Source organism: Zingiber officinale, chromosome 1A, assembly GCF_018446385.1.
Source record: "Zingiber officinale cultivar Zhangliang chromosome 1A, Zo_v1.1, whole genome shotgun sequence".
NCBI lineage: Eukaryota > Viridiplantae > Streptophyta > Magnoliopsida > Zingiberales > Zingiberaceae > Zingiber > Zingiber officinale.
This window is the reverse complement of record NC_055987.1, coordinates 114,117,496-114,189,584: the sequence shown is the minus strand read 5'-3', so window position 1 is coordinate 114,189,584 and position 72,089 is coordinate 114,117,496. Positions and strand designations below refer to the sequence as shown.

Genomic DNA, 72,089 nt, shown 5'->3' with positions numbered 1-72,089 from the left:
GGCTAGATTTAGTTGGATATAATGTAATCGAACTTATAATATAATTACTATGTTTGTTAATATAATGGATGTAATATTTGATTACAAGTATGATCATATTTTTTTGTTTGGTATTTATTATTTTTTATAAAGAATGTAATTCATATTATTATAAAATGATAAAAATATCCTACGACTTCTACCGATGACCGCTGCACCTCTCTCGAAGCTTGCGGTCGTCCGAGGTCGGCGACGGCCGGCAACCGACGACCGACGGAGACAACCGACGACCGACGGCAACCGGCGACTGGCGACGGCCGACGACGTCAGCGATGGCCGGTGACCAACGACGGCGGTGGCCGGCCACCGACGGCTGGCGGCGCCAACCAATGATCGGCGGTCGACGACTGGAGGCGGCGGCGGTGACAGCGGCCGGCGACCGGCAACAGACGACGACCGACGACGGCGACGGGCGGGCGGCGGCCGACGGGCAATCGACGAGCGACGGCTGACTAGGGGTATATTCGGTATTCAAATTTTGATTAAACAGTGACCTCGTAATGTAATCGAATTACATAGTATTTGCTTTGTAATCCAGATTACAAAACTTCACTACCTAATGAAATTTTGTAATCAAGATTACATTACATTACAGATTTAAAATTAAAATAAACAAAATAATCAACCTTATAATATAATCCTGATTATATTACAAAACAGATTACATCCTACCAAACTTAGCCTTAGCGTTTTTAAATTAGAAAAATCTCTCATAATATATCATAATTAAATATCACATTTTAAATATTTAATCTATCGTTGGGGGCCGACCACTACATGATGCCGTTGCACTGGGACATCAATGCATTACCTTCCTAAAGAAAAGGGTTAATTAATTAAATGTGCATTAGAAACTCTTAATTAATTTTTTGAATTTGTTAAAAGATTCCACCCTTCAACTCTAAATTAAAATAAAAAAATTATTTAAATCAAATTAAATAAAAATAATTTAAATTATTTTAATAAAAAATATCAGATAAAAATATTGATGATCTTGAAATAAACCCTAATTTTTTCTAAAAATAATTAAGTCATTAAATCTTCTAAATATATTCATATTTTTTAAAAAAATAATAAAAAAATATAATATTAAAAGATTATTACTGAAAGTAAAAAAAAAATAAAAATAAAAACTTGCTTTAACACTACTATGGTGGAAATATCACCATCTTAATATTATTTGGGCAGCAGCACTTGGTCTTAATTTAGTGTTGTTTTCATCAAAGTATCATTAACATTATCATTATCTTTACCAAAACATCATCCCTTGATGTTATTTTTATCAAAACATCACTACCTTTGTGATCCAAAAAAAAGAACCAAATGCCATCAAAACTGTTATGAATCATCGGATGAAGTAGATGCAAAGAGACACAAATGCAAGCAGATAGTGATGATAGGTATACTCCACATTAGAATTTATTCTACTATAGTACTTGATTAATAAGATATAGTTACCTCTTTCATGTTGGTCCTAGGACGAATTGATGGAAATATTAAGGATGAACGTATTTATTTTTTTACCATAATAATTAACAAGATACAGTATAAATACATACATCATCGAGCTTTCACTTATTGGAAGCCAGCTGTGAACGAGCATCTTCAAAATTTACCTCTCTTTTTTAAAACTATATTAATAACTTAATTAAATCCAACCCATTTTTGTTTCGAGTGATTTTAGTTGCTGAAAATTCTCAAAAAGTAAAAAAAAAAAGTAGTTATTTATTTTTAAATTTAATTAAAATATTTTTTTAAAATTGTGTTAATGTGAAAATACCTTAACACCTTTATTTAATTATTAAAATTCTGTTTAGTAAAACTCAAAATACTTATTTTACCATTCTAAATTATCATCCAAATTATTCATTAGTGAAGTGAGACAATTAGATAAAAAAAATAAAAATATTTAGAACATTTCATCATTAATAAAAAGCTAAATATATTTTTTAAAAAATTCTTAAAGATTGAAGCCAATTTTTTTTATTAAATTTAAATTTTTCAAAGCCGGTTAACGGATTTAGAGAATTTAGAATGACATAAAAGTAGTTCCTATAAGTTTTTATAAATCTCTTGATTATATAAATGCTATGAAATATTAATTTTACCTAATATATTAAAATCAATGATTTTTCGAACGCGATTTAGATTGTTCGAATACATTTGCATTAAAAAAATCACCGATTAAGTCAAATTAGTGGTTGAGGATATTTATATAATCAAGAGATTTATAAGAATCAAAGAAACTAATTTTAAGTCATTCCGAGCTCTCTAAGTCTGACAACCAGATTCAGAGAGTTTAAATTAATTTTTTTTTAAATAACATTATGCAATGAATCCATAGATTTGTCATAAAATAATTTTTTTTAAAAAAAAATATACTTTCCTAATCCGATTGACAGATCTAGAGAGCTCGCAATGATATAAAACCAGTTCCTATATGGTCCTATAAATCTCTTGATTATATAAATGCCATAAAATATTAATTTTACCTAATATATGGAGATCAGTAATTTTTCTAACGTGATTTAGATTTTTTAAATACATTCACATTCAAAAAGTCATTGATTAGGTTAAATTAGTATTTAATGGTATTTATATAATCAGAGGATTTATATAAACCCATAGAAATTTGTTACATTTAATTCTAAGCTATCTAGGTACCTCAACCAATTTCATAAAGTTTAAATTTATATAAAAAATAAGAAAATATCATTCTGTTAGACAATACAATCTGTTGTCGGAGATTTTATGTGGTATTAGCTGAATTTAAATTGCACTGAATTAAATTCAACTTACAATAGAAATTATCTAAGCGGATAATCTCAGGCTACCAGCAGGGGCTGGTTTCTGCTCCGAGCCGAAGAATTGTCGAGCAAGAAGATCGGCTGAGCCACTAGTCTATGTTGCCGAGATGAGGTCGGATCGGCAGGTCGGGTCGGTCGGTCGGGTCGGCCGAGTGGAGGCCGGATCGGCAGGTCGGTCGTATCGGCAAGTCGGTCGTATCGGTCGGTCGGTCGGTCGGATCGACAGGTCAGTCGGTCGGTCGAGTGGAGGTCGGATCGGCAGAGCAGCAGGTTGGGAGGATGACTGAGGCCTGCGAGTCGCAGTTTCCTTGAAACAGATTCGCCCCCACCTCTGGCTGTGCTTCGAGGCTTAGTTGGGTGGTCTATTTCCCAGGATACAACGGTCTGACCGTGAACTCCACCAAGCACCGGTGGTCACGGTGAACTGAGTGACACCCGAATGCTACCGCGGGCAATCTGCCGAGCAGGAGTTGCACGACAAAGTAGGGAATGAGGAGGAGAGCTTCTGCTTGCTTTCGCTGTGTTATCTGCGTAACCTTTTGCTTGTGGTCGCAGCCTCCTTATATAGGAGTGTTGGTTGTTTCGCTTGGGCAAATTTTGCCCCGACCGGTCCGACATTCGTGTGCGCAGGTCACGCTCGCGCACGAGTCAACTTGGTTCAGTGCAATCCGGACCCTGGATTTGCACCCCCCCTGCGCACCCACGCGTGAGAGAAAGCCTCTCCCCATGTATTTGTTCACATCCTCAATGTATGTGAATCAATATAAACCAACAAAGATGCCAAGAAACTCCCAATGTGGGACTAAAGTCCCATGCACAATAGAGCTTCTTCTATTTCTCCTCTTCTCCATTCACACTTATTCAACAATCCCCCACATGAATGGAGATAGGGTATGTGATAGCATTCAGCAGGCAAGTCAAGTATAGGATAGGTAGGTTTTACCCTTTGAACCTTCCCTTGTGAAGATCTGGTTACTTACTGGCTGATAGTAGACACGATGTCCTTGAACTATACTACCGTCTGTGTAAGCAGTGACAAATCTCACCCAAGACTCTCCCTGATACAACTCAGTTCTCATGAGTGTGTTCGTTCTTGGCCATGAACACGCCTGGTTCTGTGAGAAGCTCTAAGAATTGTGGCTCCAATTCTCTTCGAAGCGGTCCCACTTTTTTCTCACATAGGTGATCCCTCAAGAGTTACCATCTACTCTTTTTGATCATTAAAAACCCATCGGCTTATCCTGCTCTAGTCACTGTTTCATTGGGCTACCCCCCACAGTGTGTCTAGTCAGTGCAGATTAGTTGTCCCTTCGAACCTAGTTCTTGGGATCTCCAGTCAGCATAGGTTGGGTGTCCTCTGCACTGATCGCTGACATCGGCATCGAGCCCATTCCTCTTAATGAGCGTGCAACTAACTCTCGATTTAACCCCTTGGTTAGCGAATCCGCTAGGTTATCCTTTGACTTCACATAGTCAACAGTGATAACTCCCGTTGAGAGTAGTTGTCTAATGGTATTATGTCTACGATGTATATGTCTAGACTTACCATTATACAGATGCCTTTGTGGCCGACCGATTGCTGATTGACTATCGCAATGTATGCAAATCGCCGGCACTGGTTTCGGCCATCGTGGAATATCTTCTAAGAATTGTCGTAGCCATTCAGCCTCTTCATCACATTTGTCAAGAGCTACAAACTCATATTCCATCGTGGATCTGGTTATTACGGTTTGCTTAGAAGATTTCCAGGAAATGGCTGCACCTGCTAGAGTGAAGACATATCCACTCGTAGACTTAGAGTCTTTTATATCAGATATCCAACTCGCATCGCTGTATCCTTCGATCACAGCAGGATATCTTGTATAGTGCAGTCCATATTCACGAGTATACCTCAAATACCTCAGTACTCTTGTTATCCCTTTCCAGTGCTCAACACCGGGATTACTCGTGTATCTACTCAGTTTGCTTACTGCGTAGGTTAAGTCTGGTCGTGTACAACTCATTAAGTACATCAGACTTCCAATTTCTCGAGAGTACTCTATCTGAGAGATACTTTCACCTTGATTTTTCGATAAATGTTGACTCGTATCTATCGGTGTTCGTGCCAACGCAGTATCACCCTTGGTGAATTTCTCAAGAATCTTGTCCACGTAATGGGATTGACTAAGAACAAGTCCTTCTATCGTTCTAAGAATTTTGATTCCTAGAATCACATCAGCTAGGCCCATGTCTTTCATGTCAAATCTTGAGTTCAACATATCTTTAGTGGATTTGATTATCTTATCATTGCTCCCAATGATAAGTATGTCATCTACATAGAGGCACAAGATGACATAGTCACTCTCTGTGGCTCTCATGTAGACACATTTATCACATTCAATGATCTTAAATCCACATTCCTTCATGGCATTATCAAATTTCTCATGCCACTGCTTTGGTGCTTGTTTCAAGTCATATAATGACTTCACCAATCTACAGACCTTATTTTTCTGTCCTGGCACAGAAAACCCCTCAGGTTGGTCCATTTAGATTTCCTCTTCTAAATCCCCGTTTAGAAAGGCTGTCCTTACATCCATTTGATGTATTTCGAGATTCCATAGAGCGGCAATAGCCAGCAATACTCTAATGGAAGTTATTCTCGATACCGGAGAGTATGTATCAAAGTAATTAAGGCCTTCTCGTTGTCGGTATCCTTTAATTACCAATCTGGCCTTGTATTTATCGATTGTGCGATCTGATTTCATTTTCTTCTTAAAGATCCACTTGTAACCTAGTGGTTTACTTCCCAGAGGAAGATCCACAAGTTCCCAAGTGTGATTTTGCAAGATAGATTCTATCTCAGATGCAATTGTCTCTTTCCAGTGAGGTCCATCAGAAGAGACTACAGCTTCTGAGTAACTTCGGGGCTCACTCTCCAACATGAAAGTGATAAAATCCGATCCATAGTATTTTTCTACCCGAGCTCTTTTGCTCCATCTAGGCTCAACCTCACCGAGTTCCTCGTCATCATCATCTTCTTCTTTGCCTTGTGTTTCGGTTGTCCGTTTTGAGGAGCTAGCATCCTCACGGGTCTTATACGGAAACACATGCTCGAAGAACGAGGCGTTTCTCGATTCAATTATCGAGTTCTTGTGTATCTCCGGTATGTGTGACTCATACACACAAAATCGATAAGCACTGCTGTTATGTGCATATCTAATAAATATGCAATCAACAGTCTTTGGTCCTATCTTAATCCTTTTCGGATCAGGCACCAACACTTTGGCAAGACACCCCCACATTCGTAAGTATTTGTAGGACGGTTGTCTTCCATTCCACAACTCATAAGGGCTCTTATCTATTTTCTTTCGGGGCACCTTATTTAAAAGGTAATTAGCTATTAACACAACTTCCCCCCACATGAACTCTGGCAATCCAGAGCTTAATAGAAGAGCATTCATCATCTCCTTAAGAGTTTGATTCTTTCACTCAGCAACTCCGTTTTGCTGAGGAGTATAAAGAGCTGTTGTTTCGTGTCTGATCCCATGTTCAGCACACAACTCAGCGAATGGTGACACATATTCACCGCCTCGGTCACTTCAAACCACCTTAATCTTTCTATTAAGCTGGTTTTCAACCTCATTCTTATAGAGAGTAAATTTCTCTATAACTTCATCCTTACTTTTGAGGATATACACATAACAATATTTTGTGTTATCATCTACAAAAGTGATGAAGTATTTATTACCACCACGTGTTGGCGTACCTTTTAGGTCGCACACATCAGTGTGGATTAGGTCAAGTGGTTCATTACTTCTTTCAATATGTTGAAAGGATGACCTTGTCATTTTCGCTTCAACACAAATCTCACACTTGTGTTTTGGGTCAAGGTGGAATGTAGGTATGCTTTGCATGTTTATTAATCTACGCAACACATCGTAGTTAACATGTCTTAGTCTACCATGCCACAAACACGAAGACTCAAGCATATAAGTGGAAGAGCTTTCATTTTTATTTATCTTGGGCCTAATGACCATTACATTGAGCTTAAACAGCCCATCAGATACAAAGCCTCTTCCTATAAACATTCCGTTTTTGGACAATACAACTCTGTCCGACTCAAAAACAATGCGAAAGCCATGCTTTCTTAAAAGTGATCCGAACACTAGATTCTTCCGAATCTCCGGAACATACAGCACATTGTTCAGAGTGAGGTTCTTGCCCGAGGTCATCTTCAGCACCACTTTTCCTTGGCCCATGATGTCCGAGGTTGTTGAGTTCCCCATGAACAGTTTGTCTCCAGTAACTTCCTCGAAGTTGTGGAGCAGTTCCTTGTTGCAACACACATGTCTGGTGGCTCCAGTATCGATCCACCATTGCCGCGGGTTTGAACCGATCAGGTTCAACTCAGAGACCACAGCACAGAGGTCGTCCATTTCTGGTCCCTCATTCAGGTTGACCTCTTGCTTCTTCTTCGGCTTTCTGCACTCCGAAGATTTGTGACCCACTTTATCACAGTTGAAGTACTTCCCAGAGAACTTCTTCTTGCTGATGCCTCCTCTGGGTCCCATCTTGGAAGACTTGGGGTTCTTCTGTTTCGAGCTTTGACCGTGCTCGACAACGTTGGCTTTCACAGTAGCCTGAGAGAACAGTTTCCTCTCTGAACTCTTGTTATCTTCTTTGATGCGAAGTCGAACAATGAGTTCCTCCACGTTCATCTTCTTCCACTTGTGCTTCAGGTAGTTCTTGAAGTCCTTCCAGCCAGGAGGCAGCTTCTCAATGATAGCAGCCACCTGGAAGGTTTCACTCAGAACCATCCTGTCTGAGTGGATCTCGTGCAAGATCACCTGAAGCTCCTGGACTTGGCTGATCACTGTCTTGGAGTCAACCATCTTGTAGTCCAGGAATCGGCCCACGATGAACTTCTTTGCCCCTGCATCCTCCATCTTCTTGTCCAGGGACTCCCACAGCTCCTTAGTCGTTCTCTTCATGCTATACACAACGTACAGCGAGTCGGCAAGGCAGTTGAGAATGTAGTTTCGGCAAAGGAACTCAGAATGAGTCCATGCCTCCACTGTACTGATGGTCTGCGCATCAACATCCTTAGCTCGCTTGGGAGGGTCCTCGGTTAAGAACCGAGCCAGGTTGAGCGTGGTCAGGTAGAAGAGCATCTTCTGCCGCCACCTCTTGAAGTTCAGTCCACTAAACTTCTCTAGCTTTTCCCTGTGGTTGATTGGCACAGTTCCAATCGGGGTGGAGGGGGCCTGCACGTGTTGAGTCTGTTGCACCTCAATATTTTGTTCCGTGGTCATCTCAACAGAAACAAATCTGTTTCAAGATTGTTAGACAATACAATCTGTTGCCAGAGATTTTACGGGGTATTAACTGAATTTAAACTGCACTGAATTAAATTCAACTTATAGTAGAGATGACCTAAGCAGATAATCTCAGACTGCCAGCAGGGGCTGATTTCTGCTCCGAGCCGAAGAATTGCCGAGCAAGAAGATCGGCTAAGCCACTAGTCTGTGTTACCGAGATGAGGTCGAATCGGCAGGTCGAATCGGCAGGTCGAATCGGCAGGTCGCGTCAGCCAAGTGGAGGCCGGATCGGCAGAGCAGCAGGTTGGGAGGATGACCGAGACCTGCGAGTCGCAGTTTCCTTGAAACAGATTCGCCCCCACCTCCGGCTGTGCTTCGAGGCTTGTTGGGTGGTCTGTTTCCCAGATACAACGATCTGACCGTGAACTCTACCAAGCACCGGTGGTCACGGCGAACTGAGTGGCACCCGAATGCTACCGCGGACAATCTGCCTAGCAGGAGTTGCACGACATAGTAGGGAATGAGGAGGAGAGCTTCTACTTGCTTTCGTTGTGTTATCTGCGTAACCTTTTGTCTGTAGTCGCAGCCTCCTTATATAGGAGCTCAAGACCAAAGGACAACATTAATGATCATTACTCAACGCCAACTCTTCACTTGGCCATTTTGATTCTGCATTAATCGTTGGTTATTCCGCTTGGGCAAATTTTGCCCCGACCGGTCCGGCATTCGTGTGCGCAGGTCGCGCTCGCGCACGAGTCAACTTGGTTCAGTGCAATCTGGGCCCTGGATTTGCACCCCCCTACGCACACACGCGTGAGAGAGAGTCTCTCCCCATGCATTTGTTCACATCCTCAATGTATGTGAATCAATATAAACCAATAAAGATGCCAAAAAACTTCCAATGTGGGACTAAAGTCCCATGCACAATAGAGCTTCTTCTCTTCCTCCTCTTCTCCATTCACACTTATTCAACACATTCTACGATAAATCTAGAAATTCATCACAAATTACAATTTTTTTAAAAAATAAAATTATACTTTCCGAATCCAGTTGATAAGCTTAAAGAGCTCATAATGACATAAAACTAATTCCTATAGGTTTCTATAAATCTCTTAATTATATAAATACAATAAAATAATAATGTTACCTATTATATTGAGATTGATTATGTTTTAAGGTCAAAATAAGTCTAACATATTAAATTCATAACTCTTTCTAGTAAATTTACTAAGTATTAAGTGCATGTAATTGACTTAGCAATGGGAAAAAATATATTAGATCTAGTATTTAAGGACATTTATATAATCAGGAGATTTATAGAAATTCATAGGAACTTGTTTCATGTCATTCTGAGCTTTCTTAGTATCTCAATCGATTTCAGAAAGTTTAAATTTATAAAAAAAATGGCATTCTGTGATGAATCTAAGAATTCGTCACAAAATACATTTTTTTTAATTTATACTTTTTGAAGCCGGTTGATGGACCTAGAGAGCTCAAAATGATATAAACCAGTTCATATGGGGTCCAATAAATCTCTTGATTATATAAATGTCATAAAATATTTATTTTACCTAATATATTGAGATCGGTGATTTTTTAAATGCGATTAAGATTTTTCACATTTGCATTTAAAAAATCACCAATTAGGTCAAATTAGTGTTTAAGGGTATTTATATAATTAAGAGATTTATAGGAACCCATAAAAACTAGTTTCATTAAATTTCAAGCTGTCTAGGTACCTCAACCGGTTTCGAAAAGTTTAAATTTATAAAAAAGAAATAAGAAAATGTCATTCTGTGACAAATCCATGGATTCGTCGCAGAATCTATGACGAATTTAGCAATAAATTTATTTTTATCGCTAAAAACCCTAGTTTTAAAAATCTACCCGACTCCCTTTGCACTAATTGTATGATCAAAAGTGCTAGGGGAGGTGAATAGTACTTGTGACTTTCACGTTCATTTAAAAAATTTGGAGAGTAAAACGCAATAGAATATAAGGAGATGGAAAAGAAAGTAATGCTAACAAGCGAAGATTTACTTGGTTCGAAGCCTGTGGTGACTCCTACTCCAAGGCCCACACGTGAGAGTACTTTCGTTGAACAATCACTAATCAATTGAGTTTTACAAAAGTAAATTTACAATTAAGTACAAGTAACTTTGAAATTAAACAATACCAATGACTTAGAAATGATCTTGAACGTAGTGGTCATCAAAGCAGCTTTCGGGTGTCGTAAAGACCTTTTCGGAGCAGCGTGCAGAGGCGAAAGATATTTGAAATGATGTGTTAAAGCTATTGGTCGAAGCCTCCTTTTATAGCTCCATCCGGGTGCTTGGATCCCTTCCTAGACGCCTAGACTGTGCTAATGTGGCGAGCTCTCGTCGAAAGTTCATCCTCGAAGTTTATCCACGTCCGAGCACCCGGACCCCCTCCGAGCGCTTGGACCATTGACATGAGTCAGCTAGTTGTGTGCTCCAGCTCAGCGTGTTGATGAGTTTTTGGTTGTCCGGGCACCTGGAGCAACTCCGGGTGCCCAGACCCCTTGGATGCCTGGCTAGGCACCTGCTCGAATGCTACCTCTACGAAACTTGCTAGAGCACTCAGAGAGACTCCGGGCTCCCAAACCAACTTTTTTTGCAACCTCTTCTTCCTACAAAATAAAGTTAGTCCAGGCAATAGTATATGAAGCATAATAAGTTTTGACAACCTTCAAACTGTCCGGCCTTAACTTTGAGTTTTGCTAAAACTCTAGGTCGAACCAACACGTACTATTCCCTCTTCGGAGAACATGTCCTCACCTACTTCTCTAAGGAGAGATTATCTTTTGCCAGACCGGTCCTCCAGACCATCTGGACTTTTACTCAGTGTCCGAGATATCAAGACTTCATGTTGGACGTTCGATCTCCTACCCATCCAGTTTTCCACCTGGTGTTAGTGACCCCAGGGTTTTCACCTAGCATCCTTGACCCTAGGATTTTGCCCAACGTCCTCGGCTCCCCAAGATTGTACCCAGTCTCTCGGACCAAGACTTCATTGCCTAACTGCTTCTTGCACACTCAGTTCAACTTGTTAGAACAACAAGAAACTTAACTTTTGAACCCTTTGCCATAATCAAAACTTAGATTTCATCATCTGGTACTTCTTGCACCAATAATCTTCCTCTTTTTTATTATAACAATACAGTTCAAAGTTAATTAAAGTATAATAAAGAATAATATAGGATAAGTAAGGAATTTGAGGATAAATAAAATAATGTGTCAATTTAATAAAGTAAAGATGCCCCCCCTTAATTTATGGCAAAAAAAGGTTATGTAAGTAAAGATGTTCCCCCTTAATATAATAGATGTAAAAAAAAATTATGTTTTGACTTAACTTATATTTTGATTTAACTTGACTTTACTTTAACATTTCTCTCTCCCTTTGACATATATCAAAAAGAATACTAAGTAGAGAGTTAACTTGTAAAAGATAGTACTTAAAGAAACTAATTTTTAATCTTTTTTTTTTTAAAATAACTTTTAAAGTTGTTAACTTTTGCTCCTCCTAAAATCATCACTTTAACTTTCTTTTCAAAAAACTTAGCTTTAAAAAGAATTTTTTTGTTAAACATTTAGCTAATTATTTAAAAAAATTTTAAAAAATCTTTAGATAAATACTTAGTTTTAAAAAGAGCTTTCTTTGAAAAATATTTACTTAGTTTTGAAAAGGATTTCTTACTTACCTTTAAAAAAAATTCCCTTGTAAAAATACTTAACTAAATACATAGCTTTAAAAAGAATTTCTTAAAAAAATACTTAGCTAAATACTTGAAAATAATTTCTTTAAAATTTTGAAAAAGTAATTGATTTTTAAAGAACTTAACTTATAAACCTTTTTTGAAATATAACCTCCTTTTAAAAAAACCTTAACTTTTGAGAATACTTAATTTTTGAAACTATTTAATTTTTAACTCCCTATTTCTCTCCCCCTTAAAAAAAATTAAGCAATTTGTAGGGGATGGTGAGCTTAAGTAATTTAATTAATATCTTGATTAATGCCTTGATTAATAACTATGACCCTAAAGTTTAAGTATGGAAAAGTCAAAGTAAGTTCTAAAATAATCATCTACTTTCCTAATTTTTTATCTCACCCATTCTATGTTATCAAACATGTCAAACTTATGAGTTTATATGAAATGGAGTTAAGTACATTTTGAAGTTGATTTTAAGTTTGAGATTTTGAAAATTATTAAGTCTGAATTTGAAAAATATTAAGTTTGAGTAGATAAAAAAATATGTAAGTTTGAATTTAAAAAATATTTAAGTTTAAATTTTAAAAATATTTAAGCTTGAATTTTAAAAAATATTTATATTTTGAAATTAAATTAAAGTTTTGAAATTTAATTTTTAAATTTTATTGGTTTGATTTAAGTTTAAGTTTAAGTTTAAGTTTGATTAGGTTTGGTTTGAATTAGGTTAGATTAATTCTCAATTTTAACCTAAATCTATCTCACATTTTTTTAGATTTTCAAAAAGAGAACCTTATGGATTTCTCTTATACTCAGTCGACGTCGAATGTTCGATCGGCGCCTCCTTTCTTCTGGCCGGCTGAGCTTCTTCCACATTGATATATTCGTTGGCTTTCTTGAGCATGTGATCGAAGTCCCTGGGCAGCTTTCTGATAAGCGACTGAAAAAAATTTCCTTCGGCGAGCCCTTGAGTGAAGGTGTTCATCATTGTCTCGGATGAGACCGAAGGGATGCCCATGGCCACTTGGTTGAAGCGCTGAATGTACGTTCGGAGCGCTTCCTTGGGCCCTTTCTTCAGGGAAAAGAGACTGACGCTCGTCTTCTGGTAGCATCGGCTGCTGGCGAAATGATGCTGAAAAGTGGCCCAGAAGTCTTTGAAGCTCTGTATTGAGCCGCCTGGCAGTCTTCTGAACCAGCGCTGCGCCGATCTAGAGAGAGTCGTGAGGAAGACTCGGCACTTCACTCCGTCTGCAGAGAGAGTCGTGGGGTTGCAGGTTGTGGCGCTAGCAGATCGGCTAACACTTGTTGTTGTCATTGTTGCTCGATCATTTTTGCTGCTCGACACTGCAAAAAAAAACAGGCTTACCGACGGAAATATCCGTCGGCCTTCCATCGCTACATTGCCATACCGACGGATTTCCGACGGAATAATTTTAGTCGGTATAATATCCGCCGGCCAACATTCCGGACCGAAACATAATTCTGTCGGTATTATATACCGACGGAAATTTAGTTTCTGTCGGTAAGTATACCGACGGAAATTTAGTTTCTGTCGGTAAGTATACCGACGAAAATTAAACTCCGTCGGCATTGTTAAAACATGACACCTCATCACAAATTACAATATTTCCGACGGAAACTCTTGTTCCGTCGAAAATTACCGACGAAACAACCTTTTCCGTCGGTAATTTCTGACGGAACAGCCTTTTCCGTCGGTAATCCCGTCGTAGGCATATCGAAATTAAGTTTCGATAATTACCGACGGAAACAATTTCCGTCGGTATTCTGACGGGATATCAAAAAAAAATTTGACATATTCATTCTATTTACACACTGTTCCCATATACATTTTCCAAATATATAAACAAACCATCACAATCGATGGTTTTATACAATCCTCACAACAAATACAATCCACAGCAAATATAATCTACATCAAATATAATCCACACACATATATCTATCATATGATAATCACAAACTAATAAAATCCATAAAAAAATCATATTCCATACAATCCATAGCTAACCAAATCTACAGAATACATATTCCACACATACCCATATCTAAAATCGAGTTTACATAATACATACCGAACTAAAATGTAGTCCAAATAATATGAGAACGTGAAATCATAAAGAAAATCCTATAAAAAGGCAAATACAAAATGATGTATAAATAAACAGTTTGCATATATATGTATTAAGAATTTTATATGAAATAATACCTGAACAAAAGTGAGCAAATGATGTAGTGAAGAGCCAATATGTAAATAGGACTGAACGTGACTCCTGAAATATATAGTAATAAAACCTTTAGAAATAAACATGTTATAATATCAAAACAGGCTCACGTTCTATATAATAAATAAAAAACTAAAGTGTAGCTGAACAAACCTCAAAAAAGCTAACGATCACCGTCTGATGGATCTTGAGTCTCCTGTGACTCAGAACCCTGTGATGCCTGGGTGAAAGAAGCCATGATCACCCGCATTTGGGCCATGAGATCGTCATTACTCTTGTCATGTTCAGCTCTCTTCTTCTCCTCATCAGCCCTCCACTGATCCATATCAGCCATCCTCTGATCCATTGATTTCAGTTGAGACCGCAGTTCTTGATTTTCAAGTCTTAAAGACTGCATCTCACTAGAAGAAGGGGAACTAGCACGGCCTACTGGATTCCTCAAACGATCAAATGTCACTTTGGCCTGAGAGCCAAGGCCGTAGAGGGTGGAGTTTTTTGTCCTTCCACCGACAACATCATAATAAATCTCATTTAGATCGTCGGTGGATAAAGACTGTGACTCTCCACCCTCTGCTGATGGCTGAGATGCCTGAGCCACCCTTTCTGTCATTTGTTGCTGCATAAAAATAATATAATATCCAATTTGATCTGTATTACTAATTACTAATCAAGATAGAAATGAAAAAATGTAATAAAGTTAATTATCTTACATGTAGAGTTTGAGATCGAGAATCAACAAATGACCCATCTTTCTTCTTGTGGGTCTTCAGAAAAATCTCCATACATGTAGGCTGTCGGGCAAGCTCACGTTCCTACATTCAAAAAATTAGGGAAAAAATTAGTATGCTCAACAATACAAGGTTGGTAATAACTACAAAATTTGTTACAAAGTATAATTTTAAATTATACTCACCATATCCATGGTATGCTCAACAATAAATCTGGATCCTGACGTATGCCGAGCAGTTCCGGTGCTCGGGCCACCTGCCTCTGTATTCCTATTTGGTTTTGCCTTTTCGGCATTAGCTTGCCACCTTTCTGCAGCCCAGGTGGTCGTCTATGCACTCTATATCGCCTCCAAAATATACGCAGACCTAGTGCCCTTCTTTCTCATGTAATACATATGATCTCTGTAGAGTTTAGCACAGTAAGTATTCCATGTAGCTTTAAATTGGTCTTCTTGCCCGTCCACCCATGTATATTTTTTCTGTAATTATAAGTTAAACATTTAGTTTAAATGATAACTATATTATAGAATGTGAATTAAATGTATTAAATTTACTTACCATAAATTCATTATAATAAAATAGCTTCATCTCCTGGTCTACATGCCTCCATGTAGTACCAGACGCGCTAACTCGTTCCTTGAATTTTGTAGTGATATATGTGGCAACTCCGTGCCCATCTGGAGTGAACCTGCACAAAATAATATTAAGTTATGAGAAATATATTACAACTAATGTTATATATAAACTTGAATAATTAATAAGACAATATACTTACGAGTCCCCGACAACAGTAAGGACCTTGTGGCCACGGGGTGCCACATGCTGCTGCTCTGCCATGATAATATCTGCAAAATAACATTGCAACACATCATAATAAGGTCTAAAAACCTGATAATATAAATACAAAATATTATGGAAACATTACTTACCGACGGAAATAATAATGTTAATATTTAATCATCATTAACATCTGACTAGTCAACATTAACAGTTTCTATGTCGTCATTGCTAGATGAGCTTAGTTCAACTTCATCCTCACTGTTGGACATCTCCCCATCATCTATCTCTTCGTAAATGTCATTAGCATCTACAAGTAATTGAGGAGTAGATTGGTGTTGTAAATCAACTGAATGTATCTCCACTTCATCATTCTGAAATGCATCAAGGTTTTGAGTAGTGATTGTATTCAGCATCTCTATGGTTGAGTGAGGCTTGATTCGACAAACAGACAGCCATTCACTAGATCTTCTTCTATTCGTAGGGTATTCAAGATAGAAAACTTGACCCGCTTGTATTCCGAAAATAAAAGGCTCAAACTTGTGGAATCTTTTATTTGCATTAACCTCAACTAAATTATAATTTGGATGAATTCTAGTACCTATTCTTAGGGTCGGATCATACCATGAACATTTGAACAACACACACCTCTTTATTGGTAATGCAGGATATTCAATCTCTATGATTTCGTCAAGTCTACCATAGTAATCAAATTCAGTGTTATTGTTGTCCACAGATCCTTTGACGCAAACACCAGAATTCTAAGTTAATCTCCGTGAATCTCATTGTGCCATGTGGAATTTAAGACCATTAACATACACTACAAAAATACCTGCAAATAACGACTGAATATTCAGTCGGTATTCCGTCGGTAAATGCGTTTTCCGACGGAATACCGACGGAGTTTTATCTGTCGGAAAGAATTGGGTCAGTAGTCAATTTACCGACGGAATATATATTCCGTCGGTAATTACCGATGGAATTATAAAATCGGTCGGTAATTGTTACCGACAGAAAAGTTTCCCGTCGGAGAAATGGCCAACGGCGAGTAACGGAGTTTACCGACGGATTATTATTCCGTCGGAAATCACCGACGGAATTTAAATTCCGTCGATAAAATTCCGACGGAATTATAAATTCCGTCGGTAAATTGCCGACAGAATTCATAATTCCGTCGGTGATGTATCGTAAATGTCTATTGAAAATTCTATATTTCCCGACGGAATAGAAATTTTCGTCGGTGGATACCGACGGAATTCATAATTCCGTCGGCAATCTACCGACGGAAGTTAAATTCCGTCGGTGATTGTATCGCAACTACCTGGTACAATTCTATAGATTATCGACGGAATGAATATTTCCGTCGGTGATTTCCGACGGAATATAAATTCCGTCGGTAATATCCAGTAAGTTTTGAAATGTCTGCCCTGCATTTTCCAATTATCATACATACAAATTTTATACAATAAAAATCATCACAAACGATGGTAACACAAACTCAAATCATATATAATAACAATCCATACAATACACAACCAACACAACATACAATATGCAAACAAACAAATAATAAAACTGTCTAAAAAACAATACAAAACATAGTAACAAGCATATCTCCAAAATTCCAAATATCCAAAACATACTGACAATCACAAATATCCAAAAGTACTAACAAGTTAACATCAAATACAAAATATCCAAACTTACAATGATACATCACCTACACATATATCCAAATATAATCCTGTAAAAGTCAAATATAAAAGATTATAATCAGACTGAATCGATATAAATGTAATATATACCTCAAGAATTGTAATATATAAGTAATTTTGCATGTAATAAAATACCTGGATTATATTGTAGATATCCAATGATAGTACGGTGGTGATTGTATCAATACGAACTCCTGCAAAATGTAATACAATTTAAGATAAATATCTAAATTTGTTAAGAATCTAAAACCTAACAAGAATATGAAATTGTTATGACTACTCTATCTTATAAGAGATAAGGAAACAATTAATCATATTCAAGCATTAGTGGAAAGCAAGATGTATGCAACATGCTCATGGTAGTGTCAGATTTATTTTCAGCATGCATTTGGTATTTGAAATTTGAAAATACATAAGACATAGCAAAAACTTGGAAGTATGTATCTTGATACAATAGTGCTATCATTAATGAGTAATAATAGCTTTGTTAGCAACTACTATATATACCATAAAGGAATTGAATAAGCTTACTATAAGTTTTAATAGTTGTGTTATAATAAGAGCAATTTAACTTTACAGATATTTTAGTCAGAGGTGATGGGATTTTCAAATCCTTCCTTTACAACAATATGCAAAACTGAAAGTGATATAAATTAAACTCATGCTTTAACTAAAAATGAAACTTAAGTTGTACACAGCACATTAGTGGAACATGAGAAGAAAAATTAAAAATACAATGAATAAACATTAGAATAAGACAAATGACAGAAAAAATACTATGATTTAAAAATATAAACAATTAATCCAAATGGTTATTAAATGTTTATGAGAAATTTTATGATGGGGAAAATAAACCATATGTTCGGTTCACAATCAAACAACACTAATATTGAATTAATAACAACTAGAATGATTGCACTAAGAAAAAAATTTAGTTGTAATTGATTGAATACCTCAGAAGAAGCTAATCATCAGCAGGGTCTAATGGGTCTCGAGTCTCCTGTGACTCAATACCATGCTCTGACTGGGGATCCTGTGACTGGGGCGGCTGTGATCGGTCCCATCTAGCAATGACTGCTCGCATCTGGGACAATGCCTCCTCCTGAGCAGCCCATCTCTCCTCCCACCTCTGATCCATGGTAGTCATCTGAGTCTTCAATTCTTTATTTTCTTTTCTTAATGACTCCACCTCAGAAGAAGAAGAAGAAGAGGAACTGGCACGACCCCTAGGAGTCCTCAAGCGATCAAATACCACCTTGGCCTGGGAGCCAAGACCGTAGAGGGAGGAGTTCTTTGTCCTTCCACCCACAACATCATAATAAATTTCATTTATTTGCTGGGTGGATAGATCCTGTGACTCCCCTCCCTCTACTGGTGGCTGAGATGCCTGAGCAACCCTACTTGTCATTTCCTCCTATGTAGAAAAAATATACAAATTATATCTTATACACAATTACTAGAGTTATTTAATAATGAATAACGATTAATTATAATAAAGTTAAAAATTCAAACCCCAATGTTCTTTGATCGAAGATCTACGTATGTGCCATCCTTTCTCTTGTGAGTCTTAAGAAAGACCTCCAGGCAAGTGGGTTGTCTTTCTAAAGAACGCTCATGCATGCACAAATAAGTTGGTTCACAAATATACAAGCTTGTTAATAAATAAAAATATAATTTACAAAATATTAAATTCAATTCACCAGATCCATGGCGTGCTCAACAATAGATCGAGATCCTGATGTATGGCGAGCAGATCCGGTACTCGGGCCACATGGCTCTGTATTCCTATTTTCTCGAGCTTTTAGAGCCTTTGACTATCATTTTTCTGCAGACCAAGTGGTCGTCCATGCACTCCAAATCTCCTCGGATACATAAGCTGGTCTAGTGCCATCCTTTCTCATATAATATAAAAGGTCCTTGTATAACTTGGCACAGTAAATATTCCAAGTCCCTACAAATTTTCCCTCCTGTCCTTCCTCCCATGTATATTTTTTCTGCAAATAGAAGTTAAAAATTTAGTATATTAAAGATTAAATATATTGTACATATTCAACTTACTTACCAGAAATTCATTAAAATAAAAATCTTTAGTCGCATTATCTACATGTCTCCATGTAGTACTAGCAATGCAGACTCTTTCTTTAAATTTTTTTGTAATATATGTGGATACTCAATGGCCGTCAGGAGTAAATCTGCATATAAACAATTTTAAAACATAAGCTATATGTTTAAAAAAAGAAAATGAATTAATAATAAATAAAAATTACTTACGTCTCTCCAACAACCCTAAGAACTGTAGATCCACGAAGTGGTGGTGCTGGATGATCTGCCATGAGTATCTACAAAATAGCATACAATAAAGTGAACAAACATGGTAATCAGACAATAAAACAGGATTGAATCATAACTTACTTAAAGATCAATAATGCTAAAATTTAAACAATGTCAGTCTCTGGAAATAGTTCTACTCAACATCAACAGTTTGTAAGTCGTCGTCGCTAGACTCTGTTATGTGAGCAAAATCCTCACTGCTAGATGTCTCTACATCATCTAGCTCCTCGTCACTGGCATTAACATCTACAAGTAATTGTGATGTAGAAGGAAGTTGTGAATCAACTGAATGTCTCTCTACTTCATCATTCTGAAATGCATCATGGTTTTGAGCAGTAATGGTGTTCGGCATTTCTATGATCGAACGAGGCTTCATTTGACAAACAGACAACCATTCACTAGCTCTTCTTCTCTTCGTAGGATATTCAAGATAAAAAAACTTGACCCGCTTGTATTGCAAAAATGAAAGGTTCAAACTTATTGAACCTTCTATTTGCATTAACCTCAACTAAATTATAATTTGGATGTATTCTGGTACCTGTTCTTGGGGTCGGATCATACCATGAACATTTGAATAACACACACCTTTTTATAGGTAATGCTGGATATTCAATCTCTATAATTTCCTCAAGTCTACCATAGTAATCAAACTCAGTGTTATTTGTGTCGATAGATCCCTTTACACAAACACCAGAATTATAAGTTAATCTCCGTGAATCTCGTTGTGTCACACGGAATTTTAGACCATTAACATAGTAACCAGAGTAGACATAAGTCACCGACCCTACATTCCATAATTCATTCAGCTCAGCAATTAGAGGTTGCATGAAAACATCTATCTTATCTTTTGGATTAGCTGGACCTGGAATAAGCACGGTAAGGAACATAAATTCATCTTTCATGCACATCCATGGCGGTAAGTTGTACGGTGTTAATATAACTGGCCAAGATGAATATTGTTGTCCCGACTGGCCAAATGGTTGAAATCCATCTGCAGAAAGTCCCAATCTCACATTACGTGGTTCCATTGCAAAAGAGGGAAACACAGTATCAAGATGTTTCCATGCAGGAGAATCACAGGGATGACACATTATACCTCCATCGTTCTCATGCTCATGCTCATGCTCATGATGCCACAACATATGGCCAGCTGTAGCTGTAGCTGCAGATGTTTCTTTGTATCATAGAAGCTATCAGTCATTATGTTATCAGCAGGGAGCAACTCTAACATCAATTGACAAATGTCATCGTAACACCTTTCTGAGAAATGATGTTCTGCTTTCATATTCAATAACCTTGCAGTAGCTGATAGTTGAGAATGACCAGAAGGAATATCTTCCCACACTTCTCTTTCACTAGCCTGTAACATTTCATATAGTTGCTGATATTCAGGGGTTGGTATTTCATCTATATTTGAATAATCAACTGCATTCATCGCATCTTGAACCATTGATTGCATTGAAATATCAATATTATTTGATGTTTCAGGAGCGGTAACAGTAGTCCCAGAAGATGAACCAGCAGAAGGCCCAATTGGTTCATATAAATAAGTCTCTCCGTGACAGTACCAATTGTAGTAATTTGGTACAAAACCATTTCTACATATGTGCATTTTTACAGTATCCTCATCACGAAATGCTCTATTTTGACATTTTTTTATGATTGCAGGGGCACCGTAACTCAGCACCATTCATACATTCTGGATGACTTTTAGCAAAGGTCACAAACTGGTCAACTTCAGCAATAAAATCCTCTCTAATAAAACCATTATCTAATCAATTGTACATCCAAGGTTTGTTCATATACATTGTTATAACCTAAAGAGAATATAATTTGAAACATTATTAAACTTATATCACTTGAAATAATTTTAAATGCGCACAATTTCATCTCACAATCATTGTATCATATTACAATTAATCTCCTCTACACTAAAGCAAATAAATGAAACTAATATATCTCCGAAATGCAAACTATAAAGTAATGTCCGTTTCGTTCAAAACCAATACGAAGGGACTTCTTATTGTTGTTGAACAACTAACATATCATATATCCGAATTCAAAGTGAAAGTTTAAGCAACAATTTCTTTCCAAGCATTAGAACTTTATACAACTAAAGAAAGAAATAAGGGCAGGTTACAATAAAACACTAGAACCAAGGAAGAGAGCTAATGATCCAGTGATCCATTACATAAGCAGAATCAAATGATATATCGTAGTGCAGCTGAAGATTTGCTACAAGACAACTTTTTCTAATTATAACATTAAAAGAGAATACAAGCTTTCGTGTACATATCAAATTTGCATCAATTTCAATTGGTTTGTTCAATAGCAGGATAATTTAGATATGGAGGAGAATGAACAAAGTGCTTAACAGTTAACACTAACTTTATCAACTTCACTTGGCTGGCCGCGATTAGGCAGCGAGCAGGTGCCTGCGACCGCTGGGATGCCGCAAACAAGGGAAGCTGGGCTGCCGTAACTGGCTGCCACGAGGACCTGCCTGCGGTGGGTGGCCTGCTGCGAACTGCCCGCGCCGGCCAGCTGGCCGCGAGCAAGCCGCGGCGGACAGCTGGACGCAAGCAAGCCGCGGCGGCCAGCTGGCCGCGATCAGGCCGCGCCGGCCACTATTATTCTTCCCGCGATCAGGCCACGCTGGCCCCGAGCCGGCCGCTGCGCCCCGCTCACCGCGAGCAAGCCTCGGCGCCCCGCTCGCCGCGAGCAGGCCGCGGCAGCCGTCGACTGTGTGAAAACGGAGAGAGAGAGGGGCACAGAGCATACCTGACTGCTGGTTGCAGATGCCGGTGAATGGGAGGAGAGGACGCGCTGGAAAATCGCCGATCATGGACGGAAATCGCCGAGAGAGGAGGAGGAAGCAGATCGCGCGAAGAGGAAAGCGGCCGATTCGGTGCCCTAATACTGAAATACCGACGGAATTATAATTCCGTCGGTAATTGCCGACTGATTACAATTCCGTCGATAATTACCGACGGAATAATTAATTCCGTCGGTAAGCAGTAAAGCTTATCGGTATAAAATTTTAACGGGTTTAAAATTAGCGGGTGCGGGCGAAAACTCACAGACGGAAATATAATTCAATCGGTGTTTCCCGACTGAATTCTAGGTCCGTCGGTAATTTACGAAGACCGCTAACCCGGATCTTCTAGATCCGTTGCCTATCGTTCGTATTCCCGACTGAATTAAATTCCGTCGGTACTTGCCGACTGATTATTTATATCAGTCGGTAATTACCGACGGAATATAAATTCCGTCGGTAAATTCTCGACGGAATATACATTTCGTCGGTAGTTACCGACGAAGATATAATCCGTCGGTATTTACCGACAGAATTTAATTCGGTCGGAATATACCGACGGAATATAAATTCCGTCGCTACTCCCGTCGTTAATTACAGGTATTTTTGTAGTGATAGTAACCAGAATACACCTTTATTTTACGAAGGGGTCCTGATGCAATATTCATTATCCTATCATCTTGCACATTTGATATTTTACGGTCTTTCACCTATAAAAATAAGTAACATATATCTTAGTACACTTCTTAATAAACATGAACTTAAAAATTTCACAAATTTTCTAACTTACATATATTTGAAACCATAATGCAAATTCGGTCTCTAACTTTGTAGCTACCTCACTTGCACCAATTGATGGATTTTGTATATATAATTGTTGTTCATATAAGCTGAGAAAATAAGTAATTATATTAAAATTGGGATATCAAGCAAAATAATTAAACGATAAGGATAAATGTTTGATTTAAGAAGTTAACTTACTTTATGTATGGTTTGACATCTTCACAATTTAAGAGTATATATGTTCTTGCAGCATGATATTTTTCCTCGGTTAACCATCTAGCAAGCGATGCACCCATTAACTTACCAGGAAACTTAAAAATAGAAAGCATCGATGGATCTATCGGCTGACAAGCATTATCAGAATTTCTAGGACACTTGCGTTGTCTTGTTTGCACACTATTAACAAAATAATATAAGCAGAAAGAAGATGCTTCTTCTACTAGATAAGCATTGCATATTGACCCTTCAACTCTTGCTTTGTTACGAACATTATTTTTTAATTTCCTCAAAAACTGTTCAAATGGATACATCCATCTGTACTGCACAGGACCTGCTATTTGTGCCTCGTAGGGTAAATGTACTGGTAGATGTTCCATTGAATCAAAAAAACTTGGTGGGAATATGCGCTCCAGTTTACATAATATGAGTGGAATGTCTGTTTCTAGCCGAAGCATATCATCCATCGTAATACACCTTGCTGTCAAATCTTTAAAAAATAGACTCAATTCAGTGAGTGCTTGCCAAACATTTTGAGGAAGTAAGTCATGAAAAGCTACTGGAATAAGTCTTTGCATAAATACATGATAGTCATGACTTTTCATTCCAAACATCTTTAATCTATTCATATCCACGCACCGAGCCATATTTGAGGTATAACCATCTGGAAATTTGATTTTTTTCAACCAATTACATAAAGTTTGCTTGCCATCTTTGTCCAATGTATAACAAGCCTTTGGAAATCTATTAGTTATTTCATCTTGATGCAACTTTGGTCTATTGACTAGGTCTTTTAATTCCTCATGTGATTTGGTAGTGTCTTTAGTTCTTCCAGGCACATTCATCACAGTGTTAAAGATATTATCGAAGAAATTTTTCTCAATATGCATAACATCTAAATTATGTCGAATAAGCAGATACATCCAATACGGTAACTCCAAAAAAATACTCCTTTTCTTCCAACCACACTTGCACATCCTAACAATATATTTATTTATCTCATCAGAACCAGATTGTGATACTGGTAGAAATCCATAACTATCAATTTTCTCAATGATTTGTTCACCTGAAGCATGGAGTGGAGGGGGTTTTCTGACTATAACATTTTTTAAGAAATTTTCCTTATTTCGCCTAAGAGAGTTTTCTAGTGGTAAAAATTTACGGTGATTATCAAACCATGACACCTTCCCACTGTAAGGTAATGAAAATGCATCAGAATCAGTCATGCAGTGTGGACATACTAATTTACCAACCGTACTCCAACCCGACAACATTGAGTATGCTGAAAAATTACTGATCGTCCATAATAATGCAGCATGCAATCTAAAATTAGTTTTGCTTGCAACATCATAAATCACCGACCCTACATTCCATAATTCATTTAACTCAGCAATCAGCGGCTGTAAGAAAACATCTATCTTCTCTTTGGGATTGGTTGGACCAGGAATAAGTACTGCAAGGAACATAAATTCATCTTTCATACACATCCATGGCGGTAAATTATACAGTGTTAATATAACCGGCCAAGATGAATATTGTTGTCTTGACTGTCCAAATGACTGAAATCCATCTGCAGAAAGTCCCAATCTCACATTACGTGGTTCCATTGCAAAAGAAGGAAATACAGCATCTAGATGTTTCCATGCAGGTGAATTAGAAGGATGACACATTATACCTCCATCGTGCTCATTCTCATGATGCCACGTCATATGGCAAGCTGTAGCAGCAGATACATACAAACGTTGAAGTCTAGCAGTTAACGGAAAATAATACATCACTTTCCAAGCTATTTTTTTCTTCTTCTGCCCTGGTATGCGATTACCATGCTTATAACAAGGGTGTGTACAGATTTTGCATTCACGCAGATCATTGTCTTCATTCCAAAATATCATGCAGTTATTTATACAACAATCAATCTTCGCCACAGGAAAACCTAAACCTCTGATCAATTTTTTTTTACTGTAAAAACTATACGTCATTATGTTATCAGCAGGAAGGAATTCTGACATCAACTGACAAATGTCGTTGTAACATCTTTCTGAAAAATGATGTTCTGCTTTCATATTTAATAACCTTGCAGTAGCTAATAATTGAGAATGACCAGAGGGAATGTCTTTCCACACTTCTCTTTCACTAGCCTTTAACATTTCAAATAGTTGTTGATATTCAGGTGTTGGTGTTTCATCTATATTGGAATAATCAACTGCAGCATTCATCGTATCATGAACCATTGATTGCATTGCAATATCAATATTAATTGATGCTTCAGGAGCGGTAACAGTTGTCCTAGATGACGAACCACTAGAAGGTCCAATTGGTTCATATAAATAAGGCTCTCCGTGATAGTACCAATTGTAGTAATTTGGCACAAAATCATTTCTACATATATGCATTTTTACAGTATCCTCATCACGGAAAGCTCTATTTTGACATTTTTTATGATTGCATGGACACCATAACTTAGCACCATTCATACATTCCGGGTGACTTTTAGCAAAGTTCACAAACTGTTCAACTTCAGCAATAAAATCATCTCTGATAAATCCTTTTATTAATTGATTGTACATCCAAGCTTTGTTTATAGACATTTTCACCTAAAATATATTGAGAATTAAAAATTAACATAGAATAAGATACTAACACAAAACAAACAAACAGATTATATTATGTTATAAATTAACATACTAACATAACATATTTCTAAATTTAATCATGTTAAATGACATACAGTATAATTTAGTAAATTTTACCTGAAGATGTGTAGGTCAACTAGAGAAGAGCAGCAAATGCTACTTGTTTACAAAATAAAAATATTTTAGCTAAAAAATTAAGACAATAATAACTTTCAAGTTGCTCGCAGCACCAGCAGCCAACCGCCGGCCGGCACAGCCGCCATCAGCTAGCTGCCGGCCAGCACAGCCGCCAGCAGCCTGATGGCTGGCGAGCGCAGAAGGCCACAGGCAGCCGTCGCCGCCTGTTGGCGGCCGCAGACGGCCGCCGCCGCCTATTGGCGGCCGCAGACGGTCACCGCCGCCTGTTGGTGACCGCAGACGGCCGCCGCCGGCTGTTGGTGGCCGTAGAAGGCCGCAGGCGCAGAAGCCCGCAGGCGGCCGCCGACGGCTAGCTCAGAAGCCCACTGGCGGCCAAAGGCGGCCGCCGCCGGCTAGCTCAGAAGCCCACTGGCGGCCAAAGGCGACCACCGCCAGCCGCTGGCGGCCGCAAAAATCCGCTGCGGCCGAGGAAGCCCACTGCGGGCATGCGCCACCGCTTGTGGGCGCAGGCCGGCGGCAACTGCCGATCGCCGAAAAAAAAAGAAAAAGAAAACAAAACCTAACCTACGATCGGGATCGGGAGAACTAAGAAGTGTCGGTCGGCCGCGTGCGTGAGGGAAACAACGATCGAGACTAGGGTTTTTTTAGGGAGTGTTGCCGACGGAATATGAATTCCGTCAGTATACTTAATATTTACCGATGGAATGAGTTATTCCGTTAGTAAATTCCTTGGTTCACTGACTGAAATCTGAATTCCGTCGGTAACACAACGACTTACCGACATAATGAGTCATTCCGTCGGTATAAATTAAGTATACCGACGGAATTCATATTCCGTTGGTATTCCCATCGGAAATGCTGGTTTTTTTTATAGTGCGAGCTTGAACGAGCATCTCCACCTCCTCTTGAGTGAGCGTCGTGGTGGTGAATCGTCCAATGTCCTCCATCTTCTCAACTCGGATGCAGGTGGCGTTCCCACAGACGTCACTAAATATGATCCTGTCCGAAAGTCGAAGAGACAGAAAGCTGAGGATGTGGCGCTCACGCTGACCCCCTGTGGACTCCGCGCGGACCTGCAACATAACCTACGTCAGTGCCGAACTAGAGAAGGGGTCTTCGGCGTTGGCCCTCTGACGCTCAAGTTAATTACCGGCGATGAGGAATAAAGCGAAGCAATAAGAATTGTAGCACAAACAGTGAATATCGCGTGTATTGCATACCTCCGCCGATGCTTGGACCCCTCTTTATATAGAGCTCCGGTAGCGCGTGTGCACGCTTCCCAAGACAAATACGCTTCTCAAAGCTTTCCCTGAAAAGATTTGTCAGTAAAGTGTCCCTGACACAGCATATCTCTGAAGTTACAGTGGAAGTTTCGGTTGTACGATCTTCTAGCAGACCATGTCTGGTGTCGGCGACACCAACTCCCAAAAGGATGTTGAGGGATATCAACGTACTGTACCACCAGGCCGAGCGGGTTGGCCGCTCAGCTGTCTATTCGCCGCTCTGGTGCCCCGTCCGGTCAGCCAGAAGTTCGATACTCCTTGCCTGCTTGAACGAAGTTCCACTCTGCCACTGTCAAGTCTACTGTCAGGCTGAGTGGGGTAGTCGCTCGGCCGAAGTTGAACTCTGTCGATGCCAGGCCTTGCTGCCTGGTCGAGCGGGGTAACCGCTCGGCTCGGCTTCTGCGCGTCGTTCTCCCTTGAGCGTCGATCGTTTAAATGCTTCCCGTGTCGTAGTTGATGACGAGTTGGAGCCCTCTCCCCGGTCGGGGCATGTTTCACCTTACCCGTCGATGCCTTCTACGCGTTGACCACCTTGACTTTGATCTCTATTGTGGCAATGGAGTGAGGCCTTTCATCATCACCATATCAGTATGTTTATTTAATACTGTTAATTTGTTTTGAATAAAATTGGTGAGACCAAGGCTGGTACAAAATGAAAAAAAAATATATTGGAAGAAGGAGAAGAAAGTTTTTCTTAAGAAAAAAGATTATCACTACAAAAATATTGGCATTTAGGGATGAATTTTGCAACAAATTTTTTAAAAAAATTCGTTGGAAATTGAATTTGCGACGAAAATTGCAACGAAAAAAATTCGTTGGAAATGAGCCGTTGCAAATTTTTGGGACGAAAAATTAAAAATTCGTTGGAAATTTTGCAACAAAAACCATATTTGTTGCAAAATTCGTTGGAAATATTGCAACGAAAATCATATTCGTTGCAAAATTCGTTGGAAATCTTGCAACGAAAATAAATATTCGTTGGAACAGTTAATAGAAAAAAACCGCAACGAATTCCAAATTTGTCGCAAATTAACAACGAAAATATGGATTCGTTGCAAATAGATTTGCGACGAATGATTATTTGTTGCAAAAGTTAAAAAATCCAATTTCTGTAACGAAAATACATATTCGTTGAAAATTTCCAACGAATCCTTGTTTTCGTTGGAAATTTCCTACGAATTTGAGATTCGTTGGAAATTTCCAACGAATTTGAGATTCATTGGAAATTTCCAACGAATCCTGTTTTCGTTGGAAATTTCCAACGAATTTGAAATTCATTGAAAATTTGCAACGAATCCTGTTTTCGTTGGAAATTTCCAACGAATCTTATTTTTGTTGGAAATTTCCAACGAATTTGAGATTCATTGAAAATTTGCAATGAATCCTGTTTTCGTTGGAAATGTCCAACGAATCCTTGGTGCCGTTAAAAATTTCCAACAAACCCGTTTTCATTACAAAATTCTGTCCCAAAAGTAAAAAAATTCATACCCATCTAATTTTAATATTTATTCCTATTACAATTTTTTTTCAAACAGATTCAATATATATTGAATACACAACTAAATACAATAACACAAATATAAACCAAATATTAATTAATATATTTGTGTAAATACAAACATCAATAATCTAAACCCAAACATATACATCGTCAAAACATGTTTCATATAGAACCTAAACTAAAAACATAAAACTAACAATACAACAAACATCATCATCCAATCATACAAATAATAACAATATACAACAACTAACCCTCTAAATCAAACACTACAACAAAGTTACAACAAACATGTGTATCCAAATTCCAATCTCATACAAAAACATGAAAAAAAGTAGAAGATAATCTTATGGAGATCCTTCTCAATCCAATTCCTTCTTCTACCTACATCCAAAAATAAATAAAAAAAAAAAGAAAATCTTATAAACCAACATATAAATAAATAGATAACGACTTACATATTTTTACGTCAATACCACCATCATTTTCACCTACCAACCCTGTTTGAAACAAAAATAACAATACTAATTAAGATACAAAATATGGAGAAAGCTTTACAGGTCACGCTTATCAAGTCACGGAGAAAGCTTTATTTCAAACAACCATTAATTGATACTATACCCTTCCTTAGGGAAGGGAAAGGGATATAAAAAGATAGATATTTGATGATTGCAGAGTTGTAAAATTCACAACTGTGATGAATACACACCCGGAGCTAAGGACAGAAAATGCTGCTCAGGAATAAAAGAAAAAAATCAAGTTTTGCTCGTGTTGAAGCAGAAAAATGAGCAGGAAAAACAAGAAGAATAGAAACATACGGTCTTGATCCTCGAAATCAAGGCTGAAATCTTTTGTCCGGCGGCGACAGCAAGCAAATCTCTTCATGAGAATCAATCCCTGCTTTGGCGGAAAATGGGCAAAATATATTATGAACTGGATTCTAAAACAAGTGATAGGTTCGAATTAAGCAGGCACCATTAATTAATATCACTTCCCCCAGAGAAAAGTAATGATCGCAAAAACAATTGAAGAGGGCTCCACCTTGAATCTGATGCAATTTAATGTCTTGCCTGTGTTATTCTCAGGTTCCTATCTCAGAAAGCTGCTACTTTAAGCCTAAAACTAATAGTTGCCCCAATCGTTTAAAAAGATAATAAAAAGCAACAGTTCAGGAATTTCAAAACTCGAATCGGATTTGAGTACTTTTCAAAAGGAGCAGATGGAGACAACATCACGTTGAAAAGATTAAAGTAAAAAAATTTTGAAAAGCTGAAAAAAAAAGAGAGGAAAGGATTCCAAAATACTGAGCCCAAAAAGTAAATCAGAGAACCAGAGAACCGAATCACTTCAAATCATACATCGAAAAGTAGTCCAGCCAAGAGAAGTTCTACATTTACCCAGAGAAATAGATTGCGCTGAGGAATAGCTGCAACTATTCTATGATTAAAGCCAGATCTGCACCGCCGGAGCAAATACAACAACAAAATGAGTTCGGAAACCCCACGAGCGAAGATTGTTAAAGCAAATCCGAGCAGAAAACTAACCTCTGCTTCTGCCAATCGGCAATGCACCCATGGAGTGGAAGAAGAAGAGGAGGGAGCGGCCAGGCGCGGCGGCCCGCGGCAGCGAGCGGCCAGGAGCAGCGGCCCGCGGTCGTGAGCGGCAGGCACGGCCGCGAGCGGCAACCTGAGGTACGCCTGGGCTAGGTTTACAGGAAGGGACTGGGATCGTCGGATAAAAGTGGCAAGAGAGCTTACCGTCCGGAGATCGGCAGAAAAATCGCCACAGCCGCCTTTGTTGGAAAAATTAGGGCGTGAAAAAACTAGGGCAAGAGGTGAAGGGAATATATCGGACTGAGTAGGAATTATAAGGGTTATTTCCAACGAATAATTAAATTAGTTGGAAATATATTTCCAACGAATTTTCCGGAAATTTCCAACGAATTTGAGATTCGTTGGAAACTTTATAATTTCTTAAAATCATGGTTGACCAATCTAGAGACCTTAGAATTGGGTAAAATCAGTTTCTATGCGCTCCTCTATTTATCCTGATTTTATATATGTCCTCAAATATTTTTTTTATCCAATATATTTTTTTATTAATTTTTCCAACACCAATATGTCTGAAAAATTAAATTCATGTTTAAAAATTCACAAAGCAAAATATATTGGCTCTAAAATTATTTTTAATTCATGTATATAATCACGAGAACATCACAAACACATACAAACTAATTTCGCCTCGTTCTGAGCTCTCAACCATTATTTTGTGAATCCAACAAGTTCAACTACATTAATTTGATTTAAAACTCAAACACTTTAAACTCAAATTCAAATTCATCCAATCGACCTAAATGTAAAAAAAAAGATCTTATGTTAAAATAATATTTAAGCTCATTTATAGAATCAGGAGACCAAGAGGAGTACATAGAAACTTGTTTCATCCGATTCCGAGGTCTCTAGGTCCATCAATCGAGTTTTTAAAAAATTGTATACTTTGCAACGAATCACGAATTCGTTGGAAATTTCCAACGAATTCTCTGATTCATTGGGAATTTCCAACAAATTTGAGATTCGTTGGAAACTTAACAATTTCCTAAAACCACGGTTGACTAACCTAGAGAGCTCGGAATTGGGTGAAACCAGTTTCTATGCGCTCCTTTATTTATCATGATTTTATATATGCCCTCAAATATTTTTTTTACCCAATATATTTTTTTCATTAATTTTTTAAACACCAATATGTCCGAAAAATTAAATTCAGGTTTAAAAATTCACAAATCAAAATATATTGGCTCTAAAATTATTTTTAATTCATATATATAATAACGAGAACCTTACGAACACATACAAACTAATTTTGCCTCATTCTAAGCTCTCAATCATTATTTTGTAAATCTGACAAGTTCAACTACATCAATTTGGTTTAAATTAAAACTCTAACACTTTAAACTCAAATTCAAATTCATCCAATTGACCTATATGTAAAAAAATCAGCTTATGTCAAAAAAAAATATTTGAGCTCATTTATAGAATCAGGAGACCAAGAGGAGCACACAGGAACTTGTTTCATCCGATTCCGAGGTCTCTAGGTATATCAACCGAGTTTTTAAGAAATTGTAAAGTTTCCAACGAATTCCGGATTCGTTGGAAAGTTTACAATTCCTTAAAATCTCGGTTGATGGACTTAGAGAGCTCGGAATTGGATGAAACCAATTCCTATGTGCTCCTCTTAGTCTCCTAATTTTATATATGAGCTGAAATATTTTTTTAACTCAAAAATATGTCCACAAATTATTTTTTCCGCATTGATATTTGAAAAATCACTGAGAAAAATATATTGGATAAAAAATTTATTTAATGATATATATAAAATCAGGGGATTAAGAGGAGCACATATAAACTAGTTTCATCCAATTCCGAGCTATCTACATCCATCAACCAAGTTTTTAAGGAATTGTAAACTTTCCAATGAATTCCCAGATTCGTTGGAAATTTCCAATGAATTCAGAATTCGTTGGAAAGTCTACAATTCTTTAAAAATCTGGTTAATAGACCTAAAGAGCTCGGAATTGGATGAAACCAGTTCCTATGTGCTCCTCTTGGTCTCTTAATTTTATAAATGAGCTCAAATATTTTTTTTAACTCAAAAATATGTCCACAAATTATTTTTTCCATATTGATATTTGAAAAATCACTGAGAAAAATTTATTGGATAAAAAATTTATTTAATGATATATATAAAATTAGGGGATCAAGAGGAGCACATAGAAACTAGTTTCATCCAATTCCGAGCTCTCTACGTCCATCAACCAAGTGTTTAAGGAATTGTAAACTTTCCAACAAATTCTGAATTCGTTGGAAAACTTTCCAACGAATTCACAGATTCGTTGGAAATTTCCAACGAATTTTGAATTCGTTGGAAAGTCTACAATTATTTAAAAATCCGGTTGATAGACCTAAAGAGCTCGGAATTGGATGAAACCAGTTCCTATGTGCTCCTCTTGGTCTCTTAATTTTATAAATGAGCTCAAATATTTTTTTAACTCAAAAATATGTCCACAAATTATTTTTTTCCGCATTGATATTTGAAAAATCACTGAGAAAAATTTATTGGATAAAAAATTTATTTAATGATATATATAAAATCAGGGGATCAAGAGGAGCACATAGAAACTAGTTTCATCCAATTCCGAGCTCTCTACGTCCATCAACCAAGTTTTTAAGGAATTGAAAACTTTCCAACAAATCTGGAATTCGTTGGAAAACTTTCCAACGAATTCAGAATTCGTTGGAAAGTCTACGATTCTTTAAAAATCCGGTTGATAGACCTAAAGAGCTCGGAATTGGATGAAACCAGTTCCTATATGCTCCTCTTGATCTCCTGATTTTATATATGTCCTTAAATAATTTTTTTACCAAATATTTTTTTTCAATGATTTTTCAAACACCAATGTGTATGAAAATTTTAATTTAGGTTTAAAAATTCAAAAATCCAAATATTTTGGCTCTAAAATTATTTTTAATTCATGGATATAATCATGAGAACTTTACGAATGCATACAAACTGATTTCGTCTCGTACTGAGCACTCGAACATTATCTTGTAACTCTAACACGGTCAACTTGTCCGATTTGATTTTAAAACTCCACCATTTTCAACTAAAATTAACATTCATCTACTTGACCTAGACGTGAAAAAATTATCCTACGTCAAAAAAAATATTTGAGTTCATTTATAAAATCAGGAGACTAAGAGGAGCACATAAGAACTGGTTTCATCCAATTCCGATCTGTCTAGGTCCATCAACTAGGATTTTAAGGAATTGTAGACTTTCCAACGAATCCAGATTCGTTGGAAACCTTTCCAACGAATTCACAGATTCGTTGGAAATTTCCAACAATTCATAGATTCGTTGAAACCTTCCAACGAATTCCGGATTCGTTGGAAAGTTTACAATTCCTCAAAATCTCGGTTGATGGACTTAAAGAGCTCGGAATTGGATGAAACTAGTTCCTATGTGCTCCTCTTGGTCTCTAATTTTATAAATGAGCTGAAATATTTTTAACTCAAAAATATGTCCACAAATTATTTTTTTTCGCATTGATATTTGAAAAATCACTGAGAAAAATATATTGAATAAAAAAATTATTTAATGATATATATAAAATCAGGGGATCAAGAGGAGCACATAGAAACTAATTTCATCCAATTCCGAGCTCTCTACGTCCATCAACCAAGTTTTTAAGGAATTGTAAACTTTCCAACGAATTCTGAATTCGTTGGAAAGTCTACAATTCTTTAAAAATCCGGTTGATAGACCTAAAGAGCTCGGAATTGGATGAAACTAGTTCCTATATGCTCCTCTTGGTCTCTTAATTTTATAAATGAGCTCAAATATTTTTTAACTCAAAAATATGTCCACAAATTATTTTTTTCCGCATTGATATTTGAAAAATCACTGAGAAAAATTTATTGGATAAAAAATTTATTTAATGATATATATAAAATCAGGGGATCAAGAGGAGCACATAGAAACTAGTTTCATCCAATTCCGAGCTCTCGACGTCCATCAACCAAGTTTTTAAGGAATTGTAAACTTTCCAACGAATCTAGAATTCGTTGGAAAACTTTCCAACGAATTCCCAGATTCGTTGGAAATTTCCAACGAATTCAGAATTCGTTGGAAAGTCTGCGATTCTTTAAAAATCCGGTTGATAGACCTAAGGAGCTCGGAATTGGATGAAACCAGTTCCTATATGCTCCTCTTGATCTCCTGATTTTATATATGTCCTTAAATAATTTTTTTACCAAATATTTTTTCAATGATTTTTCAAACACCAATGTGTCTGAAAATTTTAATTTAGGTTTAAAAATTCAAAAATCCAAATATGTTGGCTCTAAAATTATTTTTAATTCATGGATATAATCATGAGAACTTTACGAATGCATACAAACTGATTTCGTCTCGTACTGAGCACTCGAACATTATCTTTTAACTCTAACACGGTCAACTTGTCCGATTTGATTTTAAAACTCCACCATTTTCAACTAAAATTAACATTCATCTACTTGACCTAGACGTGAAAAAATTATCCTACGTCAAAAAAAATATTTGAGTTCATTTATAAAATCAGGAGACTAAGAGGAGCACATAAGAACTGGTTTCATCCAATTCCGAGCTCTCTAGGTCCATCAATCGGGATTTTAAGGAATTGTAGACTTTCCAACGAATCCAGAATTCGTTGGAAACCTTTCCAACGAATTCACAGATTCGTTGGAAATTTCCAACGAATTCCGGATTCGTTGGAAAGTTTACAATTCCTTAAAATCTCAGTTGATGGACTTAGAGAGCTCGGAATTGGATGAAACCAGTTCCTATGTGCTCCTCTTGGTCTCCTAATTTTATAAATGAGCTGAAATATTTTTTTAACTCAAAAATATGTCCACAAATTATTTTTTTCCGCATTGATATTTGAAAAATCACTGAAAAAATATATTGGATAAAAAATTTATTTATTGATATATATAAAATCAGGGGATCAAGAGGAGCACATAGAAACTAGTTTCATTCAATTCCGAGCTCTATACGTCCATCAACCAAGTTTTTTAGGAATTGTAAACTTTCCAACGAATCTGGAATTCGTTGGAAAACTTTCCAACGAATTTCCAGATTCGTTGGAAATTTCCAACGAATTCTGAATTCGTTGGAAAACTTTCCAACGAATTCAGAATTCGTTGGAAAACTTGCCACAAATTTGCGACGAAAATTTTATTTGTTGCAAAATTTGCAACAAATTTTTTTTTTGTCGCAAACTTGCAACAAAATTTAGCGACAAAATATATTTTGTTGCTAATTTGCGATGAAAACTTTTTGTTGCTAAAATCGTTGTTAATTTGCAACAATTTAATTTCTTGTTGCAAATTTTGTTGGAAATTTTGGGACGAAAATTAAATTCGTTGCAAACCTTCGTCCCTAAAAGGCTGTTTTTTTGTAGTGTATGATTTTGTGATGTATGAGATTTGGTGATGTATAGATTTAGATATTTGGTGATGTATGAGTTGACTTGTTTAAAACTTCTTGTAAAATGTTAGACATTTGGTGATGTATGACTTGACTTGTTTAAAACTTCTTATAAAATGTTAGACATTTGGTGATATTTTGATTTGATGTTAGATGTATGATTTTATTTTGATGTATGAATTGTGATTTGGTTTAATGTATGTTTTATTTTGTTAGAAATGTTGGATAGGATGTGTATATACAATGTGTATGGATTTATTTGTTAAACTAGTTCGATATTGTTTGTATTAACAAGATGCAATGTAGAAATGGTTATTTTTGGATATTTTTTTTGTGGTTTGTGATGAATTTAGCAACGAAAAATTTTCGTTGCTAAACTATCATAGCGTATCATTAAAAAAAACTACAATGAATCATATATTCATCGCAGAATCTGCGATGAATCATATATTTGTCACAGATTCTGCATCGAATTGTATATTCATCGTGGATTTAAGATGAATCTACTGATTGCGGATTTATGCGACGAATTCTTAAATTCGTCGTCGATTTTTAGCGACAAAATCTATTTTCGTTGGAAAATATGCGACGAAAATTGGATTAGTCGCTAACTTTGGGATGAAAAAAAAATTCGTCGCAGATTTGCATTTCTCAATTTTGTGACGGATTTTTTTTACAAAGTTGTCACAAAATTCGTTATAATTTTTTTTTTTTAGTGATATATCTTCCTTTTTTTAATGCGGTTTCTATTTGTCTAATTTGATTTGTTTATTTGTATAGTTTACCTATCTAGTATGTATGTCTATCTATTTGGTCTAGTTTATTTGTTTTAAGTTTTGATTTCTGATTTTGGCTTACAGTTTTAATTTTAGGTTTTGATTTATGGGTTATGGTTTTTTTTTCTAGGTTCTAGTTTCTGGGTTTTGATTTTGGGATCTAGTTCTGTTCTAAGTTTTGGTTTTATTCTAGGTACTGATTTTTTTCTTAAGTTCTAATTTTGTTCGAGGTTTAGACTCTAGTTCTGTTTTGGGTTATGATTGTGTTATGAGTTTTTTTGATTTTTTTTTTTAAAAGATAGAAGGTGGTGAAATGTAGCAATGCACATTATAAATGAGTTGATTTAAAGCTGGACAGATTGATCAAGTTTGTTGGATAGGTCACAGGGAGCCAGAAGTTTCAAATCGAGAAAGTGAAATGCATATGTTTACGTTGAGGGGAGGTGATCATATCGTTACCTTCCATTCGCCTCTTTTTTACTCTCTATTCTTATATCTCATATATTTTTTATACTTAAAAATTTGAGGTGTTATATTTAAAAAAAAATAAGAATGTAAAAGTCTTAAAAATCAAATAAATTCAAAATTGAAAACATGATAACATCTAGATATTCAAAGTTTAAAATTTAAAAAAAAAAGAAATAAAATTAAGTTATATACTGCCCAAACTAAGTTAAATCATCATTTGCCATCTAACCCAATTTAATTACATCAGTATCTTTCTAATACGTGACAAAGCAATCCTTTTCTTTTGTACTAGAGCAATCTTGAATTGAAGTATTGCCCATTAGATTAAAAATAACATTTTTATTTGAGAGAAACAATGTAGAAAACAATTACTTTTTATCTCAATCACAAATGAACTCGCACCATTATTATAATTATGACTTTGACACGCAAACATACAAATACATAAGAAAAAAAAAAAACAATGCTGACTTTGATACACAAACATACCAGCAACACAATACCGATTACTTTTATTGGACTCCATTGTTTTTTGTTTTTTTTACCGTGGTCCAGAACTACAACCATCAGCAACTAGCATGGAACCCGGAGCCTCCAGCATCTCCCATCTCAGGCTCATAGTACACTGAAAAAACAAAGTCACTTCGTACATAAATTTTAATGTTAATCAATTTTGAATATTTATTTTATTTCTAACTTCACCATTACCAGCACTTCGATTCTTCTTTTTTCTCTTTGTAATCTTTTTTCTCTGGGTTTTCATTTTCAGTGTAGAGAATTTGAATATAACGATAAGGAAATTCGGGAACTGGCATCATAGGTACCCTGCCGGACGTAGGTATTCTTGAAGGGTATCTAATTGAATTGATCGCATCGCCGGCCTCATTTTGTAACTTCTCAAGATCAAAGTGGCCTTCGACTATCACCGTCCCATTGCGATACTCTACGTCGATATCTTCACCCGAGGCTGTCACCGAAGCAGTGCATGTTAATAACAGAATATAATATAGACTGTATTTTAATTAAGCAAGAAATCAGCTAAACCTTGAAGCTTTTCTATGACGCCTTTTATCTTTTCCAAACGCAATATTTCTGGAGACTTAGCCTTCATCATCTCGTTACTAGTTGGCGAAACGGGATCTGAAGACGAGTGAGAATCGCCCACCTTCTCCATTCCGTTGCACTTGATGGATCAGAGGAAATTAAGGGAGAGTCTGATCCCCCTTAGTTATAGAATGATAATCATCTTAGATGTCAGAGGAGGAACCCGTATATTATAAAAAAAACAATTTTAAACGTTTATTTTATTCGTAACTCCATTATGGACGACAAGACAACACCCCTGCACCTACCATGGACAACTCCGACTTTTATCATCAATATGCGGCCGGCCCGGGTGCAAGGGCATCTTTTTACTTAAGAATTAAGTTTCAGTCTGATAAATTAACGAATAATTTTTTTTAATAAAGATTCCCTACGAATGAATTAATAGGCTCCATTATGTGTACTTTCTAATTTATCATAATAATCGACCCCATAGATCATCCGAGTTGATATGTGATGGGATGTTTATCACATGAGGTTGTGGGGTCGAAACTCAGGGTAGTCGGAGCGTAAATCTTCGGTCCCTGTACAACTCACCCCACCTGCCACATGCTCGCTCAGGATGCTATGATTTACCTCCTTCGTGATGGCCTTGGGTCGGGTACGGCGAGGACACTGAGGGCGAGCGATTTCACTTTTTACCACATAATTTATCACAATAATCAATAAAAAATTTTCATAAGACCAAACCTGACATATTAGCCAAGTCCATCACTGTCCCTTATATCTTTCATACCATATGTGTTAGCAAGCCCGGCCCAGAGGCCGGGCGGTCCTGGGCGTCTGCCCAGGGCCCAATATTTTGGGGGGCCCAAAATTTATAAATAAGTAATATATATATATATATATATATATATATATATATATATATATATATAGGATTAGGAATTAGGTCAAGTTATTAACTTTTGCTTTTGCCTTTTGCATCCGCCGACTTTGCTTTTCTTTTGCATCTGCCGGCTGTTGCTCCACGAATCATCCTCGCTGCAAAATCATCCATACTGCTCGGCTGCTCCTTTGGCGAAATCGTTGCGAGACTGCATCTCTCTCCTACTCTCCTTCACCTCCGCGGGCCGGCTGCTGTTGCTTCGAGCGCGTCGGAGGGCCGTGCGACCGCGACAGGGAGGGGCAGCAGCCAGCAGGGAGTCCAGGGATCCTCTCCTCGGCGCACCGAGCGGCGTCGGAGGAGCTGAAGAAGAAAACGCCGCTTCCCTACCGCCGCCAGGGTCTGCTCCTCTGAGTTCTCTCCTCTAGCGAATCGCTCCGGCTTAGTGCTCACGACTGCACTTCTTGAGAGCCTCTCTGTTGCCACTTGCGAGCTGACGATTGCGCCATCTACATATCTATTCATCTTCAGACTTTACACGATGCTGGATTTTTTGGTTAATTAGTTAATTGTTCATAGAATAGGAATTTTTTTGTTAATTAATTAATTATACATTTGGAGTTTAATGTTGACTTAATTGTTAAATTAAAAAACAGGTGTTTTACTACAGTCTACCGTGTCCAAGGCGAGGTGCTTAAGCTGCTAAGTGCTAAGTTACAAATAATTTCAATTCAGGTGCTATTATTCCTTTTATACTCAGACTAAGTTGATTTAAATTATAGCTTTTTAATTGTGATTTTGTTAATTATAATATGTTGCCTAAAAAACATATTTCTGGATGTGAAAAAAGAAAAAAAAAAGAAAAAGATTAGAACAATTAACTGAATCACAAAGAGGTGCTCTTAATAAATTCTTTGTTAAAAGTACAAGTTCTAATGAAAATATAGAAATTTTAAATAGGGATAATATAGATGAGTCTAAAGAAATACATGATGTTAGTGAGGAGTCTAATGAAATTCATGATATTAATGATGAATTTAATGAAATTCATGATGTGAATGATGAATCTAATAAAATTTATGATGTTAATGAAGATAAAGATAATTTAAGAGAGCATGAAAATATTACTAATGTACTAGATAATGAGAATAATAATATTAATAAACAATTTATTCCTCCACTTGATATATATGATCCAAGAAATTGGGATAATCTTGATAACAATGCACGTGATATTTTAGTTGAAAAGGGGCCTATAAGAGAAATAAATCTCACATTTCCTTTTGATCACTACTCTAGACATTTTTCAAGTACTTATTATTTTAAAAAGTTAAGTAATGGAGAGGAAAGAGACCGAAAGTGGTTGGTATATAGTAAACATGTAGATAAAGTTTATTGCTGTTGTTGCAAGTTATTTAAATCTGAAAATAATAGAAGTTCTTTAGCGAATGATGGATTTAGAGATTGGAAACATATTAGTGAACGACTTAAAGAACATGAAAATTCTATTGAACATATAACTAATATGAACTCTTGGAAAGAATTAAAAATGAGATTAGATAAAAATGAAACAATTGATAAAGATCTACAACGAGAAATCTCTAAAGAAAGAGAGCGTTGGAGACAAGTGTTGGTGCAATTTCCACTAGGTCAAGGTTGACCTAGTTGACCAAGCGTAAACCTTGGTCATGGTTTCGATGTTTGACAATACAGAAAGACATGTAGACATGGACAATGCAGGTGCAGTTGTCCATGCGGAGAGATACTGATCAGGGTCTGATCAGGTTGGATGAAGAAGAGTCAAGTAGGTCAAGGTTGACCGGATACTGGGAAGTCCTAACTGGGATGTTTGGCAGTTCGGAAAGTCCTGGTGAGTGAAGCCAGGCAGTTCGGAAAGTTCTAGTGAGTGAAGCCAGGTAGTTTGGAAGTCCTGGTGAGTGAAGCCAGGAAGTTGGAGAAAATCCTAGTGAGTGAAGCTAGGTGAAAGTGAAAGTCCTGGTGAGTGAAGCCAGGCAGTTGGAGAAAGTCCTGGTGAGTGAAGCCAGGCAGATGGGAAACCCTGGTGAGTGAAGCCAGGTAAAAGACCTAGTGAGTGAAGCTAGGCAGTTTGGAAGTCCTGGTGAGTGAAGCCAGGCAAGGGAAATCCAAATGGGTCAAGGTTGACCAGACATCTGGTGAAAAGTCCAAGCAGGGAGCTTGGCACGGGAAAAGTCCAAGTATGGAGACTTGGCACGGAGAAGACCAAGATGGAGACTTGGCACGGAAGGTCGGAGAGGGCTCGGTAGCTCGTTCTCTGGACCGGACGAAGTCGGAGAGGGCTCGGTAGCTCGTTCTTCGGACTGTGGTCAGAGAGGGCTCGGTAGCTCGTTCTCTGGACCGGACGAAGTAGGAGAGGGCTCGGTAGCTCGTTCTCCGGACTGTGGTCAGAGAGGGATCGGTAGCTCGTTCTCTGGACTGGACGAAGTCATAGAGGGCTCGGTAGCTCGTTCTCCGGACTGTGGTCGGAGAGGGCTCGGTAGCTCGTTCTCTGGACTGGACGAAGTCGGAGAGGGCTCGGTAGCTCGTTCTCAGGACCAAGTAGGGTTTAGGGCTGGGAGCTCTAAACCTGGATCGATTTGATGACTGATCCAGTGATACGCTGGGTTATCTGATCGGTCTGGTGACCGATCAGTAACCAAACAGAAGTATTCTGTTGCTTATCTGATCGGTCAGCAGACCGATCAGTGATCGATCAGAAGGAAATCACCTTCGGGAGGGAAAGGACCTGATCGGTCATGGGACCGATCAGGGAAGGACCTGATCGGTCTCCATGACCGATCAGGGAAGGGCCTGATCGGTCTTGTGACCGATCAGGACCCTTGTTGACCGATCAGGATGAAGCCTGATCGGTCCACATCCTAGCCGTTGAGTAGCAACGACTAGTTTCTTCTTTGTCTTCTTCGCAGGTTATAAAAGGAGTTCGAGGGCCTGTACAGTGCTTTCTCTTTGACTTCTGGTTCGAAGCTACTGCTTCTTCTTCTTCACTGCTGTGATTTGAGCTTTGCTGAGCTCGCTTCTACTTGAAGCTTCGTGTGAGCTTCCCCGGCTGGTCAGCTGCTGCTGTTCTTCCGTGAAGTTGCTGCTTCGTCAACGGAAACCAGTCGAATGCAAGCAAGGTGTTTTACATTCATATTGTTTGTATTTCTTGCTGTATTTCTATCTTGTTGTTGCAAGTTATTGTGGCGAGGTTTCTCCACCCAGAAGGAGTTGTTATTAGCCGGTTTTCCGGGGTCTCACCCACCGACGGATTGATAGGCTTCGTCCACCTTACGGACACGCCGAGGAGTAGGAGTTTATCTCCGAACCTCGTTACATCATCGTGTTAGGTTTGATTTTCTTCTCCTTCCTAGTTTCGTTTCTTGTTTTTATTTCCGCTGCGCTAACCCTAGTTTGTAGAAAGAAACGCGAATTTGGGGTCGGCTATTCACACCCCCCTCTCTAGCCGCGATCATCGATCCTAACAAGTGGTATCAGAGCAAGGTCGCTCTTCGTTGGATCAACACCCGGGGGAGCACGAGCTAGAGAATGGATCTATTTGGAGAAGATGTCACGATTCCACCCTTCTACGATCGCGACGACTTCGCGTTTTGGAAGGTAAGAATGAAGTACTTTCTTATGACTAACCTTGAAAATTGGAGTTGTGTTCAATTAGGTTTCAAGCCTCCGATGGACAAGAAAGGAGAAACCCTAGAGAAGAAGGAGTGGACCAAAGAACAAGTCCACCAATCCCTAGTCAACGATGAGGTATTTAAAATTTTTGAATTTTCTTTACCTAATGATGTTTTGTGTAGGATAGGTGGATATAACGATGCCAAGGAGTTGTGGAACAACTTGGCAAAGTTTCATGAGGAGAACTCTACTTCAAGTCATGAAGAGGAGTCAAGTGAGTCAAGTAGCTCACTTCATGGAAGAATGGATTTAGAAGTTGAGGGCCACTCAACATCTAAAGAAGAAGAGGAGGAGAGTTCTTCTTCAAGTTCGGAGCAAGAAGAAGAAGCTTCTACCTCCGGAAGGGATGAAGGAGAGAGCGTTCATCCATCCTCAACTCTAGGTAACTCAAGTCATTTAGTTTCTAGCAAATTACACATAATGTGCTTTGAGTGTAGGGAGTGTGGACATTACAAGAGTAAGTGTCCAAAGAGGGTTAGGAAGACTCCACCGGCGCCAAAGATCAAGGAAGCCGGAGTCCCGATACGCAAGAGCAAGGAGCACGTGGTGTGCTTCCAATGCAAGCGAAGGGGACATTATCGGAGCCAATGTCCGAGGGGGAGGCAACCTCACAAGGACAAGAGGACGAGCACATCGATAGGGGGAGCTAAGGCAAACCCTAAGGTAATCTCTAAGGCACATTATTGCAATAATAATAAGACACATGCTAGTAGCCTTATTGCTATTGTTAATAATGGTAAGCATGATAACATTAGAAATCGATACACATGCTTAGGTGCCAAACATGTGAGCCTAGATAAGGATAACACTTGGAAAGCCAACCCTAAAATTAACCCATCTAAGGCTAAGGAAAACCTAGGTAGGAATCCCAAATCAACTAGACACATGCCTAGGAATACCTCAAAGAAAAATGAAATATTAGAAATTGAGGTATTAGAGAAGGAGAATCAAGTCTTGAGGTCAAGACTTGATACTTTGGAAAAGGCTCTTAAGAACTTGGAGAAGTCATCTCTAGGGTTTAAGGGTCAAAAACCAATGTCCAAGGACAAGAAAGGTTTGGGTCACAAACCTAAATCCCAAATGGTCAAGCCCACTTATCACAATGTTCCATTCGATTATGGAACAAAATCTAGGACTAGAAAGACCATCACCAAGGTCACAAGGGGAGTCACCCCTAGAGTTGATCTTGATGAGTCCCAAATGACCAAGGCTTTAAAGCCTAGGAGGGTCATTAGAAGGGTTGCTAGGGAAGTCATCCCTAGTGAATACTTAGTAAACCCAATGAGCTCCAATAGGTATTGGGTTCCTAGGAGCGTGATTTCATCACGCTAGATGAGTTAGGGTGTGCCAACCTTACTTGAATAGGTAGTTAACCTAATCATGGCAAAAGGTGGCACTTTAGGAATTTTCAAGGTGCAATCAAGCCTTGAAAATGAAATTAAAAATTATTCCTAAGGTGATTAGGATGTGCCAATCACATTTGAGGAGTTCTCTTAGGTCAATTTAATTGGCACATAGTGACCTAAACATCCTTGGTATGTGATTTTAGGTCTATTACACTTAGGAATATAGAAGCTATGGCAAAATGATCAAAACTATCAAAAATGGCAACTAAGGCTAGAATTAGGTATTTTCTATACCTTTATGTGCTATTTGCCATATGCCATGTCATGACATCATATTTATTTTATGATCATTTAAAATGTCATGATAATGCTTAGGTTAGTTAAATGTCATGCTTTATTTAAGTTTCATACTTTATACTATGACATCATGACATTGGCACATGTTTCACTTATGATATCATTATATGCCATGTCATCATCTTTTGCATTTATAATCAATTAATTTGATTTAAGGACAAAAACACAATTTGATATGGAGATCAAATTGTTGTTTAGAAAATGCATGAGAACTTAGCCTAAGATGACCTAAACCCATATCTCACATCAAAATTGACTTGGATGTGTTTGATACACCTTAGATGTGTGTGAGATATTAGGATTGTGAGTTAGGATCAAGGTACATAGTTCTTGTACCTAGATGAGTCTAATTCTAATTGGGGATCATAGGGAAAGCTTATGTACAAGTCATGTACATTTAGCCCTAAGATTGTGGTCCCAAATTAAAGGGTTTAAAATCATTTCAAAATTGATTTGAAAAACCTTGATGAAGCTTTTCTAGTGATAGCATTCATCATTGAACAAGTTGATACAAAGATAAGTAACTTTGAGCTATTTCAAAGACTTTTGAACTTTGTATCAAGATTGAAAAATGGAAGTTATTTTCATAGAAAACTATTTTTCCTTGATAGTATATGTTATGAGGAATGTATCCTCAAAATTTCACAATTTTTGGAATTTTCTGTAATTTTCTAGAGGTTTCTGAATTTCGTGGGGAGAAATCAGAACTTATCAGACCTTTATCAGGTTTGTGGACCGATCAGAAGGGTTTCTGATCGGTCCAGGGGAGCTTGGATCGGTCACTGTGACCGATCCAGAGGGAGCCTGATCGGTCTGGTGACCGATCAGGGCGTGCCAACCTGCTGAATTTCGACTGTTTGTCTGAAATTGCAGCTATGGGAGTGGTGCTTTAGAGTTCTAAAGGTTTGAAACTCTCCAAGACATTGTTGGTGCAATGGTCAAGGGGGAGTTGACCTTTAGGGGGAGTTTTACCTATTAGTCAAGGAGGAGTTGACTTTTAGGGGGAGTTTTTACTCGTTGAAATTTTTGAGGATGAGTGATATGGGATTATCACTAAGTTAATTGTTGAATTTAGTTTCAAGGGGGAAAATAAGGGTTTCAATGAAAGGTATGAGACTTTCAGTAGGAAGAAACTCTTGACCTTGATTCACTCCTTTTGATGTGTGTCAAAAAGGGGAAGAATGTCTAGAGAATGTTCAAGGAAGAACATTGGAGTTAGTGGGAGAGTTTGTTGATCACGACGAGTGAAGTTGTGAACAACGATAACTTACTCTTCAGGGGGAGAGCTTGTTGATGTGTGCCAATAGGGGGAGAATGAAGGGTTTAAGTTAGACCTTCATTATCTAAGAAGGAGGTTGCCTTCTTAGAAGGAAAATGTAAGGTTGTAACTTATGTTTCATTACCTAGTGGCATGAGGAAAGTTGAGGCTATTAGATTAGCCTAACTTAAAGGTATTATCAAACATCAAAAAGGGGGAGATTGTTGGTGTAATTTCCACTAGGTCAAGGTTGACCTAGTTGACCAAGCGTAAACTTTGGTCATGGTTTCGATGTTTGACAATACAGAAAGACATGTAGACATGGACAATGCAGGTGCAGTTGTCCATGCGGAGAGATACTGATCAGGGTCTGATCAGGTTGGATGAAGAAGAGTCAAGTAGGTCAAGGTTGACCGGATACTTGACTGGGATGTTAGGCAGTTTGGAAAGTCCTGGTGAGTGAAGCCAGGCAGTCCGGAAAGTCCTGGTGAGTGAAGCCAGGTAGTTTGAAAGTCCTGGTGAGTGAAGCCAGGCAGTTGGAGAAAATCCTAGTGAGTGAAGCTAGGTGAAAGTGAAAGTCCTGGTGAGTGAAGCCAGGCAGTTGGAGAAAGTCCTGGTGAGTGAAGCCAGGCAGATGGGAAACCCTGGTGAGTGAAGCCAGGTAAAAAACCTAGTGAGTGAAGCTAGGCAGTTTAGAAGTCCTGGTGAGTGAAGCCAGGCAAGGGAAATCCAAATGGGTCAAGGTTGACCAGACATCTGGTGAAAAGTCCAAGCAGGGAGCTTGGCACGGGAAAAGTCCAAGTATGGAGACTTGGCACGGAGAAGACCAAGATGGAGACTTGGCACGGAAGGTCGGAGAGGGCTCGGTAGCTCGTTCTCTGGACCGGACGAAGTCGGAGAGGGCTCGGTAGCTCGTTCTCCGGACTGTGGTCAGAGAGGGCTCGGTAGCTCGTTCTCTGGACCGGACGAAGTCGGAGAGGGCTCGGTAGCTCGTTCTCCGGACTGTGGTCAGAGAGGGCTCGGTAGCTCGTTCTCTGGACCGGACGAAGTCGGAGAGGGCTCGGTAGCTCGTTCTCCAGACTGTGGTCGGAGAGGGCTCGGTAGCTCGTTCTCTGGACCGGACGAAGTCGGAGAGGGCTCGGTAGCTCGTTCTCAGGACCAAGTAGGGTTTAGGGCTGGGAGCTCTAAACCTGGATCGATCTGGTGACCGATCCAGTGATACGCTGGGTTATCTGATCGGTCTGGTGACCGATCAGTAACCAAACAGAAGTATTCTGTTGCTTATCTGATCGGTCAGCAGACCGATCAGTGATCGATCAGTAGACGATCAGAAGGAAATCACCTTCGGGAGGGAAAGGACCTGATCGGTCATGGGACCGATCAGGGAAGGACCTGATCGGTCTCCATGACCGATCAGGGAAGGGCCTGATCGGTCTTGTGACCGATCAGGACCCTTGTGGACCGATCAGGATGAAGCCTGATCGGTCCACATCCTAGCCGTTGCGTAGCAACGGCTAGTTTCTTCTGTGTCTTCTTCGCAGGTTATAAAAGGAGTTCGAGGGCCTGTACAGTGCTTTCTCTTTGACTTCTGGTTCGAAGCTACTGCTTCTTCTTCTTCACTACTGTGATCTGAGCTTTGCTGAGCTCGCTTCTGCTTGAAGCTTCGTGTGAGCTTCCCCGGCTGGTCAGCTGCTGCTGTTCTTCCGTGAAGTTGCTGCTTCGTCAACGGAAACCAGTCGAAGGCAAGCAAGGTGTTTTACATTCATATTGTTTGTATTTCTTGCTGTATTTCTATCTTGTTGTTGCAAGTTATTGTGGCGAGGTTTCTCCACCCAGAAGGAGTTGATATTAGCCGGTTTTCCGGGGTCTCATCCACCGACGGATTGATAGGCTTCGTCCACCTTACGGACACGCCGAGGAGTAGGAGTTTATCTCCGAACCTCGTTATATCATTGTGTTAGGTTTGATTTTCTTCTCCTTCCTAGTTTCGTTTCTTGTTTTTATTTCCGCTGCGCTAACCCTAGTTTGTAGAAAGAAACGCGAATTTGGGGTCGGCTATTCACACCCCCCTCTCTAGCCGCGATCATCGATCCTAACAACAAGTTCTTACAAGAATATTAGCAATTGTAAAATGTCTTTCTAAACGTTGTTTGGCTTTTCGGGGATCTAATGAGAAATTATATCAAGAAAGTAATGAAAACTTTTTAGGGTTGATTGAAATGATTGCTGAATTTGACGTTGTGATGCAAGATCATATTAGACGTTTTCAAAATAATGAAATTCATCATCATTATCTTGGTCATAAAATTCAGAATGAGTTGATTTCTCTTTTAGCCGATAATGTTAGAAGTATTATCATTAAGAAAATTAAGGAGACAAAATATTTTTCAATAATTCTTGATTGTACTCCGGATATTAGTCATCAAAAACAAATGACTTTGATAGTACGATGTGTTAATATGTCATCTAGCAATGTGAAAATAGAAGAATATTTTTTAGAGTTTCTAAAAGTTAATGATACATCTGGTTTTGGACTTTTTAATGAATTAAAAAATGTATTAAAATCACTTGATCTTAGTATTGAAAATATTAGAGGTTAAGGTTACGATAATGGTTCTAATATGAAAGGAAAACACCAAGGAGTTCAAAAGAGGTTGCTTGAAATAAACCCAAGAGCGTTATACATGCCATGTGCTTGTCATAGTCTTAATTTGACTCTTAGTGATATGACACATTCTTGTGTTAAAGCCGTTTCTTTTTTTGGAATAGTTCAACGCATATATACATTGTTTTCAAGTTCTCCTAAAAGATGGAAAGTTTTACTTGATAATGTGAAAGGATTAACTGTCAAATCTTTTTCAAACACACGTTGGGAAAGTCGTATTAAAAGTGTTCAAGCTATGAGGTTTCAAGCTCTTGAAGTGCGAAGTGCTTTATTAGAGTTATATGACATTTGTGATGATGCAAAGTCTAAGAGTGAAGCTGAAAGTATAGTTAACTCAATTGAAAGTTTTGAATTTTTACTTGGTATGGTTATTTGGTATGATATTTTATTTGCTATAAACATGATAAGTAAGAAGTTACAATCAAAATCTATGTGCATTGATTCTGCTATGAAACAATTAGATGGTATAATATCATATTTTGAAAAATATAGGAATGATGATTTTGCAACAAGTTTGACTATTGCTAAAAGTCTTGCATTTGATATGAATATAGAGCCAATATTTTCAACGAAACATCGTATTTTTAGAAAAAAATAATTTGATGAGAAAGAAGATGATGAAGTTTCACTATCACCTGAAGAATCTTTTAGAATTGATTATTTTGTGATTATTGTAGACATGACAATTTCTTCTTTGAAAAGTAGATTTGATGAAATGAAAACATTTAAAAATATATTTGGTTTTTTGTTTGATTCGAAAACATTAAAATCATTGGATAATGATGAGTTGAGAAGATGTTGTGTTAATCTGACATCCACCTTTACGCATAAAAATTCATTAGATGTTGAGTTAGATGATTTATTTACAGAATTAAAAATACTACAACTAACTTTACCAAATGAGATAATGTCGGCAGTTGATATTCTTAATTTTGTAAAAAATATAGATTGTTATCCAAATGTTGCAATTGCTTATAGAATATTGTTGATTATGCCTGTTACCGTAGGATCAGCTGAAAGAAGTTTCTTAAAATTAAAATTACTGAAAACATACATGAGATCAACGATATCGCAAGAGAGATTGAATGGATTAACAATTTTATCTATTGAAAAAGAAATTTTAGAAAATCTTGAAATTAATAATATTATAGATGATTTTGCATCTAGAAAAGTTAGAAGAAGTCATTGTAAATAAATTTTACTATATTAGAAAAAAAATTAGGACATATTTTATCATTTTGCCCACGGCCTCTTGAATGTTAGGACCGGGGCTGTGTGTTTGTATTGGAGGTTGAGGAGGCCCTAAAGACAAATTAGGGGCTGCTTGTTTCGGATAAGGGAATATGATAGATAATAGGAATGATTGTATATAATAATGAAATGGAAATGATTCTCATACTCCTCATATTATTCGTTAATAGCTTATTCCCATATTTTAAGGAATAAATCACCCACTATCATTTCCTCAAATCAAATATTAAATTTTATTCCATTCTCATTTCAAACCCCTCAAACAAGCACCCCTTAGATGTTATCTTCTCCGCCACGACAGTAAAGAAAAAGAAAGTGCGATTTGATCTGTAAAGGTTTCATAGTTGCGACGAAAAAACAAAAAGGAGCAACCGGAGAGAGAGAGAGAGAGAGAGAGACGGAAACATGAGGCAGAACGCGCAGTGGCCTGGAAACTTCTGTAGGAACCCTTCTTTCCCGAATTAACCCAATTGGAGCTGCATTTTTCAGGGGCGTAATAGTAAATTTAAGTAAGGGGTCAAACGCGCTGAGCCGCCAAATATGACCGCCACGTGCGATACCACGTATCGGCGCTGGCAGTCAACCTTTCGACTTCGGCGGCGCGCCGCCGTCTGCCAACCGCGTCCTATGTCGTGTACCAGAAGAAGAAGATCCAAATTATATATTCAACAGAAATAAATCTTGCCACGTAAATTAATTTTTCAATTCAGTTAGAAAGATGATATCAATTAACATTGCAGTAACACTCAAATAGTTGGTTATAATAGTTGCGATCCTAATTTATTTTATACATAGATGATAATACTTATTCTTCTTAACAAATTTTTTTAAATAAAACTAAACCGACGTATTAAAAAAATTAAACTATCTTTATTATGTTATTATAATTTTTACACTTTATAAAATATAATATAAATTATTAAATAATTCAATAATATGAGTAAAATAGTGATATCGTTGATTCTAAATAGTTCATTATTATCGGTCACACGATAAAATATAAATAAGTAAATTATAAAAGATATTTTGGCCTAGCATAACACGCGGCCCTTTGCATGGGGAAGTCGACACTAATGAGACATTTTACACCGGTTGAGAATTGACCTTGATCCTATCTGAAGGCTAAGGAAATGGCGCACTAGCTCGAGTGGATGGCTTGTTGATAATAGTTTGTTGGATCGAGACGCACGTGAGAGGGGGGAATCATGTGGTTTTTGAAAACTCATTTTCTTATTTTGAAATCAAAGTATACACAACGGAAAAACAAAAAAAAAAAAAAAACACAAGGAAACACATGCGATTTTACTTGGTTAGGAGTCTTCGGTGACTTCTACTTCAAGACCCAGGTCCCATGGACCTATCGATGGGTAATCCACTAAAAACCTCTTCCGGTATCTTTAAAAGAGATAGTTGAGTACAACAAAGATTAGAGAAGTGTAACAGATTGAACTTCCCGTTTGTAAAATTTAAGTACAAAAAAAACTATTACCGTACCGACACTCAGGGATTGAAGTAGCTTGTTCGTGTATTGATGCCAATCTACTGACTGCAATCAGAAGTCGTCGGAGTAGTCGTCAGGTACAGCAGCTTCGTAGCAGGAGCCTAGAGCAGTCGGAACCTCAAATTGATGCATTCTCGTATACGTGTTATTCTTTGAAGCTTCCTTGAGACTGCCTTATATAGGGCATTGAGGGCGCCTTCCATAGCCTTGGAAGGCGCCTCCAATGGAATAAAGTTTATCCCGAACAATCCATCACTAATCTACGATGATGTCCAAATTTCATCCTGCAGAAGGCGCCTTCCATAGCCTTTGAAGGCGCCTTCCATGAACAGTACAAAAGTACCTTCATCTGCTTGAAGGCACCTTCGGACACTATTCATCCGAAGATAAATTTGTTCCTTTGTCTTGCAAAACAACGTTAGTCCAATAAACCAAATAATGATCTGTAAGACAAGTGTTAGCACAATAATAATGAGCAGTATTAATTAGTTCCTATCCTCGTAGAGCCAGGAACTAGTCAATGTCTCAGATTAGGGATCCGAAATGGACCTAACTTGGACCAACACCTATTGTCCCCTTAACCAGGACGCGTCCTCACTTAGTCACTCTCCTCCAGTGACTTACCTTTACTTACCAGTTTGTCAGTTGTCCGGTCCGCAGGCTCAACTGGACTTCCTACCAGATATCCGATCGGCCCGTCGACCTAGCTAGACTTTACACCAGCTATCTAATCGGCCCGTTGACCTAGCTGGACTTCCCACCATATATCCAGTCGGCCTGACTGTTGGTTGCTACACCTGGATACCGTTCTATTCCCCTGTATAAAAATTTTATACAAGCACAGAACTTTCCTAGCTACCATTGTGCTCTACTGAAGTTAAACTTGAATCACAAACGGAACTTAACATTATTGATTCAAGTTCAATCTTCAGAAGTTAAACTTGGATCGTAAACGGAACTTAACATTATTGATCCAAATTTAACCGATGTGTTCTTCTTAAGTTAAACCATATTATAGAAGTTATCAAATATCTATTTCAAAGATCGGCTTCCAAGTCAAACGTGGCGAGGCACTAGGCCTTCTTGGGTATGAGATCATCCACCACTGCCTAGGCAAAGTCTTTCAAAGAAATTAGATATTTAACTTCTTACAGTAAACTAGGTTTAACTATAGAGACCTCAATAGAAGCACAATATCGAACATGAAATCGAAAAACGATAACAAAACGATAATGTAAAAACCGATAGCCTCTTGTGTTTGGAATTCCAAGATCTAAATAAAAAGATGAACTAGTTATGATGCGAAAACTAATAACTAGTTATACCTTTTGTAGCTTATAGACCTCTTGATCTTCTGTTGTATTCCTCTTCTTCTTATCTCGGACGTCGTGTGGGCGACGATCTACCGAGATGAGAATCCACCCAAGCCTCCTTCTTCTCCTTGTAAATATCGGCCACCACCACCAAGATCCAAGGGATGCTAGAAACAAAGCCTCCTTTCTCTCCTTCTTCTTCAAGCAAGATCCGGCCACCTTCCAACCTCCAAGAGTAGATGAGGTTCAGCCATAAGAAGAAGAAAGAAGAAGGAAGAGGGCCAACCACACCAATGAAGAGAGGAGAGGAATAATAGATGGGTTGCACTCATGAAGGCACCCCCTCCATCCCTTTTATAATCCTTGGTTATGACAAATAAGGAAAGTTTTGAACATAATTAAAACTTCCTTATTTTCCTTGCCAATAACTAATAAGAAAAATTTAATTAAAACTTCCTTATAATCCATCTTATGGTCGTCCCCTACATGCCCTCCAAATAAGGAAAGTTTTAAACATAAAATTAAAACATCATTATTTGTTTCCAGAAATTTTTAAAATAAAAATTTCTCTTTTTAATTTCTTTCATGGTTGGTTATAAAAGGAAACTTTTATAAATTAAAATCTCTCTTTTAAAACATGTGAATGGTTACAAAAAAAGGAAAGTTTTCTCCAAAATTAAAATCTTCCTTTCAACTACAAATAAGGAAAGATATCATATCTTTCTTTTAATCTTTTGTAGAAAACTATAAAAGGAAATATTTAAATTTTAAACTTTCTTTTAAAACCATGGCTTCCACATAAGGAAAGATTTTAAAAATTAAAATCCCTTTTTAATTATTGTGGCCGGCCACCTAAGCTTGGGCTCCAAGCTTGGCCGACCACCTTAACATGGCTCCATCCATTGGCTTGGCCGGCCCAAGCTTGAGCTCCAAGCTTGACTTGGCCGACCACCTAAGGATGGGTAAGAAGTTGGGTATTTGGTGGATATAAGACTTTATAAATAAGAGGCTACGACAGGGACCGAGAGGAGGAATTGGTTTTGGTCTCCCGATGAACTTAAGCTTCCCGTATTCGCCCCGAACACCCAACTTAAGTTCATCAATAATAATTCATACCACTAAAGAATTATTATTGAACTACAGCACCAATCTCATATTACTATATGGGCTCCTTCTTATCATGAGTGTGTTAATCTCCCTGTGTTTAAGATATCGAATGTCCATTAATTAAATGAGTTACTGACAACTCATTTAATTAATATCGAGCTCCAAGAGTAGTACCACTCAACCTTATTGTCATGTCGGACCAAGTCTACCTGCAGGGTTTACATGACAATCCTTATGAGGTCCTCTTAGGGACATCATCAACCTCGATTGCTAGGACACAGTTTTCTTCTATAATCAACAACACACACTATAAATAATATTATTTCTCAACTTATCGAGCTTATTGATTTATCGAACTAAATATCACCCATTGATAAATTAAAGAAATAAATACTAAATATATGTGCTTGTTATTATATCATGATTAAGAGCACGCACTTCCATAATAACAGATGTCTTGTTCTTTTATACAGTCAGTATAAAAAGAAACTATCTCAAATGGTCTTGCTCAATACACTCAGAATGTACTAGTGTAATTCTATAGTTAAGATAGACTAATATCAAATTACACTATGACTATTTCAATGGTTTGTTCCTATCCATCTTAATCGTGAGCTACTATTTATAATTTATAAGGAACTGATAACATGATCTTTTGGGTGTGACACCACACACCATGTTATCTACAATATAAATTAATTGAACAACTACACTTAGCATATAAATGCAGATATTTGACCAATGTGATTTTTTATTTTAAAATAAATGTTTATACCAAAAGCTAGGCTTTTAGTATACATCCTAACAATCTCCCACTTATACTAAAAGACTATGCTGCCTTACATATGATTCTCATCCCTTCAACATGCCTATCAAAAGCTCTCGTTGGAAGGGCCTTAGTGAAAAGATATATCAGGTAATCTTCTGATGTACTTTTGGCGACAACAATAATATATCGTTTCAGGTGGTACTTTGCGCTCAATGTGTTTACTTGCTTTATGGGCTTGTGGTTCCTTTGAGTTTGTTACTGCACTACTATTATCACAATAAATTGTGATAATTTTGGGCAAACCAGGAATCACATCTAAGTCCATCTTGAAGTTTCTGAACTATACAGATTCTTTGGTGCCTCAGAGGCTACCACATACTTAGCTTCCATGGTGAAGTCGGAAAAGCATCTATGCTTAACACTCCTCCATTATTATGGCTCCACCTCATAAAGTAAACACAAAACCCCGAGATCAACTTACTATTATCCCTATTTGATTGGAAATCATAATCTATATAACCCACAGGAAGCAAATTATCTGCCTAGTAAACTAGCATATAATCTCTAGTCCTTCTTAGGTACTTCAATATATGCTTTACAGCAGTCCAATGTCCCTATCCAGGGTTACTTTGATATCTGCTAACTATGCCCACGGTAAAATAGATATCCGTGTTGGTGCAATATCCCTCAGGTCAAGGCTGACCTGGTTGACCAAGCTTGAGTCTTGGTTTGAGTTTCGATGTTTGACAATGCAGTTGTGCATTTGGGGAGATTGTCTGGTGCAATTCCCTTCTGATCAGGGTCTGATCAGGTTGGATGAAAAAGAGTCAAGTAGGTCAAGGTTGACCAGATACTTGACTGGGAAGTCCTAACTGGGATGTTAGGCAGTAAGAAAATCCTGGTGAGTGAAGCCAGGTGAAAGACCTGGTGAGTAAAGCCAGGCAGAAGGAAAGACCTAGTGAGTGAAGCTAGGTGAAAGTCCTGGTGAGTGAAGCCAGGCAGAGGAAAGTCCTGGTGAGTGAAGCCAGGCAGAGGAAAGTCCTAGTGAGTGAAGCTAGGCAGTTGGAAGTCCTAGTGAGTGAAGCCAGGCAGATGAGAAAATCCTGGTGAGTGAAGCCAGGTGAAAGTCCTAGTGAGTGAAGCTAGGCAGTTGGAAGTCCTGGTGAGTGAAGCCAGGCACGGGGAAAATCCAGATGGATCAAGGCTGATCGGACATCTGGTGTTGGGAAGTCCAAGTAGGTCAAAAGATTGACTGGATGCTTGGCACTGGAAAATCCAGATGGGTCAAGGTTGACCAGACATCTGGTGAAAGTCCAAGTAGGTCAAAGGGATTGACCGGATACTTGGCAAGAGGAGAAAAGTCCAAGTGGGTTAAAGGGATTGACCAGACATTTGATGAGAGAGTCCTAGCTGGTCAAGGGTGACCGAATGCTAGGTTTTATGTACCAACAAGTCATGGTTGACTGGATGTTGGTTTAGGGGGCTTTGGACTTGTTTTTGGGCAAAAACCAAGATATGGATTGATCAGCGGATTGATCCAGCAGATCTGGATTGATCAGCGGATTGATCCAGCAGATCTGGATCGATCAGCCGATCGATCCAGCAGATCTGGATCGATCAGCCGATCGATTGAAACATGCCTAATCGATCAGCTGATCGATCGGGTGAATCCCCGCGAACAGAACCTCTTTGGATCGATCCGTGGATCGATCCAAAGGTCCCAATCGATCAGTGGATCGATTGGGAGCTGCTGTTTATGCGCGATAAGCCCTGGATCGATCAGTCGATCGATCCAGGCTGTTCCAAAGAGCACAGAGGCGCTCTGGATCGATCGGTTGATCGATCCAAAGCCTCACCGATCGATTGGGAGCAATCCAATCGATCGGGATCCGACCGTTGGCGTCGTATTTAGCTGCAGGTGAGCGTTTCCTTCAGCAGAACTTCACCGATTCATCTCAGATCACTTCAGCGCTTCCACAGCTTCTCCACAAAGATTAGATCGCCAGTTCTTGAAGGTTCTTAGAGGTTTTCCAAGTCAAGAGGCGGATCTACAGCTGAAGAAGAAAGCTAGGGTTAGGGTTTCTATACTCATTGTAAGCTTTTGCTTGTATTTGTGTATCCTTTCCCTTTCTTCTTGTAGTGTGAACTTGTAGGGCTTCTCCGCCTTCGGTAGTTACTGAAAAGGAGTGTTTATTAGTGGAGGTGTGTGTGTGTGTGCGTAGATCCTTGGACTAGTCACCTCTTGTGAGGTGGATACCAAGTAAAATCCCAAGTGTTAGCGTTGTATGTTTTTGTTTCTTGTACATTTCCGTTGCACATCTTTGAAGAAACAAGCAACGCCAACCACGAAGCACGCGACGAGCTATTCACCCCCCCCCCTCTAGCTACTTTTTGGTCCTAACAATCCGGTCTCGTGCACAACATTGCATACATTAGGCTTCCGACAGCCGAAGAATAAGGAACTGCCTTAATGTCCTCTATCTCCTTTGATGTCTTTGGAGACATCTCTTTAGATAAAGCAACTTCATGCCTAAAAAGTAGAAAACCTTTCTTAGAGTTTTGCATGCTAAAACGAGCAAGGATTGTATCGATATATGAAACTTGGTACAAACACAACATCCTTTTCTTGCGATCCCTTATTACTTTGATCCCAAGTATATGTGTGCATTCTCCTAAGTCTTTCATATCGAATTGCTTGGATAACCATACCCTTACATCTAATGCCACTTTGACATTGTTGCCAATTAACAAAATGCCATCTACGTATAGTTCAAGAAATACCACCACGTTTCCGTCACTTTCCTTGTATACACAAGTCCTTCATATCGAATTGCTTGGACAACCATACCCTTACATAAGACTGGATTCAACCGAATGTTCCAAGATCTCCTGCTTCATCATATATCCAGGGATCAGGTTCATGTTTACCAGGGACCAAGTCCTAAAGACTCTCCCAAAAATAACCCTCCCACTACGATGATGCATTGTTTGTAACTGTGCATCATTTGTGACACGTGTTGCAGTTTCTTGTGATATTTCATCTTGCACTGTTGGTACTAGACTAGACGTGTCCTCTCTAATTTCTTATAGAACAATTTCACTCATGGGTTTATAGTTCATTACATAATCTTCCTCTAAAAATCGAGAATTGGTGCTAACAATGATCTTCTGATTTTTAGGATTATAAAACAAACCACCTTTCGTTCCATTAGGATATCCTACAAACAGACAAACTTCTGTACGTGATTCCAACTTGTCAGTGTCTCCCTTCAACACATGTGCTGGACTACCCCAAATCCGAATATGTTTCAGACTAGGCTTACGTCCATTCCACAATTCTATGGAAGTAAAGGGTACTGATTTAGAAGGTACTATATTCAGAATATACATTGCTGTTTCCAGAGCATATCCCCAAAACGAATTTGGTAATTCTGAATAACTCATCATCGATCTAACTATTTCCATAAGAGTCCTATTCCTTCGTTCTGCCACACCATTCTGTTGGGGTGTACCAGGTGTAGACAGTTGGGATTGAATCCTAGCCTCTGATAAGTAACTCCTAAACTTTTCTAAGAGGTACTCGCCACCACGATCAGACCGTAGTGTCTTAATACTTTTACCATGACGTTTCTCCACATCAACTTTGTACTTTTCAAAGCACTCAGACTTGTGGCGCATCAAGTAAATGTATCAGTATCTCGAATAGTCATCTATTCAAAATCACCTCTTGCTTGGATAGTTCTAGGTCCACAAATCAAAATGAACCAATTCCAACACATCTTTGGCTCTATACCCCTTGACCTTAAAAGGTCTCTTGGTCATTTTTCCTTCCAAGCAGGATTCACATGTTGGAAAAATTTCCACCACCAATGAGCCTAAAGGTCCATCGGCCATAAACCTTAGAATCCTACTTAAGTTAATATGACCTAGCCTTAGATGCCAAAGATATATTTTGGTTCATTTTCGAAGGCTCCTTTCTCTTATTAGTTTTAGAAAATGAGTTATTTAATTTCCGTTTATTGCATCATGGGAGTTATTGGATTAAGAGTGTATAAATTGTCAACCAATGTACCAGAACAAATAACTTCCTTATTTTCCTTGACAACAACTTTGTCATCTAAAGAAACAGAATATCCATTTATCCATTCATAAAAGTTTAAAAACTGAAATCAAATTCTTTCTAAAACTTGGTACATAAAGATAATTTCTCAAAATCAATATGTTATTCCTATCTTAATATAGATAAATATCTCCCACTACAATAGCCGCCACTTTCGTAGCATTGCCCATGTAGATGGTAATCTTCTCTTTATGTAGTCATCGAGTTTCCTTGAACCCCTGCAATGTATTGCAGACATAATTAGTGGCTCCGTATCTACACACCAGGTACCAGTAGATAACACCACTAAACATATTTCTGTTGGTTGGTCCTAGGAAGATCGTACCGGTTCCATTGTACAAAAATTTTGTACAAGTGTCGAACCTTTCATAAACAACCTATTGTGTTCTTTAGAAGTTAAATTAGGAATCGCAAACGAAAGTTAACATTATTGATTCCAAATTTAACTTATCTGTTCTTAATGGTTTAGACTTGGATCGCAAGCGGAACATAACACTATTGATCCAAATCCACCTATGTTATAAATTTAATTAAATATTAATTTCTAAAATTGGCTTCCAGGACTGCATGGCAAGACACATGACCTTCTTGGGTATGGGAGCACCCACCACCGTCTAGACAAAGCCTTTTAAGGAAAGCTAATATTTAATTTTCTTATATAACTCTAGGTTTAACCAAAAGGAACAATCGAATCACAAATTCGAAAAACAAAAAAAAACACAAACTCGAATAACAAATTAGAAAAACTAGAATCTAATACCTCTTATATTTGGAATTCTTACAAAGAAAAATAACTAGCATGATGCGGAAAACAATTACTAGTTATACCTTTTCTTTGTATGCTAATAACTTAGAGATCTTCTGCCGTATTCCTCGCCTCACTTTGGACGTCGTGTGGGCGACGATCCTCCAAGATGAACACCACCCAAAGCCTTCTTCCTCCTTCTCTAGTATTCGGCCACCACCACCACCAAGGAGCAAAAGAGAGCAAGGGGAAAAGAGAGAAGAGAGGGGCTGACCACAATGAAGAGCTCCAACAAGATAAATAAGAATTGTTATCTCATGAGGCCTCCCATCCCCTTCTTTTATATTACTTGCCCAAGGCAAATAAGGAAAGACTTTTACAAAAAATTAAAATCTTCCTCTTGTTTTTCCTTTTTCCTTTTTATTTTTCCTTTCTTTCCTCTTGATTGATTCAATCATCAATCATGGATTGATTGGGCGGCCCCTTGCTTGGGCACCAAGCAAGGGTGGCCGGCCACATCATCAAGGAGAAAAATAATTTTTATAAAATTTTATAAAAGAAGAAATCCTTTTATAAAATTTTACAAGCTCTCTTTCCTATTGTGGATGTTAAAAAAGGAAAGTTTTAAAAATTAAAATCATGTTTTAAAATTTAAAACTTCTCTTCTAAAATTTCCTTTTTTAACATGGTTATAAAAAAGGAAAGTTTTAAATTTAAAATTCTCTTTTAAAAAACCATGAGGATGGTTAAATAAGGAAAGTTTTAAAACTTTTAAAACTCTCTTTTAAACCATGTGGCCTAATTCAAATAAGGAAAGTTTTGTAAATTTAAAATCCTTCTTTTAAACTTGTAGTTTTCTATAAAGAGAAGATTTTAAAAATTAAAAACACCCCTCCTATTTGAATTTATTATGGTCGGCCCTACTTGCTTGGTCACCAAGCAAAAAGGGCCGGCCCTCTTAAGGAGATGGTGGCCGACCCTTGGCTTGGTCACCAAGCCTTGGGCCAACCCCCTTCTTGGACACTAAGATGGGCTTTTATTTGGATGGACTTAAGGCTTTAATGAGGCTACAACAGGGACCTAGAGGAGAAATTGATTTTGGCCTTCCGACGAGCTTGAGTATCCCGTGTTCGCCCCGAATACACAACTCAAGTTCATCAACAATAACTCATTCCACTAGAGAGTTATTGTTGCACTACCGCACCAATCCCAAATTATATTATGGGCTCCTTCTTATCATGAGTGTGTTAGTCTTCCTGTGTTTAAGATATCGAATGTCCATTAATTTAATGAGTTACTGACAACTCATTTGATTAACATCTATCTCCGAGAGTAGTACCACTCAACTTTATTGTCATGTCGGACTAAGTCCACCTGCAGGGTTTAACATGACAATCCTTATGAGCTCCTCTTGGGGACATTCTCAACCTAGATAACTAGGGCACAGTTTCCTTCTATAATCAACAACACACACTATAATTAATATCATTTTCCAACTTATCGGGCCTATTGATTTATCGAGCTAAATCTCACCTTTTGATAAGTCAAAGAAATAAATACTAAATATATGTGCTTATTATTATATTAGGATTAAGAGCACACACTTCCATAATAACTAAGGTCTCGTTCTTTTATTAAGTCAGTATAAAAAGAACTTGCCTTAAATGGTCCTACTCAATACACTTAGAGTGTACTAGTGTAATTTATTAGTCAAGATAAACTAATACCTAATTACACTACGACTATTCCAACGGTTTGTTCCTTTCCATCTTAGTCGTGAGCAACTATTTATAATTTATAAAGAACTGATAACATGATCTTCTGTGTATGACACCACACACCATGTTATCTTCGATATAAATTAATTGAACAACTACACTTAACATATAAATGTAGGTATTTGACTATTGTGATTCTTTATTTTTAAATAAATATTTATACAAAAGCTAGGTTTTTAGTATACACTCTAACAATCTCCCACTTATACTAATAGACTATGCTGCCATATATCCTGCCATACATCTGATTCCCTATCCTTCAACATGCCCATCAAAAGTTCTTGCCTTAAGGGCCTTAGTAAAAGGATCTTCCAGGTTATCACTTGATGCAATCTAGACGACAACAACTTCTCCTCATTTATACGATTTCTTGTATTGGGTGGTACTTGCGCTCTATTGTATTTTACTTGCCTAATGGACTTATGGTTTCTTCGGGTTTGCTACTGCACCACTATTATTACAATAAATTGTAATAATTTTTGGGCAAACCAGACATCATGTCTAAGTCCATCATGAAGTTTCTAAGCCATATAACTTCTGTGGCTGCCTTAGAGGCTGCCACATACTCAGCTTCTATGGTGGAGTCCGAAAAAACACCTTTGCTTAACAGTCCTCCATAGTTATGGCTTTACCTCCTAAAGTAAACATAAAACCCCAAGGTCGATTTACTATTGTCCTTATCTGATTAGAAATAAAAAATCCATGTAACCCACAGGGATCAAATTATCTGCCTTGTAAACTAGCATATAATTTCTTGTCCCTCTAAGGTATATGCTTTACAACAGTCCAATGTCCTTGTCCAGGATTACTTTGATATCTGCTAAACATGCACATGGCAAAACAGATATCTGGTCTTGTTTGTAGCATACATTAGGCTTCTAATAGCCGAAGCATAAAGAACTGCCTTTATTTCTTCTATATCTTTTGATGTCTTCGGAGACATCTCATTAGATAAAGCTACTCCATGCCTAAAAGGTAGAATACCTTTCTTGGAGTCTTGTATGCTATAATGAACTAGGATTGTATCGATTTATGAAGCTCGGGATAAGCACAACATTCTTTTCTTGTGATCCCTTATTACTTTAATCCCAAGAATATGTGCATTCTCCCAAGTCCTTTATATCGAATTTGTTTGGACAACCATACCCTTACTTCCAACAACACTTTGATATTGTTTCCAACTACCAAAAATGTTATCTATGTATAGTACAAGAAATACCACCACGTTTTCATCACACTTCTTGTATACACAAGACTCATCCGGTTATTAAATAAATCCATAGGTCTGGATTACTTTATTAAACCGGATGTTCAAAGATCTTGAAGCTTTGCTTTAGTCCATAGACTGATTGAGCTTGCATACAAGATGCACTTTGCCCTTTGCAATGAACCCTTCTGGTTGCTTTATATGGATATTTTCTTCAAGACTTCCATTAAGGAAAGCTGTCTTGACATCCACTTGCCAAATCTCATAGTCCATATGAGTAACAATAGATAAAAGAATCCGGAGAGACTTAAACATGGCTACCGGTGAAAAAAGTTTCCTTTTTCAACAAACCTTGCTTTGAAAGTTTCTACCTTCCTGTCTATCCCTCTTTTCCTATTGTAGTCTTATTTTCACTCAATGGCTTTTACACCATTTGGTGATTTTATAAGCTCCCAGACTCTATTAGAATACATATATTCTAATTCTGTATTCATTGCTCTTTGCAAAGATGTCGCATCTTTATCTTGGAGTGCTTCGTCGTATATCCGAGGATCAGGTTCATGTCCACCAGGGATCAAGTCCAAAGACTCTCCCAAAACATGAATCTTTTAGGTTGCCTAACAACTCTCCCACTACGACGAGACACTTTCTGCAATTGTGTATCATTTGTGATACGTGTTGCAGTTTCTTGTGATATTTCATCTTATATAGTTGGTACTAGATTAGACGTGTTCTTTAATTTCCTTAAGAACAATTTTTACTCATGGGCTTATGATTCATAGTATAGTCCTCTTCTAAAATCAGACATTGGTGGTAACAATGACCTTCTGATTTTAAGGACTATAAACCTCCTTTCGTTTCTCTAGGATGACTCACAAACAAGTGAACTCCTGTCCAACTTATCAGTGTCTCTCATGTGCTAGACCACCCAAATCCGAATATGCTTCAGACTAGGCTTATGCTCATTCTGTAATTCTATGAGAGTAGAGAGTTCTGACTTAGAAGGTACTATGTTCACTTCCGTTTCCAGTGTATATTCTTAAAACGAATTTTGGTAATTCTGAATAACTCATCATTGATCTAACTATTTCCATAAGAGTCCTATTCCTTCGTTCTACTACACCATTCTATTGGGGTGTACCAGGTGCAACCAGTTGGGATTGAATCCCAACATCTGATAAGCGACTCCTAAACTTTCCTAAGAGGTGCTCGTCACTACGATCTCACCGTAGTGTCTTGATACTTTTACTTTGACGTTTCTCCGTATCAGCCTCGTACTCTTTGAACTAATCAAAGCACTTAGACTTGCGGCACATCAAGTAAATGTATCTGTATCTCGAATAGTTGTCTATAAAATAGACGAAATATTCGAAACTACCTCTTGTCTGGATAGTCATAGGAGCACACAAATCAGAATGAACCAATTCCAACACATTTTCGGCTCTATACCCCTTAGATTTAAAAGCTTCTTGGTTATTTTTCCTTCCAAGTAAGATCCGCAGGTTGGAAAGATTTCCACTACCAATGAACCCAAGAGTTCATTGGTTATTATCCTTTGAATCCTACTCAAGTTAATCTAACCTAGCCTTAGACTGCCAAAGATGTGATTGGTTCATTTCCGAAGGTTGCTTTCTCTTAAAGTTAGAAGATGTGTTATTAATTTTCATTTATTGCATCTTGGGAGTTATTGGATTTACAAATTGTCAACCAATGTACCAGAACAGATATCTTTCTTATTTTCTCGATAACAACTTTGTTATCAAAATAGACACAATATCTATTCTTTAATAGTTTAGAAACTGAAATCAGGTTCTTTCTAAACTTAGTACGTAAAGACAATTTCTGAAAAATTCATATTTTATTCCTATCAGAGGATAAACATCTCCCACTGCAACAGCTACTACTTTTACAGCAATGCCCATGTAGACGGTATTTTCCCTTCATATAGTTGTCGGGTTTCCTAGAACCCCTGCAATGAATTGCAGACATAATCAGTGGCTCCTGTATCTACACACCAGGTACCGGTAGATAACACCACTAATCATTTATCAACTAATGAATAAAATACACCTATATTGTTCTCAGTTCTAAGAGGACAGTCTACCTTAATGTCCAAGTCCTATTTCCAATTATTATAATTGGGACTTCAAAGTCTATTCTATAGTATAACAACTAGGGGATTGACAAATATATGAAATCCTAAGAATCACAAAAATATTTGGTCAAGACCTAACACCTTAAAATCCCCGTGAATTTTGTATGCTACAATAGTGTGGACGTATACAAAATCAAAGAGGAGATTTTATCCATTAATTTTATTATCTTGTCAACCTAACTTTATGACAAATAAAATTAATAGTTGGTCTATCTTTGATCAAATATTTGGTCAAATCTTTGAATTTAAAATAACATTGATTCCTCAAACAATATTATTTAAATTCACCAACACCTCAAACACCGGGAATTATGCATGCCGCGATAGTGTGGACGTATACAAATTCAAACATTTGTAAGAGGAGGGTTTTACCCATTAATTATCTTGTCAATAAATCTTTATGACAAATAAAATTACCTCAAACACCGTGAATTTTGTATGCTATGATAGTGTGGACGTATACAAAACCAAACATTTGTAAGAGGGGTTTTTCCCATTAATTTTATTTTCTTGTCAACCTAACAAATAAAATTACCTCATACACCGTGAATTTTGTATGCCACGATAGTGTGGACGTATACAAAAGCAAACATTTGTAAGAGGGAGTTTTAATTTTATTATCCTGTCAACTTATCTTTTTGACAAATTAATAGTTGGTTTTTCTTTGGTCACACAAATAATAGCAGTGACTCCGATGGGGAGGATACTATTAAATGTGTCTAAGTGTATACCATTACTTGACATTTAGTCTATTAAATAAGATTGTGCCCCTTCCTACGGGGAAGATCACACGCTTTTAGTTAATTTTCTATAGTCATCCAGAATGGAAGTTTGATCTATTGATCCGCAAACAAACTCATCCGATATGGATGAAGACACTCAGAGCCAACGCACAAGTTTGTTTGCATCACTTACAAACCAGTAATGGAGACCGTGGAATTTATTTTTAAAAATCTCTCTCCCACTTAGTTATTTAAGGTGAGGGATTTTAACCTATGCTAGCATACATCACATGCACACACACACATCACAGTAAATAAAATCAATAAACATGAAAATTAATTTTCCAACTATTATGGCCTTTTTCATCACTGTTCTCCGTGTGCTCCAACCCTAGCTGCTGCCATCTTTAAACACCGCCATCGGGTTTAGTCGTCGCATCTATCTTGCTTCTTATTCCGCTGCGCCTCTAGTGCTTCAAAAGTACCACGCCTTGCAAGCATTCGATCCGCGATAAAAATAGAATTTTACATATATCGATCCTATATTCCTCGAAGGAATGTACATGTAATCTAGATCGAAAATAAAATTATAAAATCCTAGGGCTAATACAGCTCCTGCTATATTAGTTACATACAATCATGCACACACAAAATAATGCCCTTGACATATCCAAAGGTCCAATCACACACAACATCTATAAATCATAATAGTTGGAGCCTGCAACCAAAAAGTTAGCATATCCTACCATTATCCTACCTAAATTATGTATGACATGTGCATAATTAATTTGAAAACCAAACACACAAAAGCAAACCCTAGCTCTGATACCAATTGTTAGTTGGTCCTAGGAAGATCGTACCGGTTCCATTGTACAAAAATTTTGTACAAGTATTGAACCTTTCCTAAACAACCTATTGTGTTCTTTAGAAGTTAAATTAGGAATCACAAACGAAACTTAACATTATTGATTCCAAATTTAACTTATCTGTGCTTAATGGTTTAGACTTGGATCGCAAGCGGAACTTAACACTATTGATCCAAATTCACCTATGTTATAAATTTAATTAAATATTAATTTCTAAAATTAGCTTCCAGGACTGCATGGCGAGGCACATGACCTTCTTGGGTATGGGACCATCCACCACCGCCTAGACAAAGCCTTTTAAGGAAAGCTAATATTTAATTTCCTTATATAACTCTAGGTTTAACCAAAAGGAACAATCGAATCACAAATTCGAAAAACAAAAAAAAACACAAACTCGAATAACAAATTCGAAAAACTAGAATCTAATGTCTCTTGTGTTTGGAATTCTTACAAAGAAAAATAACTAGCATGATGCGGAAAACAATTACTAGTTATACATTTTCTTTGTATGCTAATAACCTCGATATCTTCTGTCGTATTCCTCGCCTCGCCTTGGACGTCATGTGGGTGACGATCCTTCAAGATGAACACCACCCAAAGCCTTCTTCCTCCTTCTCTAGTATTCGGCCATCACCACCACCAAGGAGCAAAAGAGAGCAAGGGGAAAAGAGAGAAGAGAGGGGCCGACCACAATGAAGAGCACCAACAAGAGAAATAAGAATTGTTATCTCATGAGACCTCCCCTCCCCTTCTTTTATATTACTTACCCAAGGCAAATAAGGAAAGACTTTTACAAAAAATTAAAATCTTCCTCTTGTTTTCCTTTTCCCTTTTTATTTTTCCTTTTCTTTCCTCTTGATTGATTCAATCATCAATCATGGATTGATTGGGCAGCCCCTTGCTTGGGCACCAAGCAAGGGTGGCCGGCCACATCACCAACGAGAAAAATAATTTTTATAAATTTTTCTAAAAGAAGAAATCCTCTTATAAAATTTTACAAGCTCTCTTTCCTATTGTGGATGTTAAAAAAGGAAAGTTTTAAAAATTAAAACCATGTTTTAAATTTTAAAACTTCTTTTCTAAAATTTCCTGTTTTAACATGGTTACAAAAAAGAAAAGTTTTAAATTTAAAACTCTCTTTTAAAAAACCATGAGGATGGTTAAATAAGGAAAGTTTTAAAACTTTTAAAACTCTCTTTTAAACCATGTGGCCTAATTCAAATAAGGAAAGTTTTGTAAATTTAAAATCCTTCTTTTAAACTTGTAGTTTTCTACAAGAGAAGATTTTAAAAATTCAAAACACCCCTCATTTGAATTTATTATGGTCGGCCCCTACTTGCTTGGTCACCAAGCAAAAAGGGCCGACCCTCTTAAGGAGATGGTGGCCGACCCTTGGCTTGGTCACCAAGCCTTGGGCCAACCCTCTTCTTGGACACTAAGATGGGCTTTTATTTAGATGGACTTAAGGCTTTAATGATGCTACAACAGGGACCTAGAGGAGAAATTGATTTTGGCCTTCCGACGAGCTTGAGTATCCTGTGTTCGCCCCGAACACACAACTCAAGTTCATCAACAATAACTCATTCCACTAGAGAGTTATTGTTGCACTACCGCACCAATCCCAAATTACATTATGGGCTCCTTCTTATCATGAGTGTGTTAGTCTCCCTGTGTTTAAGATATTGAATGTCCATTAATTTAATGAGTTACTGACAACTCATTTAATTAACATCTATCTCTGAGAGAAGTACCACTCAACTTTATTGTCATGTCGGACTAAGTCCACCTGCAAGGTTTGACATGACAATCCTTATGAGCTCCTCTTGGGGACATTCTCAACCTAGATAACTAGGACACAGTTTCCTTCTATAATCAACAACACACACTATAAGTAATATCATTTCCCAACTTATCGGGCCTATTGATTTATCGAGCTAAATCTCACCCTTTGATAAGTCAAAGAAATAAATACTAAATATATGTGCTTGTTATTATATTAGGATTAAGAGCACACACTTCCATAATAACTAAGGTCTCGTTCTTTTATTAAGTCAGTATAAAAAGAACTTGTCTTAAATGGTCCTACTCAATACACTTAGAGTGTACTAGTGTAATTTATTAGTTAAGATAAACTAATACCTAATTACACTATGACTATTTCAACGGTTTGTTCCTTTCCATCTTAGTCGTGAGCAATTATTTATAATTTATAAAGAACTGAGAACATGATCTTCTGTGTGTGACACCACACACCATGTTATCTTCGATATAAATTAATTGAACAACTACACTTAGCATATAAATGTAGGTATTTGATCATTGTGATTCTTTATTTCTAAATAAATGTTTATACAAAAGATAGGCTTTTAGTATACACTCTAACAGTTAGTGTGACGAATATAAATTCAAACATTTATAAGAGGGGAATTTACTCATTAATTTTATCTTGTCAACCTAACTTTATGACAAATAAAATTAATAGTTGGTTAGTTTGGTCAAATCTTTAGAATTTAAAAAACTATTAATTCCTCAAACAATATCTTTTAAATTCACCAACACCTCAAACACCGTGAATTTTGCATGCCACGTTAGTGTGGACGTATACAAATTCAAACATTTGTAAGAGGAGGTTTTACCCATTAATTTTATTATCTTGTCATCCTAACTTATGACAAATAAAATTAATAGTTGGTTTTCCTTCGGTCACACAAATAATAGCAGTGACTCCATTGTGGAGGATACTATTAAATGCGCTTAAGTATATACCATTACTTGATACTTAGTCCATTAAATAGGATTGTGCCCCTTCAGTTGGAGAAGATCTCACGCTCCTAAATAATTTCATATAACCATCCATTTAGGAAGTTTGATATAGTGATCTGCAAACAAACTCATCCGTTGTGGAGGAAGACACTCAGAGCCAACACGCAAGTTTGTTTGCATCACTTACAAACCAGTAATGGAGACCGTGTAATTTATTTAAAATCTCTCTCCCACTTAGTTATTTAAGGTGAGGAATTTTAACCATGCAAGCACATATCACACACATCACAGTAAATAAAAGCAATAAATATGGAAATTAATTTTTCAACTATTATGACTTCTTCCATCACTGTCCTCTGTGTGCTGCCATCCCTAGGGTTCATGTCGTCGGGTCCATCGAGCTTCCTTTTCTGTTGTGTCTCTGGTCCTCCAATAGCACCACGCCTCACAAGAATACGATCTGCAACAAAAATAATTTTTTTTTTACATATATTGATCCTATATTCCACAAGGGAATGTACATGAAGTCTAGATCGAACAAAATGAAAAATCCTAGGTCTAATACAGCTCCTGCTATATTTAATAAATACAATCATGCATACATATAAAATGTCCTTGACATGTCCAATGGTCCAATCACACACAATCACTATAAGTTATAAAAGTTGGAGCCTGCAACCACAGAGTTAGCATATCCTACTATTATCATGCCTAAATTATCTATGACATGTGCATAATTAAACTGAAAACCAAACACACAAAGGCAAACCCTAGCTCTAATACCAATTGACGGTTGCTACACCTGGATACTGTTCTGTTCCCCTGTATAAAAATTTTATACAAGCACAGAACTTTCCTAGCTACCATTGTGCTCTACTGAAGTTAAACTTGAATCGCAAATGGAACTTAACATTCTTAATTCAAGTTCAATCTTCAGGAGTTAAACTTGGATCGCAAACGGAACTTAACATTTTTTTATCCAAATTTAACCGTTGTGTTCTTCTTAAGTTAAAACATATTACAGAAGTTATCAAATATCTATTTCAATGATCGGCTTCCAGGTCAAACATGGTGAGGCACTAGGCCTTCTTGGGTATGAGATCATCCACTACTGCTTAGGTAAAGCCTTTCAAAGAAATTGGATATTTAACTTCTTACAGTAAACTAGGTTTAACTATAGAGATCTCAATAGAAGCACAATATCGAACATGAAATCAAAAAATGATAACAAAACGATAACATAAAAACTGATAGCCTCTTGTGTTTGGAATTCCAAGATCTAAACAAAAAGATGAACTAGTTATGATGCGAAAACTAATAACTAGTTATACCTTTTGTAGCTTATAGACCTCTTGATCTTCTGGCGTATTCCTCTTCTTCTTATCTCGGACGTTGTGTGGGCGACGATCTACCGAGATGAGAATCCACCCAAGCCTCCTTCTTCTCCTTGCAAGTTTCGGCCACCACCACCAAGCTCCAAGGGATGCTAGAAACAAAGCCTCCTTTCTCTCCTTCTTCTTCAAGCAAGATCCGGCCACCTTCCAACCTCCAAGAGTAGATGAGGTTCGGCCACAAGAAGAAGAAAGAAGAAGGAAGAGGGCCGACCACACCAAGGAAGAGAGGAGAGGAATAATAGATGGGTTGCACTCATGAAGGCACCCCTCCCTCCCTTTTATAATCCTTGGTTATGGCAAATAAGGAAAGTTTTGAACATAATTAAAACTTCCTTATTTTCCTTGCCAATAACTGTAACGCCCGAAAATTCTCAAAATTATTTTAGAAATATTCTATGATTTTTTTGAGATTTTAGGATATTTTTATAGAATTTTAGAGCAGCGAAGGTAGCAAAAACAAATAGAATCGTAAAACAGCCTACACGGGAATTGAACCCGAGACCTATTGGGTCTTACGACTTATAGCGGACTCTAGTAACCAAGTGAACCCAGCAGGGCCGTGCTGAAAGGAAAGGGAATCAATTAAATTTATATTAGAGTTGGACGAAATTACCCACTTAATATAAATAGGAATTAATAAGTGTGGAGATAGGATTTTAATCGGCAACTTCTCTTTTCCTCACCCTAGCCACGCCGCAACCCTCCCTTCTCCTCTCCTTCTCTCGGCGCCAACCACAAGAACAAGCAAGGGTTCTGTCCCAAGGGTTCCAAGGGCAAATTCCGGCAACGACTTCGACACGTGGACGCTCCCCTCCGCGAGAGGAACGCTTAGACGCGAGAAGATCGTCGAAAGGATCGTCTCCTCCGAAAATCTAACGATTAGAATAGTAAGAAAATCCGAACAGGAGGTAAGAAACCCCTCACATGCAGTATAAGTAGCTCCGTATGAATTTTACGCTTCAGTTTAGTAGTATGTAGATATTCGGCACAAAGGATGCGAATTAGCGCATACCAAGTGTTCGATTAAATTATTAGCACAGTTAAAATGCAACGTAGGCATTTTAGTAGCTTAGATGAATGCAATAGAAGCGTTTTATAGCTTATTTAGTCTTGCTACAGCTATTATGGGACTAGATGTCCAATGGGTGGGCTCCCACAGTTGCCTCTAGGTTCAGACAACCTAGCTCTAGGTTCAGATAACCTAGAAAGAGCAAGACGAGTAATAATTAGCTATGTTCAGTATTTTACTTTCTTAGTGGCACTGTACTGGATTAGATATCCATTGGGCTGGGCTCCCATAGTCGGTCCCTAGGTTTAGATAATCTAGTAAACCTTACTAAATTCGGGATTTGCAACCCCGGGTCTATTTAAGGATGCGCGCACAGCAGGTACAGTTGTCGGGCCCATTAGCAGCATGATTATGTATTTTAATCTATTATGATAATAGCTTTTGAAACTCACAATCAGTCATGTGATTATATTTTAAAATCAGTTCTAGTTCATCTCTAGGTTAACTCAGTTATGTTTCAGTTTAGTCCTTTCTTGTTGATACTTCAGTTATTGCCATAATTAGCTCTTGGTTTCTATGTTTCGTATGATAGTATGCCATGCCTATCATTTTCCATCATGTTTTCAATTAGCATCTTTCGAAAGCATGAACTCATCGTATGCATGTTTTAGTGAGGTAGATGGTTTCTTACTAAGCTCTCGAGCTTACAGATACTTTTTCCTTATACTGCAGATAAAGGTAAAGGAAAGGTGGACTAGCGGAGGCTGAAGGTCAATGCAATGATGAAGATGTGTGTGGAAGGAACCTGGAGTAGAGATCTTGGAG

General features: G+C 37.7%; 2 protein-coding genes across 2 annotated transcripts; both read right to left on the bottom strand.

Moving 5' to 3' along the window:
- Window positions 1-29,112: 29,112 nt before the first annotated feature.
- Window positions 29,113-37,867, bottom strand: LOC122001826. Its single transcript, XM_042556787.1, has 5 exons — window positions 37,790-37,867; window positions 30,578-30,886; window positions 29,852-29,930; window positions 29,529-29,533; window positions 29,113-29,417 (listed from the first exon to the last, which is right to left on the bottom strand). Exons 1-5 carry the CDS (start codon window positions 37,865-37,867, stop codon window positions 29,346-29,348), a joined length of 543 nt encoding a protein of 180 aa, XP_042412721.1. The 3' UTR covers window positions 29,113-29,345.
- Window positions 37,620-38,559, bottom strand: LOC122009262. The gene is made up of 3 exons (XM_042565363.1): window positions 38,345-38,559; window positions 38,009-38,267; window positions 37,620-37,925 (listed from the first exon to the last, which is right to left on the bottom strand). The coding sequence occupies exons 1-3, from the start codon at window positions 38,472-38,474 to the stop codon at window positions 37,916-37,918; spliced, it is 399 nt and encodes a 132-aa protein (XP_042421297.1). The 5' UTR covers window positions 38,475-38,559; the 3' UTR covers window positions 37,620-37,915.
- Window positions 38,560-72,089: the final 33,530 nt, after the last annotated feature.

Bases quoted from the DNA above. Each gene is read 5' to 3' on its own strand.
- LOC122009262 (XM_042565363.1), bottom strand. From the start codon at position 38,474: ATGGAGAAGGTGGGCGATTCTCACTCGTCTTCAGATCCCGTTTCGCCA. The intron at 38,268-38,344 runs GTTTAGCTGATT...CTTCGGTGACAG, and splicing joins CGTCATAGAAAAGCTTCAAG to CCTCGGGTGAAGATATCGAC.
- LOC122001826 (XM_042556787.1), bottom strand. From the start codon at position 37,867: ATGGTTGTAGTTCTGGACCACGGTAAAAAAAACAAAAAACAATGGAGT. The intron at 30,887-37,789 runs GTATGTTTGTGT...ATTCCTACTCAG, and splicing joins TAATCGGTATTGTGTTGCTG to TCCGATATATTCCCTTCACC. The intron at 29,931-30,577 runs GTTAGTTTTCTG...CCGCCAAAGCAG, and splicing joins GCCGATTGGCAGAAGCAGAG to GGATTGATTCTCATGAAGAG.